Source organism: Silene latifolia, chromosome 6 (assembly GCF_048544455.1).
Source record: "Silene latifolia isolate original U9 population chromosome 6, ASM4854445v1, whole genome shotgun sequence".
Taxonomy (NCBI): Eukaryota; Viridiplantae; Streptophyta; class Magnoliopsida; order Caryophyllales; family Caryophyllaceae; genus Silene; species Silene latifolia.
This window is the reverse complement of record NC_133531.1, coordinates 3,021,287-3,093,375: the sequence shown is the minus strand read 5'-3', so window position 1 is coordinate 3,093,375 and position 72,089 is coordinate 3,021,287. Positions and strand designations below refer to the sequence as shown.

At 40.4% G+C, this 72,089-nt stretch overlaps 2 protein-coding genes and 1 long non-coding RNA gene across 4 annotated transcripts; 2 read left to right on the top strand and 1 right to left on the bottom strand.

Annotated features, from left to right (window-relative positions):
* Window positions 1-12,515: 12,515 nt before the first annotated feature.
* On the top strand, window positions 12,516-15,778 carry LOC141585979 (uncharacterized). The gene is made up of 3 exons (XR_012519451.1): window positions 12,516-12,924; window positions 14,123-14,182; window positions 15,491-15,778. It is a non-coding gene; the product is annotated as an uncharacterized LOC141585979 (long non-coding RNA).
* Window positions 15,779-24,424: 8,646 nt separating this feature from the next.
* LOC141585978 (uncharacterized) lies at window positions 24,425-47,835 on the top strand. 2 transcript variants are annotated; one of them, XM_074407069.1, is made up of 51 exons: window positions 24,425-24,761; window positions 26,482-26,779; window positions 26,890-27,118; window positions 27,205-27,541; window positions 29,108-29,221; window positions 29,327-29,455; window positions 29,546-29,734; window positions 30,092-30,286; window positions 30,389-30,526; window positions 30,636-30,758; window positions 30,860-31,113; window positions 32,462-32,565; window positions 32,663-32,757; window positions 32,835-33,050; window positions 33,964-34,155; window positions 34,231-34,306; window positions 34,431-34,498; window positions 35,700-35,845; window positions 35,963-36,071; window positions 36,157-36,303; window positions 36,501-36,548; window positions 36,952-37,080; window positions 37,227-37,412; window positions 37,555-37,680; window positions 37,993-38,072; window positions 38,163-38,268; window positions 38,370-38,465; window positions 38,539-38,688; window positions 39,299-39,478; window positions 39,615-39,844; window positions 40,233-40,362; window positions 40,441-40,557; window positions 41,046-41,090; window positions 41,186-41,263; window positions 41,349-41,465; window positions 41,572-41,698; window positions 42,012-42,112; window positions 42,195-42,332; window positions 42,626-42,706; window positions 43,011-43,157; window positions 43,243-43,350; window positions 43,438-43,485; window positions 43,597-43,740; window positions 43,848-43,909; window positions 44,865-45,018; window positions 45,104-45,295; window positions 45,379-45,483; window positions 45,602-45,730; window positions 46,309-46,536; window positions 47,167-47,268; window positions 47,358-47,835. In XM_074407069.1, exons 1-51 carry the CDS (start codon window positions 24,663-24,665, stop codon window positions 47,508-47,510), a joined length of 7,095 nt encoding a protein of 2,364 aa, XP_074263170.1. In that variant the 5' UTR covers window positions 24,425-24,662; the 3' UTR covers window positions 47,511-47,835. The 2 variants fall into 2 exon arrangements, with proteins under 2 accessions (XP_074263170.1, XP_074263169.1); XM_074407068.1 differs by having other exon boundaries at window positions 37,227-37,460.
* A 491-nt stretch (window positions 47,836-48,326) lies between these two features.
* Window positions 48,327-51,295, bottom strand: LOC141585977 (protein transport protein Sec61 subunit beta). The gene is made up of 2 exons (XM_074407067.1): window positions 51,176-51,295; window positions 48,327-48,758 (listed from the first exon to the last, which is right to left on the bottom strand). The coding sequence occupies exon 2, from the start codon at window positions 48,753-48,755 to the stop codon at window positions 48,516-48,518; it is 240 nt and encodes a 79-aa protein (XP_074263168.1). The 5' UTR covers window positions 48,756-48,758; window positions 51,176-51,295; the 3' UTR covers window positions 48,327-48,515.
* Between the last annotated feature and the right edge of the window lie 20,794 nt (window positions 51,296-72,089).

Below are 72,089 nucleotides of genomic sequence, written 5' to 3'. Positions count from 1 at the left end.
TGAATAAAAATTTACCCAATTTCGATTACTGTCATGCGTGTTGTGTGTCTAAGAGCAAGAAGCTCCCTTTTTACAATTCGTCATTACGCTCTACTGCTCCTTTAGACCTCTTATTTTCGGACTTATGGACTAGCCCAGTAGCATCTCGAGACAACTACAAATACTACGTAATATTCGTCGATCATTTTACCAAATATACTTGGCTATATCCATTAAAACGCAAGTCCGAAACCACTCAAGTTTTTAATCAATTTAAAAACCTTGTTGAAAAATATTTTGCCCGACCAATAAAACGTTTCTTCTCCGATAATGGTGGAGAATACATTAAATTAAATCACTCCCTTCTCGATGACGGAATTTCGCATTTTACCTCTCCACCACATACCCCGGAACACAATGGCTATGCCGAGCGTAGACATCGTCACATTGTAGAAACCGGTCTCGCCTTACTTAATCACGCAGGCCTACCCACCTCCTATTGGCCATTCGCCTTTAGTACCGCCACCTATCTCATTAATCGCCTACCTACGAAGACCTTAAATGGTGATTCCCCATACTTTAAATTGCATAATGCTAAACCCAACTACGATAAACTTCACAATTTCGGATGCCTCTGTTATCCATGGCTCCGCCCATATACCAAACATAAACTCGAAAACCGTTCTACTGCATGCATCTTCGTTGGGTATTCCAATACTCAAAGCGCGTATCACTGCCTCGACCCCAAAACGCATAGGATTTATACCTCACGACATGTTAAATTCATCGATGACGAATATCCATTTCGCCAATCCAATTCGTCCTCATCTACTGCCGCACAACCTGATGATTGGTGTTCCCTTCATATTCCGCTGCTGCCCCATCCAGAGACCACATCTCCACCTTCTACCACCACTCCCTCCCCTCGCATACCCAAACCCATCACCATTGTTTACACCAGGCACTTTTGTTTCAACCAGGGAGTGTATGAATGACTCCGCTGGATGGTACCCTCTATCAAGCGAATCCAAACCTTTTGTACCAACCCTAGACACGGGATACAACGGTACCTTACAGGCTAGAATGGGATACGACATGATACCTTAGGTGAAACCTTTGAGTGTGTACACACAATCAAAATGCCATGTTTATGCACCATGATCGAACTACGTCGGATTTGATTTCGCTCCACGCGAATACGTAGGCAGTCCTTCAGAATAAGGGATTCAATCCACTCATCAACCAAGTTGTCATCTTGTTGGTTTCTTACGGGTCTTAACCAAGTCCAAATGAAACCACCTTTGTTTGAGTCAGTCTTAGCACTCGATGTAGGCTAGGATAAGGATATAGGTTCGGATGAATAGTATCAAGTCTCAGAATGAGCTTTATCTAACGGTGTAGGCAAAGATGCTGAGTCATATAGATGTGGGTTTGTGTTGGGAACAGAAAATATGAAAAACCCGCTGAAAAGAAAGAAGGCGTGGAAGAAAAAATAGTAAAAGCCCGCTGAAAAGAAAGAAGGCGGTGGCAAGAAATGATGAAACTCGCTGAAAAGAAAGAAGGCGGTGGCAAGAAATGATGAAAACTCGCTGAAAAGAAAGGAGGCGAGGAGAAGAGTGACAGAATGTTCCCAACAAGAGTGATGTGTGATGTCTAAGTGCTTTCATAAGATTAGTCTATGTTTAGTGTCGGGCGAAGCCAACGTTGTTGCTCTGTGAGTTTAATCCACCTTGTCAATGCCAAGTGATCTTGATTCTCATGTGCCCTCGGGAGCACGCCCATGCCATACGATATCTCCGTCCCAAGTCCGATGGCCTTGTGATTGCCATTTGCCATCTTTTGGCGCCAGAATGGCCAATTTACATTTCTACCCCCAACAAGTCAATAATTGAATTAAAACCCGCGCACGCTTACGGTTTTATTTTCCTTTTTTGTTTTACGGTAGCGGGCTACGCCCACGTTTGTTTACGGGTCATACAGAGTGTCTGAGTCGTATTTCATGCTCACCCATCAAGGTTCGATTTCAAAATGCCAAATATTTCAAAATTTCAAAATTTCAAAAATTTCAAATTCATTTTTTTTTGCGCATTATGGATAGATGATCCAAGTAGTGGAATCTTTTCGGGTCGCTGACCCCAATCTTTCGAAATTCAAAATTTCAAATTCAATTTTTGAAGGGTCGATGGCCCAACATACCAAGTGATGTCAAATTTCAAACTTCGGGTCGATGGCCCAATCATTCAAAATTTTCAAATTCAATTTTCGGGTCGATGACCCAGTATTTCAAATGATCCAATTTCAAGATCAATGATCCAGATGTGCTTATGTGATGATTATTGCTAGTACGTTTTTTGTGTTCCAATTTTAGCAGGATATGCTTCAACTGGGGGCTCTAAAGTCTTCGACTTTAGAGCCATTGAATCAGGGGCTCAAGCCGTTGGCTTCAGAGACCATTATCAAGATGTAATGGATGACATCCACCAAGAATTCAATTCAATACAAGAGCATTGAAATGGAAGAATTCCGTAGCTGAAAGCAAATGATGAAAGCGACGGCAACCTCCTCGGAAAGTCCCGTCCCATTTTGACAAGCGCCAGCAGATGATAAATTTTGGGCAAATGTCAGAAGATGATGAATTTTGGACATACGCCAAAGATGATAAACTTTGGGCATGTGTCAGCAGTGGCCGAACTACGGCGCGGGTTTGATTCTGTCAGAAACGGATACGTAGGCGCCTAAGGATAAGGCTCAACCCATCATTTATGCAATTTATGGGTCGATGACCAACGACGATAATTTGACACAACAGAAGCAAGAGCCAATCCCCAACGAAGTTTCAGGTATGATCTCTTCTTATGGCTGGCGAGCTTATATACGCGAGTCTAATGGACTATAAACGACCAAGAATCCTCGGTCGAAAGGGACTGGGGTATACTTTGACTTTCGCCTTGTCCAAGCCTCAGTCAAAGTGGGGCTCTGTAGATACCCGTATCCGTCGATATTGGAATTTATAGAGAACCCGACAAACACCCGATGATGATAGGACACATGTATTCTTTAGTTGTCATTGTCATTATTTGGAGCTCGTTTTACGAGGTGGAATGGGCGCCGTCGATTTAAGTATTTTATTAATTTAAATGATATTTAAATTAATGTTTTTAGTGAATTCTTTCTGTTAATTTAAATGATATTTAAATTAATGTTTTTAGTAAGTTCATTTTGTTATTTTAAATGATATTTAAAATTAATGTGCTTTTTAAGTGAATTCATTATTCATTTAATTTAAATGATATTTAAATTGAAGCTTTATTTTGAATTTATTTTCTTAAGTTTATTTTATTGAAAATAAAATAAATATTTGATTTGAAAAATCATTTTATGAGAATACTTGATTTGAAAAGTCATTTGTTTAATTTTTTAATTGATTTGAAAAATCGATTTGAAAAGCGAAGAAAACTCGTTTTGAACGCTTGTTTTTGAGCTCGATTTTAGCTCGGTTTTTGGGCCCGTTTCCTTTGCGAATTGGCACGAATCTCGAGTACACTAACCAACCTATACCAATACCCATCAACCCATGTTCGAACCCCCTCACAAGCGGCCCAAATTCTCATCCCAAACAGGCCACAAGCAGCCCGCAAAACACCAATGCAGTCCCCTGTTTTTGCGTGTCAATTCGCGAGCCCAAACCCGCTCCAAACACTACCAAGACCCGTACCCATTAACCCTAACCCATACCCTAGTATCCTACCCATATTATCCTAGCTTAATAACCAAGAAAACCCCCCTCAAACCCTCACAAAAACCGATGGACAGCAGCCATACGGGATTGAGCCCGACTGCCTCATCCTCTCTTTTAACCTACTTTAACTCCCTATAAATACCACCCCTTCACCATACAATCATTCCTCTAAGTTATACATACATCCTACCATCACCCATAAGCTTTAAACCTCAGAAATAAACCCTAAACATCCTCCAAAAACCCTAAACAAAACCGACACACAAACTGAAACTGTTTGTGTGTCCTCTTCAAAAACCCATTCGTTCCTCCATCAAAACTCCATAAAAATTCGAGTTTCTTGTTCCTAATTAACCACATAACATCCATCTACACATTAGACAAAGATTTACGAGCCAAATTGCCCTTGAGAGTACACGAGATCCCTCGAAAAACAGCAGTGAAATAACACTGTTTTCGCGGTTTACTCTTGTCTGTCCAGTTCTGTTTGTGCTCGTTTTTCGTGCCCAATAACCCAAATCGAGCAGGGGTTGCTTTAAGATCCTTGTTCTCCTCTCTTTCTAGTTTCCAAAACATCTTTCGAATCGAATTTTCGTCGTGAAACGAGGGAGATATCACTGTTTTAAAATCGCTGTCCAGAAACTTTCCAAAACCCGTGTTTGCTTTGTTCTTCGTCGACGACGGCCTCTCGAGATAAAATCTACCATCGATTACGACCCAAGACAGTGTCAACGATACATGTAGGTTGAGGGTGCATCAAATCCCCTTCTCTTTTCTCTTTTTATTTCGTTTTTTTTATGCCTTTTTTATTGTCCTTTTTTTGTTTGTTTTCGTTTTGTTTATCGTTTGTTTTAATTAACTATGAAACTAGTTAGTCCGAGTATGAGTTAAAGTACCACCACGAACACCCGCGTTGACTTGAGATGGGAAAAGAAACCGCTACTTCTGTCGGTCGTACACCCCCGTCTCATTTACATATCCTCGTGTTCAAGGTAGGGCATAAATAAAACGAGTTGTCTAACTTTCGTCGCTTTCGACCCCCTTATTGTTTCGGCCAAATCGTCATACCCTAGGATATCGGTGAATCCCTGGACCAATAGGCTTCAGCTTTCCTTGGGCTATGAGCCTTTGGAGAGCGTATGTATAAGTGCATCCGATATCGGTGAATGCCCTTGGTGTTTGGCGCTGCGACTTCTTCGATTGCCCTTCTAAGAGATTGATGCCTTCATCTAAATGGGTCGTTGCTGGGGCTTTGGTCCTAGACGATGAGGCCCCTTGGTACCCTTTCGGTTTTTCAGCCTCTGCCCTTATGACATCATCTTCTACCTTTATCCCGATTCTTATCAATTCTTTGAAAGAGCCAAAATTCTGGTATTTCAGAGCATTGCGGTAAATGGGTCGTAGATTCTTTACGAACTTATCTACCATTTCAACTTCGTCAGGCTTCTTGGCTAGTTTCACGCTTTCAGCGCGCCATCTTGCGAGGAATTCAGTAAAGCCCTCTTTTTCCCTCTGTGTCATTACTTCCAAAGTCCTTATGTTGGTTTGAATCTCAACATTATCAGCATAGTGCTTGCAGAACTCCACCGTAATATCTTCGAAAGTGGGGAAGTTCTTAAGGTCAAGATTGTAGAACCAAGCCTTTGGGTGTTCTCCCAGAGATTGGGCGAAAATTTCAGAGAGCATATCAGCAGGTACTCCCTTTAGTGCTAAGTACCCTTTATAGGCCTTAACATGGTGGACCGGATCTTCGGTGCCCTTGAACTTTGGGATGTCAGTGAGTACCATGTTCGTGGGCAACTTATCCTGAACTGGGGCGTAGGTCCTAGCATTCTCATAGTGGATGTTCTTCCCCTGGGAGAGCTTCAAACGGTCTTCGATGAACTTGAACCGTTTCTCCAGATCAGTCAGCGGTGGAGGGGGTGGAGGTGAATCTTCACTCAGCCTAGATTCGATTGCTTCCATTCGGGTCATCATGAGGTTCACGGCCTCAGTAAGCTTGTTAACAGCATCTTCCATTGCTTGACGTCGGGTTTTTGGCGGCCTTTCTACAAGAAAACCCCATACTGAGTCAATATTTAAAGTAAGAGCCCCTGCACACTTAAGGACTCGACCCCAACTTGACTCAAACAAAGACTCGACTTGAGATTGATTAAACAAGGGTTCGACTCACGGTTTGATTTAGACATCGGTTCATTTTAGACTCGACAAAACGACGTGACTCAAACTGTCATAACTCGATTCTAAACTGGACTCGGTGTGACTAAACCCGTGATTGGGCTAACATAGCCCAGGGTTCGAGTGAAACGTCCATAAGGCCTAACTTGGACGTTTTTTTTATGGACTATGCTAGACCAAAAGGTCGACCAATATGACTCAAAGCCCAAGAGGTGAGCTTGGGTGACCCAACAAGGTCGTGTTCTAGACTCTTGAAACAAACCCGGCCTAACACGGCCATGACCCGGACACGACTCGACGCATTTCATGCTTGGTTGAGGTTCGAGAAACATTTTGGATTGATTTTGAAAACGAATGATCGATTTGAAAAAAGAGATTTGAAATGGGCAATGACGCTATAAAAAGCTTGTTTTGGGTCGAAATTCTAGTCCTATTTGGGCAGCATTCCGCGTTTTGAAAATCATGCTAGGTTTGAAAGTAAGTTGTTCAAAAGTTCGGTTTTGAAAAGGACTTGGAATTTTCGAAAAAAAGGACTCGGGAAAACACATTGCACATTGTCATTCTCATGCTATAAGGATGTATGCTCCTAGACATCTCTAAGTCTCGGCAAGTCTTCTACAAGAAGGTCTATGCCCTCCATCCTTTTGCGGTCTTATAGAGCAAGGTGTCTTAAGGTAAAGTACCTAGAAGATCGTCCCCACCCTCAAGAACCACGCGAGGCGAAGTGGAAGCGAGCAATGTGCAGCTTCCTGGCATAGTGGGACGTCGCCCCCCACGCATCACGAAGAAACGCTGGGACGGCCTGGGTAAGTCCTTAAGGGTTTATGCATGAATCGTAGCACTATGAGTAATGTTTTACTTTCCAACACTTTCTTTTCAAGTTTCACCTCGGAGGAAAAGACCCTAGAAACACAGTGTAACTAGTCCTCTTTTCCCAGTGAGTCGCCAAATCGTGGACAAGGCCCTCGAATCTGCGTCCGGGATCCACACTAAGCATAATCGACTCGAGGTTCTTTCGAATCGAATTAAGACAAATTAGAGTCGCCACCAAGTTTTTTGGGAACTTGGAACCGTTCAAGTCAACTTTACACCTTTCATCGAAAAGCATAAAGCCCATCGACTACGAGTGATTAAAGATAAAGACTTGTACCCTATATCACTCGATTTGAATGACTCTCGTAATCCAATGGTATTTAGACGGATCCACAAACCATAGATCTTGAGTAAGGGGTGAGGGTACGTGTTGGGAAGCCCATAAGGACACCCAACCCCGCCCGTCAATAACGGCCTCTACTAAGTCAAGTGTCGGAGTTCAAACAAGGTCATAGCTACGTACGATGTATGATATGCAAACGTTGTTTTAACCCTATCATGTGACAACAATTTCTATGTCGTTTTAGATGCAACTAAACTAACTTTGTCAAAGTTGTAATTTAGCATGTGGGTTGATTAATCTAGCAACATTCAAGCGAAACACACAAGGCTTGATGGGGAATGGGGGAGCCGTTGGGATCTACCTATTACAAACCAGGCATTTCATGCCGACACAACAACAAATTAAAGATACAACTTGATCTAAATACAATTGCTACATACAACGCAATACATGACACCACACACGGCCGTTTGGCCTAGAAAACCGTGCACATGAGGGGTGGCCCACGGCTCACATGACCCACGGCCTTGGGTCACTCCTCGTAATGCGTGCTCGCGCTTAATCTCATCGAATTAGACATAGGGCTACGCACCAAAGCATGCATTAGCATAAACCGGGCCATGTTGCTTTAGACAACATGCGGTTTACTACGCTCCTACAAGCATTGGGGAACAACCGTCTAACCAAATAAGACTAAGGTTTTTTTGAAGAGGTTTTGACCCGTAAAAAAGAAAACTAACGCGAAAGATTACAACTCGATAAACAAACTATAAATTATAAGCTACAAAACAACAAAGAACAAATGATAAACAAGCGAGACAAAGAAAGACGTGGCCAACCCCACGGCCTAAAGCCACGGCCCCCAGACACGGCTACCCTAATTCCTAGGTCGGGTTCATTAGTTAGAAGGATTTGCAAAGCGATACGGGAGATACATTAGAAAACGATGATAAAAAAAAGTCGGAAAGCTTCGCTTAAAGTCGAATATTCTACACGGTCCAAAGGGGGGTTGAACTAGGTCAAGTTTGCAAATTAAGTTAACTCATCGAGTGTTAATAAGAAGGTGCTAATCACGCACTCTTATACTAGCGAGAAATTAGGTGAAAAGAAAGATGCGTTCAATTATTTACAGAATTGTTAGTTGATTTTTAAAGCTATGTCGATGCATCCTAATGTGTCTAATTAGGTTATTAAATTAATTTAATGTCATCTAAATACGTCATACGTTAACAATCAGAGGTTAAACTAACATACAACGGGTCCTAGGGTATGTCGATTTGGCCGAAACAATAAGGGGGTCGAAAGCGAAGAACGAAGTTAGACAAACGTTTTATTTATGCCCTACCTTGAACACGAGGATATGTAAATGAGACGGGGGTGTACGACCGACTGATGTAGCGGTTTCTTTTCCCATCTCAAGTCAACGCGGGTGTTCATGGTGGTACTTTAACTCATACTCGGACTAACTAGTTTCATAGTTAATTAGGACAAGCGATAAACAAACGAAAACAAACAAACAAAAAAAGACAATAAAAAAGAAGCATAAAACAAACGAAATAAAAGGGAAAAGAGGAGGATTTGATGCACCCTCAACCTACATGATCGTTGACACCGTCTTGGGTCGTAATCGATGGTAGATTTTATCTCGAGAGGCCGTCGTCGACGAAGAATAAAGCAAACACGCGTTTTGGAAACTTTCTGGACAGCGATTTTCAAACGATGATATCTCCCTCGTTTCACGACGAAAATTCGATTTGAAAGATGTTTTGAAAACTAGAAAGAGAGGAGAACAGGAATATTAAAGCAACCCCTGCTTGTTTTGGGTTATTGGGCACGAAAAACGAGCACAAACAGAACTGGACAGACAAGAATAAACCGCGAAAACAGAGTGTTATTTCACTCTGTTTTTCGAGGGATTTCGTGTACTCTCAAGGGCAATTTGGCTCGTAAATCTTTGTCTAATGTGTAGATGGATGTTATGTGGTTAATTAGGAACAAGAAAATCGAGTTTTTATGAAGGTTTGATGGAGGAACGAAAGGGTTTTCGAAGAGGACACACAAACAGTTCAGTTTGTGTGTCGGTTTTGTTTAGGGTTTTTGGGAGGCAATTAGGGTTTGTTTCTGAGGTTTAAAGCTTGTGGGTGATGGTAGGATGTATGGAGAACTTAGAGGAATGAATGTATGGTGAAGGGTGGGTATTTATAGGGAGTTAAAGTAGGGTAAAAGAGGGGGAGAGGCAGTCGGGCCTGTTGAGCATAGCTGCTGTCCAGCAGCTTTTGGGGGGTTTTCTAGGGTTCGTTTGGGGGTTTTTCTTGGTGATTAAGGTAAGGTAATATGGGTAGGATATTAGGGTATGGGTTAGGGTTAATGGGCACGGGTTTTGGTGGTATTTGGAGCGGGTTTGGGCTCGCGAATTGAGCTGCAAAACAGGGCATACGGGATTGGGTTGCGGGCTGCTTGTGAGGGGTTTGGGACGAGAATTTGGGCTGCTTGTGAGGGGGTTCGAACATGGGTTGATGGGTATTGGTCTAGGTGGGTTAATGTACTCGAGATTCGTGCCAATTCGTAAAGGAAACGGGCTCAAAAACCGAGCTAAAATCGAGCTCAAAAACAAGTGTTCAAAACGAGTTTTCTTCGCTTTTCAAATCGATTTTTCAAATCAATTAATAAATTGAAATAAATGACTTTTCAAATCAAATATACTCATAAAATGATTTTTCAAATCAAATATTTATTTTATTTTCAATAAAATAAACTTAAGAAAATAAATTCAAAATAAAGCTTTAATTTAAATATCATTTAAACTAAATGAATAATGAATTCACTTAAAAAACACATTAATTTTAAATATCATTTAAAATAACAAAATGAACTTACTAAAAACATTAATTTAAATATCATTTAAATTAACAGAATGAATTCACTAAAAACATTAATTTAAATATCATTTAAATTAATAAAATACTTCATCGACGGCGCCCATTCCACCTCGTAAAACGAGCTCCAAATAATGACAGTGACAACTAAAGAATACATGTGTCCTATCATCATCGGGTGTTTGTCGGGTTCTCTATAAATTCCAATATCGACGGATACGGGTATCTCTGAGCCCCACTTTGACTGAGGCTTGGACAAGGCGAAAGTCAAAGTATACCCCAGGTCCCTTTCGACCTGAGGATTCTTCGAGTCGTTTATAGTCCATTAGACTTGCGTATATAAGCTCGCCAGCCATAAGCAGAGATCATACCTGAAACTTCGTCGGGGATTAACTCTTCCTTCTGTTGCGTCGAATTATCTTCGTTGGTCATCGACCCATAAGTTGCATAAATGGTGGATTGAGCCTTATCCTTAGGCGCCTACGTATCCGTTTCTGACGGAATCAAACCCGCGTCGTAGTTCGGAATCTCGACACATGCCCAAAGTTTATCATCTGCTGGCATTTGTCCAAAATTCATCATCTGTTGACACTTGCCCAAAACTTATCATCTGCTGGCACTTGTCCGAATGGGACGGGACTTTCCAAAGAGGTTGCCGCCGCTTTCATCATTTGCTACGGAATTCTTCCATTTCATACTCTTGTATTGAATTGAATTCTGAGTGGATGTCATCCTTTACATCTTGATAATGGTCTCTCAAGCCAACGGCTTGAGCCCCACATTTGATAATGGCTCTAAAGTCGAAGACTTTAGAGCCCCCAGTTGAAGCATATCCTGCTATATTTGAAACACAGAAAATGTACGAGCAATAATCATCACATAAGCACATTTGGATCATCGATCTTGAAATTGGATCATTTGAAATACTGGGTCATCGACCCGAAAATTGAATTTGAAGTTTTTGAATGATTGGGTCATCGACCCGAATTTTTGAATTTGAAAATTTTGGTATGTTGGGCCATCGACCTACCTTTCATTGAATTTGAGGTTTTTTGAATTTTGAAAGATTGGATCATCGACCCGGAAAGATTCTACTAGTTGGATCATCTATCCACAATATGTAAAAAAGTTTTTGAAATGTCGGAATTTTGAACTTTTGAAATTGAACTTTAAAGTTTTTGAAATGTCGGAATTTTGAACTTTTGAAATTGAACTTTTGAAATTTTTTTTTTTTTGAAATCGAACCTTGATGGGTGAGCATGAAATACGACTCAGACACTTTGTATGACCGGTAAACCACGTGGGCGTAGCCCGCTACCGTAAAACAAAAAAGGAAAATAAAACCGTAAGTGTGCACGGGTTTTAATTCGATTATTGACTTGTTGGGGGTAGAAATGTAAATTGGCCGTTCTGGCGCCAAAAGATGACAAATGGGAATCACAAGGTCGTCGACTTGGGATGTAGATATCGTATGTCATGGGCGTGCTCCCAAGGGCACATGGGAATCAAGATCACTTGGCATTGACAAGGTGGATTAAACTCACGGAGCAACAACGTTAGCTTCGCCTAGACACTAAACACAGACTGATTTTATGAAAGCACTTAGACATCACACATCACTCTTGTTTTGGAACATTCTGTCACTCTTCTCCTCGCCTCCTTTCTTTTCAGCGAGTTTTCATCATTTCTTGCCACCGCCTTCTTTCTTTTCAGCGGGCTTTTACTATTTTTCTTCCACACCTTCTTTCTTTTCAGCGGGTTTTTCATATTTTTCTTCCACGCCTTCTTTCTTTTCAGCGGGTTTTTCCTATTTTCTGTTCCCAACACAAACTCACATCTATATGACTCAGCATCTTTGCCTAAATTGTTAAATAAAGCTCATTCCGAGACTTGACATTATTCACCCGAACCTATATCCTTATCCTAGCCTACATCGAGTGCTAAGACTGACTCAAACAAAGGTGGCTTCATTTGGACTTGGTTAAGACCCGTAAGAAACCGACAAGATAACAACTTGGATGATGGATGGATTGAATCCCTTATTCTGAAGGACTGCCTACGTATTCGCGTGGAGCGAAATCAAATCCGACGTAGTTCGATCAAGGTGCATAAACATGGCATTTTGATTGTGTGTACACACTCGAAGGTTTCACCTAAGGTATCATGTCGTATCCCATTCTAGCCTGTAAGGTACCGTTAAATCCCGTGTTTGGAGTTAGGTGTAAAAGACTTGGATTTTTTGGGATGTGGAGCTTGGTAATAACAAGTTGGAATGGTTAACCATCATTCTGAAGGTTTGTTTTGTGGTGCTAAGGCCAAGGGCTATGGCTGCTGATGTGGTTGGAATGGGTGTCTCGGGTTTGATGAACCACGAGTGCAAATGGGTTGAAAAATGATGTGGGTTCAAATTTCCATGTCTGGACCCTAAAGGTTGGGTGTAACAACTGTAATACCCTGACTTTTAATAATTATTATAAGCCGACCGTGTTATGTCGCGAAATAATATAATATTATAATATAATAAATAACAAACTATAATCACAAGACGGTAAATTTAATCATGAAAGTAGGTACATATTTATGTTAGTCAGTGTCGGGATAATACGGAAGTATACTCGTAAGTTTACGTTTCACATAAGATAATTAAATATAGGATTCGGGTATTGGTTAAACACAAATAAGAAACCAATCGGTCCCAAAATAATTATGGGAACCGTTGTTTGAGACAAACATAAAGCATGTTTGTTTATTTTTTTAGAGGACCTATGCTGCCCATACTCCACGCCTACATCAACCCCCATACAAGCCATACTCCCTTGTCCTTATTCTTCCTTATTAAACCGTCAACCATACCCATTTCCTTCCATTATTACACACCCTACTGTGCAAGTGAGAAAGAGAGAGAGTGTGTGGCTGTTGACGGTGCAGCAGGGACGAGCAGAGGACTTTTGTCGACGACCTAGGGTGGCCGTGGTGGCCGTTGTGGTGGCAGGAAGGTAGTGAAACAATCTCCATCCTCTGTTTTTATATTAATGTCGGATTTTGTTTGTTTGTGTCGTATCTTATATTGTCGTCTATGGTAGCTTTTGATAGAGTATAAGGGTAGTGTGGTGAGGGACGGTTGTCATAGTGGTTGTTGGGGTTGTGATGAGTGGTAGTAGTGGCTGTAATAGGCGGCAGCGATGGGAAGGGTAGCAACAGGTTAGTTACGTTTTTTTTTCAGACGGGTTTAGGTGTTTAGTTTTGGGGTGGAGCCACCGTGGACTCGGGGGAGGTCGAAATGGTGGCTCCATGTTGTCGGGGTTCGTGGGCTGGTGGCGACCACGTCTGTGGTGGTTGGCAAGGGGATGGGTGTTGGATGCGGTGGTGGTATGGCGAGAAGCAGGAGTGTTTGGTGAGTCGTGGTGGTGAACCAGGTTATTTGGTGGCGCTGGTTTGACTCGCCGGCGGGAGTCGACCCCAGTGGGGGTGGTTGTGGGTGGCCGTGTGGAAGTGGGGAACATGGTTGGTGGTAGTCGTGGTGGTGTGAGTGGCGTGTGGTAAGGGTGAGGGCGTGTAAGGGGACGAGGTTGATGACGGAGCATTTGGTTTCGAAGCGGGTTTTGTCAACACGAGATTAATAATTAGAATTCGTTGATATATCGTATTAATTAATTAATCAATTTAACTTCCGAGTTATTTAAATAATTGGAGACGGGTGTTTGAGTTGTTAAGTTCGATTCGGGTTTCTTAATCGTTTAATTCGTTTGAATCTTTTAATTAACATGTTAGTTATTTAATTCAATTCCCGAGTCACTTAAATAATTATTTAATTTAATATCCGAGTCATTTAATAATTGAGTTAAGTTAATTCTCGAGTTATTTAATATAATTAAAGTCGGGATTGTTCGAGTTGTTCAAGTGTTGATTCGTTTCACCATATAATTCATTTAAACCTTTAATTATCGTTTTGGTTTGAGTTCCGAGTTATTTAAAATAAAATAATAATTAATAATGAGTAATTAATTAAAGACGGATTTTGAGTCGGGTTTGTTAAAAGAGAAAAGTTTCTATTTTGGGCAAGGCTACTACTTCGGGGAAGTTTCTATTTTAGGAAACTTCCCACTTTTAGAAAGTCACTATATTTGGTATCATTGCTATTTCAGAATGGGGGATAATTGAAGGAATAATAATTAATAAATATTATATGTTTAGGTGACGGTTTTCGCGTGGAGTATTTTTAGCAGCTGTTGGATTGTCATTCTGCAATTTGAGGTAGGGGAATAGACTGGGTTTATCTTCCACTTAAATACTGAATCGAATTCTTGAACTGTCTTGGGAATTGCAGGTGGTATCGTTTATTATATTAATTTTGTTATGTTATGCATATCCGATTATGTGGTGATATAAGACAGCGTGGAAATTGTTCGTGTCCGTGATATAGGTCTGTGATACGGGACGAAAATTGTTCAGGGTCTGTGATATAGGGTCTGTGATATGGAACGGAAATTATTCAGGGTCTGTGATGTAGGGTCTGTGATATGGAACAGAGACTATTCAGGGTCTGTGATACGGTATGGAGATTATGCAGGGTCTGTGATTTGGAGAGGTGGGGGATGTGACGAATTGGAAATGGAGTTATGCATTTTTGTTGTTGTACTTATTCTGTTTCCCTACTCAACTTCGTAGTTGACCCCGTGTATTCGTGAACGCCTGTGATGAACCAAATTATTGGGAGCGATTGACAGTACTTGAGACCATGGATGCTGGATGGGAAGAGAGGGCTTGGATCCGGACCAGACTAGAGTCTAGATCACTTTAGTAGTTTCATTTCATGTTTTCAGACATTCACTTTATTTTCCGAGGCAAACTTTAGTTCTGTTGTATTGACATTACCTTTGTTTAATAAAGTACTGCGCTTCTTTCCCTTTGTTATCTACTACCTCGGGAAACCGAGTTGGTAACAGTCCGTTTTATTGGAGAATGTCTTGTCTAGGACTTCTTTAATAAACCGGGGTGTTACAAGTGGTATCAGAGCGAACGATCCTCAGGCCTAAACAAATGAATCCAATGAACATAGGAAGAGTCTAAATAAAATGAACCCCCGGGATAGGACTGTTAGGAGCACACTTAAGGTAAGGGATGAGTTAGGGGCCCCCTCACACCGAACCTTTTTGGCCCTCTCAGTTTTACCCGGGTACCCCGAGTGCATACGAGAGAAAGGGTAGAATAGGAAGAGATGGGAATTTTGGAGGTGATAAAGGAGTTATTAAGATTCCTTGGATGTCAACGATATTAATATGGAAACCGAGGGTTGTGAAAGAATGCTTAATATGCCTAACAATTAATTATGATATATGACGGTGTTGTGACTAGTGAAATTATGAGATTCCTTATATTGTGTAAGTATAGTATCCTGTCTAGTGATATGCGGTTATGTGATCCCTGAACCATGTTTATATGTAGGTTGTAGTGAGAATAGTTGCGCATATTTATAAAGGGATGATTATTATGATTTGGGGCATATAGCCTAATCTAGATCGGCACTCTTAATCAGTGAGATTTACTGATTTCCTTTAATAGTATAGAATGCCTCGAGCAAGGAGTGGACCGGCAGTTGACATCACACAAGAGGAGCTAGATCTGTTGCTAGCCGAGAATGCAGCCTTAAAAGCCAAGCGTATGGATTCCGCTAAGATGAGCACGTTTATTGCGAGGCACAACCCTACCCAATTCACTGGGGATGGAGAGCCTCACTTGCTGGGAGAATGGTGCCGGGAGTTCAGTAATTTGTTCGAGCTTATAGCTTGTCCGGAGGAATTACAAGTCGATCAAGCTGCCCATTACCTCCGGGGTATGGCTGGAGATTGGTGGTCTGCAAACAAAATGTCTATTCGTGAGTCTGCAGTCGAGCATGGGAGTGAGTATGTAGAGTGGGATGTGTTCCAGAGGATCTTACATAATATCTTCCTTCCAGAATTTCAGAAGGACAAGCTGAGAGAGGAATTTGACATCTTCAAAATGGCAGAGGATATGACAGTGGAAGAATATTATAAGCAATTTACCCAGTTAGCTAAACATGCAGGAGAAATGGGCTTCGATGAAGCAATGTTAGCTATGAAGTTTGAGAGGGGACTGACAATTGGCATCAAGAAAAGACTCATATCCGCTCCGCCTACCACAGTCCGTAACATCTACCTGAGGGCTGGGGCGGCGGAGAGGCTTGCTGAGATGATTAAAGATGAGAAGAAGACCAAGGCCGAAAAGAGGAAAGCTGAAAGTGAGAACGCAGGGTCGAAGAAGCAGAACTCCAACAGGTACAGTGGGTACTTCACCAGCAATGCATCGGGAAGTAACCGCAATCAGGGTGGCTACAAGAGTGGTAGAACGGGGTCCGGTACCGTTGGGTTAGTTTGCTATGGTTGTGGAAAGATAGGGCACAAGCAGGCAGTATGCCGATCGTCTGGTGGGAATCAGTCCAGAGGGTACCACACATCTACCTCTGGATACAGTGGTTCGCGCATGCATGCATCTGGAGGTAGTGGATACCGTGCTCCCATGTCAGGCTATGGAGGTGGTATGAGGTCTGGGGCTAGCAGTAATTACCAGCGAAGCTACAACAATTACGTAACCGTGCTCGGCGAGTCGAGTCGATGAAGTGGAAATAATCAAAAGACCGAAATCGAAGGGAACCAAAGGTGGGGGGGTGGCTACTACCAGCCAGAGTGGAGCTAAGTCCAGTGGCAAACTTTATGCCATGGGGAAGCAGGCAGCTAAAGATGATGCTCACGTGGTGACTGGTACATTTCTTGTGAACTCGGAACCTACCTTTGTGCTTTTTGATTCCGGAGCTACCCACTCCTTTGTGTCTAGAGAGCATGCTAGGACGTTGAATCTTGAAATTTTTGATTTGATTATGGATTCCGTGACTATACCTTCTGGAGAGTCTGTGTCCTGTAGTAGAGTCTATAGGAGTGTGCCAATTAAGATCGGGGAGGTTGTCTTTCATTGTGACCTGATTGAGTTTCCCTTGGGAGGATTTGAGGTGATTCTGGGAATGGATTGGTTGGGGAAATATAGAGCTTTTATCGACTGTCACCAGAAGAAGATTTCCTTAAGGGGACCTAAGGGAGTGAGGGTGTCTTACAAGGGATACTTGGTAAAACCTAAAGTCAAATTTATTTCTGTTAACACCCTTAAGTCTAGTCTGAGGAAGGGGGACCAATTAATCTTGTGTCAGATGTGGGATTGTGAGGCGAGAACCCCTAGGGCTAGTGAGATACCTGTTGTACGAGAATTCGAGGAAGTATTTCGAGATGATGTCCCTGGATTACCACCAAAGAGAGAAGTGGAATTTTCCATTGATCTAAAGCCGGGAGCAGGACCGATATCTAAATCACCGTATCGGATGGGACCGAGAGAGATGGATGAGTTGAAGAAGCAGTTGGATGAGTTGGCAGAAAAAGGATTCATCCGACCTAGTGTGTCACCATGGGGAGCACCGGTGTTATTTGTAAAGAAGAAAGATGGGAGTCTGAGGCTTTGTGTTGACTATCGAGAGTTGAACAATGTGACCATCAAGAACCGATATCCGTTGCCTAGAATTGATGATCTGTTCGACCAGTTAAGCGGAGCTGGAGTTTTCTCCAAGATTGATTTAAGATCGGGGTATCACCAACTGTTGATAAAGGATGAAGACATTCCCAAGACCGCTTTCAGAACAAGGTATGGCCACTATGAATTTGTGGTAATGCCATTCGGGCTGACTAATGCACCAGCAGTTTTCATGGACCTGATGAATCGGGTATTCAGTCCATACCTGGATAAATTCGTGGTCGTGTTTATTAATGATATCCTGGTATATTCCAAGAATGAGGAGGAGCACGAAGAGCACCTGAGGAAAGTATTGAAGGTACTAAAGGAAAAAGAATTGAATGCAAAATTGAGCAAGTGTGAGTTTTGGCTGAAGAAAGTTGCCTTTTTAGGGCATGTGATTTCTAAAGAAGGGGTGTCTGTCGATCCAAGCAAGATTGAGGCTGTGACTAAGTGGCAGAGTCCTAAGAATGTGAGCGAGATTCGAAGCTTTTTGGGTTTGGCGGGTTACTACAGAAGATTTGTCAAGGACTTCTCGAAGATAGCTAAGCCCTTGACATTGTTGATGAGGAAAGAGAATCGTTTTGTCTGGGATGAGAGTTGTGAGAAGGCATTCTTAATCCTTAAGGAACGCCTGACAACAGCTCCTATCCTGGCCTTACCAGATGGGAGTGAGAATTTCGAGGTTTATACTGATGCTTCCAAGCATGGCCTGGGGTGTGTATTGATGCAAAATGGGAGAGTGATCGCTTATGCTTCACGACAGTTGAAGACCTACGAGGAGAATTACCCTACCCATGACTTGGAGTTGGGAGCAGTAGTCTTCGCACTTAAATTGTGGCGTCATTATCTCTACGGGGCTACTTTTAAAGTGTTTTCGGATCATAAGAGCTTGAAGTACATTTACACCCAACGAGAATTGAATATGAGGCAGAGGAGGTGGATAGAGTTGATTGGAGATTATGACATGCAAATTATCTACCACGAGGGCAAGGCGAATGTGGTGGCAGATGCACTAAGTAGGAAGTCCATCCATGCTTTGTGTAGTGCCAGATCGAGAGTAAGATTGTATAATGAGCTGAGAGAGATGGGGATTTACGTGATCCGGAAGGGAGAGACCCTTGGGGATTTGACTGTGGAGCCAGAGTTGTATGGAGAGATTCGAGAGTTACAGAAAGACGATGTTAAAATCCGGAAATGGCGTGAGATGATTGAGAGCACTGATGGAGGGGTCAAATCCAAATTCAGCATTCATTCTGATGGTAATTTGAGGTTCAATGGGAGGTGGTGCATCCCTGACAATGAAGGATTAAAGAAGAAGATTCTAACCGAGGCTCATGCCACGCCATATTCCGTTCACCCAGGGGGTGACAAGTTGTACAAAGATCTTAAGAAGACTTTCTGGTGGCCAAATATGAAGAAGGAAGTTGCGGAGTTTGTGTCTCGATGTTTGACATGCCAGAGAGTGAAAGGGGAGCATAAGAGGCCGCAGGGCAAGGTTCAACCTCTAGAGGTGCCAGAGTGGAAGTGGGAAAGTATATCCATGGATTTCATAGTGGGGTTGCCACGAACTCAGAGAGGCAACAATATGATCTGGGTGATTGTTGACAGGTTGACTAAGTCTGCTCACTTTATTCCTATGAAAGATACCTGGAGTAAGGCTGAGTTGGCTAAGTTATATGTTCAGAATGTGCTCAAATTGCATGGTGTGCCTAAGGACATTGTTTCAGATCGAGATTCGAGATTCATATCTAGGTTTTGGCAGGAGCTGCAATCTGCATTGGGTACTCAGCTGAAGATGAGTACAGCTTTTCATCCAGCCACCGACGGTCAGACTGAGAGAACTATTCAGACTTTGGAAGATATGTTGAGAGCTTGTGTGCTGGAGTTTGGGGGATCTTGGGAGGATCGACTGGGGTTGATAGAGTTCTCGTATAACAACAGCTATCATGCTAGCATTGGGATGGCCCCTTTTGAGGCCTTGTATGGGAGGAAGTGTAGGAGTCCCGTGTGTTGGGATGATCGAGCGATACGGTGGTGTTGGGACCGAGAGATGATCCAAGAGATGGTGGAACAGGTTCGGGTTATCCGACAGAAGATGAGAGCTGCCCAAGATAGGCAGAAGAGCTATGCTGATCTCAAGAGAAGTGACATTTCTTTCGAGGCTGGAGAGAAAGTTTTGCTGAAAGTATCACCGATGAGAGGGGTGATGAGATTTGGGAAACGGGGAAAGCTGAGTCAGAAATTCATTGGACCATATGAGATATTGGACAGAGTGGGAGAAGTGGCGTATAGACTAGCTTTACCCCCATCTCTAGCTAAGGTCCATAATGTATTCCATGTCTCACAATTGAGGAAGTATGTGAGTGATCCTTCGCATATACTGAACCATGATGTTGTTGAAGTAGACGAACAGTTATCCTATGTGGAGATGCCAAAAGAGATCCTGGACAGGAAAGTAAGAAAAACTAGGAAGGGAGAAACAGCTTTAGTGAAAGTTTTATGGACTAATCACAATGTCGAGGAAGCTACGTGGGAAACTGAAACGTCTATGAGAGAGAAGTACCCGCACTTGTTCACCTAAGGTGAGTTACGAGGACGTAACATTTTTTTTAGGAGGGCAGAATGTAACATTCCGTAGTTGTTATGATTAATTGATGTGTCAAAAGAGTGTGTTAACCGAGTTAGAAGTGCGTGACGTCTGTTAGTACGATATACAATACCCTTTTGAGGTTTGAGTATGGGAGCGAACTTCGGGACGAAGTTCATTTTAAGGGGGGAAGACTGTAATACCCTGACTTTTAATAATTATTATAAGCCGACCGTGTTATGTCGCGAAATAATATAATATTATAATATAATAAATAACAAACTATAATCACAAGACGGTAAATTTAATCATGAAAGTAGGTACATATTTATGTTAGTCGTTAATCGGGATAATACGGAAGTATACTCGTAAGTTTACGTTTCACATAAGATAATTAAATATAGGATTCGGGTATTGGTTAAACACAAATAAGAAACCAATCGGTCCCAAAATAATTATGGGAACCGTTGTTTGAGACAAACATAAAGCATGTTTGTTTATTTTTTTAGAGGACCTATGCTGCCCATACTCCACGCCTACATCAACCCCCATACAAGCCATACTCCCTTGTCCTTATTCTTCCTTATTAAACCGTCAACCATACCCATTTCCTTCCATTATTACACACCCTACTGTGCAAGTGAGAAAGAGAGAGAGTGTGTGGCTGTTGACGGTGCAAACAGGACGAGCAGAGGACTTTTGTCGACGACCTAGGGTGGCCGTGGTGGCCGTTGTGGTGGCAGGAAGGTAGTGAAACAATCTCCATCCTCTGTTTTTATATTAATGTCGGATTTTGTTTGTTTGTGTCGTATCTTATATTGTCGTCTATGGTAGCTTTTGATAGAGTATAAGGGTAGTGTGGTGAGGGACGGTTGTCATAGTGGTTGTTGGGGTTGTGATGAGTGGTAGTAGTGGGCGTAATAGGCGGCGATGGGAAGGGTAACAACGGAGTTAGTTACGTTTTTTTTTTTCGAGACGGGTTTAGGTGTTTAGTTTTGGGGTGGAGCCACCGTGGACTCGGGGGAGGTCGAAATGGTGGCTCCATGTTGTCGGGGTTCGTGGGCTGGTGGCGACCACGTCTGTGGTGGTTGGCAAGGGGATGGGTGTTGGATGCGGTGGTGGTATGGCGAGAAGCAGGAGTGTTTGGTGAGTCGTGGTGGTGAACCAGGTTATTTGGTGGCGCTGGTTTGACTCACGGCGGAGTCGACCCTGAGTGGGGGTGGTTGTGGGTGGCCGTGTGGAAGTGGGGAACATGGTTGGTGGTAGTCGTGGTGGTGTGAGTGGCGTGTGGTAAGGGTGAGGGCGTGTAAGGGGACGAGGTTGATGACGGAGCATTTGGTTTCGAAGCGGGTTTTGTCAACACGAGATTAATAATTAGAATTCGTTGATATATCGTATTAATTAATTAATCAATTTAACTTCCGAGTTATTTAAATAATTGGAGACGGGTGTTTGAGTTGTTAAGTTCGATTCGGGTTTCTTAATCGTTTAATTCGTTTGAATCTTTTAATTAACATGTTAGTTATTTAATTCAATTCCCGAGTCACTTAAATAATTATTTAATTTAATATCCGAGTCATTTAATAATTGAGTTAAGTTAATTCTCGAGTTATTTAATATAATTAAAGTCGGGATTGTTCGAGTTGTTCAAGTGTTGATTCGTTTCACCATATAATTCATTTAAACCTTTAATTATCGTTTTGGTTTGAGTTCCGAGTTATTTAAAATAAAATAATAATTAATAATGAGTAATTAATTAAAGACGGATTTTGAGTCGGGTTTGTTAAAAGAGAAAAGTTTCTATTTTGGGCAAGGCTACTACTTCGGGGAAGTTTCTATTTTAGGAAACTTCCCACTTTTAGAAAGTCACTATATTTGGTATCATTGCTATTTCGAAATGGGGGATAATTGAAGGAATAATAATTAATAAATATTATATGTTTAGGTGACGGTTTTCGCGTGGAGTATTTTTAGCAAATTTGTTGGATTGTCATTCTCAATTTGAGGTAGGGAATAGACTGGGTTTATCTTCCACTTAAATACTGAATCGAATTCTTGAACTGTCTTGGGAATTGCAGGTGGTATCGTTTATTATATTAATTTTGTTATGTTATGCATATCCGATTATGTGGTGATATAAGACAGCGTGGAAATTGTTCAGGGTCTGTGATATAGGGTCTGTGATACGGGACGAAAATTGTTCAGAAGGTCCGTGATATAGGGTCCGTGATATGGAACGGAAATTATTCGGGTCCGTGATGTAGGGTCTGTGATATGGAACAGAGACTATTCGGGGTCTGTGATACGGTATGGAGATTATGCGGTCCGTGATTTGGAGAGGTGGGGGATGTGACGAATTGGAAATGGAGTTATGCATTTTTGTTGTTGTACTTATTCTCGTTTCCTACTCAACTTCGTAGTTGACCCCGTGTATTCGTGAACGCCGTGATGAACCAAATTATTGGGGAGCAGATTGACAGTACTTGAGACCATGGATGCTTTGGATGGGAAGAGAGGGCTTGGATCCCACCGGACTAGAGTCTAGATCACTTTAGTAGTTTCATTTCATGTTTTCAGACATTCACTTTATTTTCCGAGGCAAACTTTAGTTCTGTTGTATTGACATTACCTTTGTTTAATAAAGTACTGCGCTTCTTTCCCTTTGTTATCTACTACCTCGGGAAACCGAGTTGGTAACAGTCCGTTTTATTGGAGAATGTCTTGTCTAGGACTTCTTTAATAAACCGGGGTGTTACAACAACACAAGCAGAATGATTCTCAAAATTCCCGACTATCCCCTTGTAACTGTCTCAGGAAGGACTTAGGGGTAAAAAGGTTACTACTTAAGCTTTTGGGCTTCGCCCATTGAACTTCAACTATGGGTACTTGACTTGACTTCTGGCCTCTGTAACTTCGACATTCAACCAAAAAGCATTCCGCAATAACTTCAACATCTTTTTTTCTTTTTTTCTTTTTCTTTCATCACTTTTCTTTTTTTTTTTCTCCTTTTCTCATTTTCTCATTTTTTCATTCTTTTTCATCTTTTTTCTCTCTTTGAAAATGATCTTCTATTCATTCTCTTAGTCATAAATGGATACACCTTGAAAACTGGGCTTCGCCAACTAAATTGGGTAAGAACTAACAATTCCTTGTTAGAACGGGTTGATATCTTCTCTCTTCGAGATGGGATGATTTTGTTGGGGAAAAGGCTTGCCTTCCATCATCGATAGGGGAAACAAGGAGCTAGTCCGGGTTTGTCATAGAATCATCTAAAAGCTTGTCACAAACATTGGTTCAGATGGAGGTTTTCTACCGCCAGACATGGAATAGGTAAAGGAATCAAACACAGGATCTTAGTGTACCTTACATTTTGAAACGGGACATATTTCTACCCCAGGGATTCCTTTGAGTGTGTTGTGCGTTTTATCATGTTTCCGGAATGATTGGGGATTGAAGACAAGACATATCGGGAAACTGTGGATGCAGCATACCTCCATGGTATCACAATCAATTTCAATACTTTGAACCAAACGACATTTAGCAAATCTATTGTATATAAGCTACCTTCTTATTTATGTTACTATGTTGGGTCAAGTCCTACTGGCCTGGTAATTCTAAACTCAAGAAATACCCCGTTTTAAATCTCACACTAATATACAAATTTATCTATTGAGAGGCCGTCTCTCTAAAGTTTTTGTGATCTCCTACAAACTTCTATCAAACCTGCTCTATTAACATCTCCATCGTATATTCACAACTTCACAACTTCCCCAACCTAAACCCTAACCCCGAGCAGTGAGAATCCTTTGTCCCATTTGGTATCTCATTGTGTGTGTCACACCACTTAGCTTCTAACACCTCAACAAATTAATATATACTCCCTCCGTACCAATCCAAAGGTAACATGGTAAAAATTGGGAAAACCAAGAAAAGAGCGTAAAAGTAGGAGCAAAAGAGGAAAGCAAACTTGTATTATTGGGTTTGTGTGGGTGGCACAGGTTGGTATTTATGTAAATATAAGGAGAAAATAAATGTATTATTGTCAATTTACAATATGTTACCTTTGGATTGGTACGACACTTTAGGCAAATATTACCTTTGGATTGGTACGGAGGGAGTATATTATAATATTTTATTTTGCCACAAGTGATGTGTCGAAATATAAGTGGTGTGACACACAATGAAACACAAAAGTGGGACAGAGGATACTCACTAAACCCCGAGTCGCCACTTACCAATCTCCGACGCCAACCCGAAAATACCACCAATCCCACCCACACCACCAAATCACTAACCCCACCCATCCTTAAATACAACCAACACCACCCCATCACACAACCTTTCTTGCAAATTTTCTTGGCAAAAAAGTAAAAAAAAAAAAATTCCAAAATATTCACACACACATCCCCAAGTCTCCCTCCGGATTACATACATACACCCTTTTCCCCCCCTTTCACACTCTCTTTCTCCTTTCTCTCCTCCGCAAATCTCGAATTTAATCGCAACCTCACTCTCCATCTTTCGAAAACCCTAATTTTCACTTCGCGATTTCTCCTTTTTCCACCTGCAACGATGCAGGAATTCTCGTCGACGGTCGCTAGTCATGTCCGATTTCTCATCCGTAGCTTGAACGGATCTAACTCTGATTCCGTCCTCCAAGAACTTCGTCAGGTTTATTTTTGATTGATTTTGATTGTGTTTTGTGATTTTGATTGTTGATTTGATTGAACTCTTGATTTGATGCTGGAAACCCTAATTTTTTACGATTTGTGTAATTGTTGGAAGAATTTTTGTCAGTTGATGGAGTTTTTGAGTGTTTGTTTCGCGAGAATAGTAGCGCGGTTTCGAACTTTGTAGTTTGTTTGTTGTCGAATGTTGAGAGTTTGTGTGAGGAAAACTGGATAAAGGAAGGCAGTTGTTGATGGAGTTTTTCGCTGATAGTTTCGTGAGAATAGTAGCGTGGTTTGGAACTTTGAAGTTCGTTCGTTGTGGAGTGTTAAGAATTTGTGTGTGAATTGTGTGAGGGAAATTGGATATGTGAGTATACATGTATGTGGAGGGATATGCATCATGAGTGTAGTGTTATTGGAATAGCATTACGCGATTTTGACATGTTCTTTTTACTTGGCATTTGGCAAGTAAACAAACTGTTAGGTTTGTTTTTCATTGTTTTCATAGTGTTTTGTGTTTGATTGTTGATGTGATTGAATTTTGTATTTGATGCTGGAAACCCTAATTTGTTGTGTTTTGTGCAACTGTTGGAAGTCAGTTGCTGGATTTTGATTTTTAGTTTTGCAAGAATATTAGCGCGTATCGGAACTTTGAAGTTTGTTTGGCTGTGGAGTATAGGAAATGTGTGAATCGAGTTTTTATGGGGAAAATTGGATAAGTGAGAGTATATGCATGTGGAGGGTAGATGGAAATTTGAGTGTTAGTTTGCGAGAATACTAGCGCGTTTTGGAAATTGAAGTTTGTTAGTTGAGAGTTTTTGTGAATGGAGCTTGTGTGGGGAAAATTGGATAGGCGATGGCACATGTATGATGTATGAGGATATAGATGCATAAAGAGCATGGTGGTTTTTTTTTTTCCGGCGTAGTTTGTCGATCATTTGTTTATGTAATTGGAATAGGAATAGCACCAATAGCATATAGATGGATTTGTGGAGTAGCTCGCTATGTGTTAGGACCTTAGTGTTGAAAGGCGCAAAGATGACAAGAACAATGTACAAGGAACGAGTTGAATCCGCACGCCTCACGGGCACAAGGCATGTGGTTTTGGAAATAAAATTCTATCATGATTACTAGTTTAAGATGAAATTCAGCATATTAGAGGAGGGAGAAGGGAATAATAAAAGAATTAGAAGAAAACATCATGGTAGATGCATAGTAGTGTATTTCGCGTGTTGTGGTTGTGCCTTGTACCTATGGCGCTCCGCTTTTTCATGGATTGTTGCTCCTATGCGCGCTTTTTGTGATGTGGGGAGCTATTGATGGTGAAGGTTTTTCAGGTGATGGAAGATGTAATTTGAATAGCAAACTGTTCAGCTGAACTAATTTCGTTTTAAATTTACTCAAGGCCTGTCCAAACTCCAAGTAAAGCTTCTTATTGGTACCCTTACATCTTATCTTAGCAGTTAGAACTGAGATGAGTGTTTTAAGAGAGAGAACCGTTCTATTAAGTTTGATTTAACGGAGCTCTACAGCCTACATGACTTTACAGTATTTTTATTATTTTCTGTCTGTTATAACTTGCCATCCTCTTATTTTCTATCCCAATCTATTCTTTAGGTTAATTTTTACCTGAACGACATTTTGACTAAAGTTTTCTGGCTCAATTTAGTCAATGCATCTATAGTTAAGTTTTAAATTGATCCCCTCCCGTTTCTGTACAGTTCAGCGACTATGGATTGGAAGGAAGCATATTAACCCTTCAGAGCTGTTTAGACTACATCAATATTTATGAGAATGAAGTAAAGAACGATCATTTGCATCCGGCTTTTGCATCATTATTCAGATTCATTTTGGGGAAACCAAACTTCAGCTCTATTCTGTGCCAGTCTTTAAGACATGTGGCAATCCGGGAAGGATTTCTTGATGATTTATCAAACCTGTTCTGTCTTTCACTTTCTGAAAAAATTGCTGTTGGACTTGCATTGTCAGAATCTGAAAATTCTGAAGCCAGATTAGTTGGTACGACATAATACTCGCATCTAGAGGATGTTGTTTCTATCTTGATATGGCTTCTTTTGTCTGTCATTATTATAGCATGGTGTACATAAATCAATTATTGCTTCTTGCAGGGACTAACTTTTGCATGACTCATGTTGAGAGTTTGTTTGATAATCCAAGCATTTTAGAGTCGGATGAACAAATTCAGAATATTTTTATGTTTCTCCATCGATGTGAGGGCCTCTCGAAACATGTAGACACATTTACGCAGATGCTGAGCTTAATGCAACCAAAAGAGGCTGTCCCATCTGTCTTGGGTCCAATGATCCTTGATGAGCTGAATGATACTAAGTTATTGAGGTCATTTTTCCTGATGAGTTTTATTGGCTTTTTTTTTGTTAATTTATATGAAATTTATATTTTATTGTTCTTCAAAACTGATACAGGAATATGGACTTGTTTTATGATTCCAATGATGACTTTGATTCTCTTGTTGCTGAAATGGAGAAGGAGATCAGTATGGCAGATGTGATGAAGGAACTGGGCTACGGATGTTCAACTGATGCATCAAAGTGCAAGGAGATTTTGTCTCTTTATCTTCCACTTACTGAAGTAACTGTTGCTCGGATACTTGGCACAGTTGTGCGCACTCATGCTGGTCTCGAAGACAGCAGTACTGCATTTTCAGCATTTCTTTCTGCAATTGGTAGCAATGCCATGTTCGAGCTTCCACGTCTTAGCTCATGGAATGTTAACATCCTGGTTGACTCTATTAAGCAGCTAGTGAGTTAATCTATCTATGCGTACATATTAAATTCATGTCGTATTCATATTTGATTATTTCGTTGATGGAATTTCTCTTGTGATTGTATTTAAGGCTGATGCTTCTATCATGTAAGATGAACAAAATATTGTAGAAACTAGTTGGTCTAGGAAGGAGTTAAACAATGTCGGTATTGATTTATCAACGACAGGGGAAAGAGAACCGAAAACCCTATCAGACAAGTGTGACCTGTGGTTGCATATGGCTGATAACTGATGGACATATGTGTGACTAATTGCAAATATTGGCGTTTTTTATGGATGGAGACATGAGTAATTGCACAAACTTATTGTGATGTTTGGTAAAAGAGCATTTTATATGCATTTTTTTACTGAAAAAAGCTCATCTATTATAAACTAAAAGATAGGTTTTTCTTTTACCCTTTGTTTGCATACAAAAAAGAGAGGGAAAGGAAGGGGAAATGGATGTAGGGAATTGCTCTCCAAATCTTTCCTTTTGTAGTAGGATAGGGAATAAATTGCCTTGCCTTGTAGGACTTCCCTTCCCTTCCCCCCTCCCTCCCCCCCAAAATCATTCTAGTCGCCTTCATATCCCTCCTTTTCGGTTCCCTCCAAAATTTTCTATTCAAGCAAAGTCTTTGTTTCTTGTGCAAAAGAGCCTTCTCATTATAAGCTGACGTTAATAACCATTGTACATCTGCATAAAAAGTATGTTATGTTCCCTAAATGTTCTTTGTACATTCTAAAGCAGCTAACAACTGACTTCATTTTCCTAAAACTTTTGGAGAGCCCTCTACTGCAACTAATACAATCATCTTAACAAACTAGTTGATACAAGCAGCTACTAGGCAAATTGTAGCTGCCAAACAATCCCCATATGGTCAGAGAGAAAATATGCATCGAAGATTCTAGAGAAAGCTTTTTAAAATTCTTGATTATCCTGCTATGGACGGGAGAAATTGGTGTTTTTCACAAACCTGTAGTTTTAAAACCTTTGAAGTTGGTCTCTTGACATTAATGTTGATGAGTTCAGAGGTAATATATGTGAACATTAAGAGTATTATTTACATTAGGAACACGACATTTTGCTCTAAAGTATCTCATAACAGTGGAAACAAAGGCTTTAGTTTTAAATTTCACTTGTATCATGTAAATGGGTATGCTATTTTGTAGTAAGCACGGAGATTAAATTTAGGGCCTTTAAATGTTGTCATTAGAAACTTTACAAACTGATGATTATGCTAATTAATCTCATAATTTTCTAAGTTATAATGTTCATATATTGCATTCCAGAGTTTGATGTTTTCTCTTGATTTTTTTTTAAATAAAATAAATGTACTAATCTTTTCGGCATAGTTACCAAGGCGTTGTTTTGTTCGTTATTTTTGTTAATGCATGGATGGTCTTCTAGGAACTACTTTGATGCTATCTGATTCTATGTAGACCAGGTTCGATCTGGCGTTGTACCTCTCACATGTGTCTGAGGCTTGGGGTTGGGTATGATTTATCTATCTTTATGAAACCTGCCAGCATGTTTTCTCATCTCTCATGTATTTCTATGTACAGGCACCTGACACCAACTGGGTTAAAGTTATGGAGAATCTTGACCACGAGGGATTTTACATTTCTAGTGAGGATGCTTTCTCATTTTTCATGACTATTTACAAGTGTGCTTGCCAGGTAATTGTTTTTTATGATTGTAGACAGCTGATCGATTCTGCTTATTTGTCGGAATGATTTGGTCACCAGAAAGCTTTTTGTCTGATTCATATATGAGTTTTGTAGGAGTTGTTTCCGATTCATGCTATTTGTGGTTCGGTCTGGAAGAATTCTGAAGGGCAGCTGTCCTTTCTTAAGTATGCTGTATCCATGCCGCCTGAAATATTTACATTTTCCCATTCGATCAGGAAACTGGTGAGTTGATGGTGTACAAGAAAGTAAGAACTTCCTGCTTTGTTTATATTGCTCTGATGATTGAGATAAGGGACATGGGTTGTGTTGCAGGCGTATGTTGATGTTCATGGTCTGAGCTCTCAACTTGGACAATCGAATAATGCATGGTTATGTCTGGATCTACTGGATGTGCTGTGCCAATTGGCTGAGAGGGGTCATGCTGCTACTATTCAGTCCATGCTGGAGCATCCTCTTAAACACTGCCCTGAAGTACTGCTACTTGGGATTGCACAAATTCATGTAATCTTCTCTAATTTCTGCCTGATGATTTTGGGCTTGAATGTACACCAGCTTTTGTTGTTGTAATGTAGTTACGAGATGCATTATTTTAGCTATAAAGGAATTGCTCTGACCATAGATATTCTCCCCACTGTTCTCTCTCCCTTTGACTTAATATTTGGAATGTGGCTCATATAGCCTGTCTGGTTTTGTTGTTTTATGTTATTCCTAGTTGCAATAGTATGTCTTAATACTTTTATGTTATCCTCAACTGATATCTGCCTTTATTAATTCTTGTTTTTTTTGGATAAATTATTTGATACTTGCTAGTAGTATGAATTTTTCTGAACCTAATTCTATTTTTATTTAATCTTGTAGACAACATACAATCTTCTTCAGCATGAAGTATCTTCTAATGCTCTTCCAAGGGTAATTGCTAATGCTAGCAGGAAAGGATTCATTCTTCACCTTTGGCACATCAACCATAACCTGGTGCTGCGTGGATTTGTTGACACTCTTACTAAAGATCCGGACAGTGTCCACAGGATTCTAGATATATGTCAGGAAAATAAGGTGTTGTTTTATGTAGATATTACAAGATTCGATGCAAACTTTCTTTCTGTAATGGTTTTTTTACTGGATTTTTTTATTGAGTTATTTCTGTTGTTTATGTAGATTATAAATCTTGTTTTGGAGAGGATTCCGTTTTCTCTGGCTATCAGACTGGCAGCTGTTGCTTTTCAGAAGGAACTCTTAGATTTTGAGAAATGGCTGAATGATAATATCATCATAAGTAAAGAAGCCTTTTTCGAGGTATTTTATACTGCACACAGATGCTTGCGATATGTTTAATTCTCTTTTTGTCAATCAGTATTGTGGAAAGCTGTAAGTTTAGAGTTCTATGCACAATGTTACATTGCAGGAGTGTTTGAAGTATGTGAAGGAGATACAGCTACAAACAGTCTCAGATGATGCTGCCAACCGATTGCATCATACTACTTCAGCTGGTACTCTTGGATTCCCAACAGCTAGAATTATCTTGAAGGTTGTGGTTTCTCACATGAAGGGTGGAATCCATCATTTGCATTTTTCGTGTTCATTAAAGACTATTTTTTGTTTGTAGTGATTGTTAAACCCATTGTGCAGGTCCTTGAAGCTAATGCTCAGACTTTGACTTTAAAGAGTCTTTCTGATGAAATTGGCGAAATGCTTACATCCGTAGAGAATCATCATTCGAGTCAGCATAGTGATGGGGTTATTGATTCCTCTTCCTCGAACTCATATTCTGAAGATATTGAGTCCGAAGCAAATTCGTATTTCCAGCGCATGTTTGCTGAACAACAGTCAATTGATGAGATGGTTCAAATGCTTGCTCGTTTTAAAGAATCCTCAGTGAAAAGGTTATTTTTCTATATATAGCAGCTTTATATGCTAAATTTATTTCCTCGGTCTCCATAGCAGATCTTTATTATGAATTTGTTTCTTTGCCCTGTTTGGTTGTGGAGTTGTCTGGACTTGACACCTTTTTTGTTTCCTCTTCTGTATGTTATATGTATACATATAGAGGTGGCAATCGGGTCAGTCGGGTCGGGTTTGGGTCGGGTCACGTCGGGTCGGGTCATATCGGGTTCGGGTATATCGGGTCAGCATACCCTTTCGGGTCGGGTTCGGGTCGTTATCGGGTCGGGTCATTTCGGGTCGAATAATGTATCGGGTCGGGTCGGGTAACTTAATCGCATTACTATAATTTTTTACCATTAAATTTATTTTTTAACCTATTATTTGGTTTAAATAATTCATTATTAAGTCAAATATATCAATCTAAACACAAAATCACTTTCATTTTGATCAAAATTAAGCTTAATAATTATCGGGTCATCAATTTAATCGGGTCAGTATCGGGTCGGGTCAATATCGGGTCGGGTCTGGTTCGGGTTCGGGTCACTGATAATCGGGTTGTGTCGGGTTACGGGTCGTCATCGGGTCGGGTCGGGTCGATTCGGGTTCGGGTCGGGTTTGCTCGGGTTCGGGTCGGGTCACTCGGGTCGGGTCAGACTTGCCAGCTCTATATACATACACATATTTTTAATGATTCTAGCAAAGCTACCTTCGTTTCTTCTAAAGAAGCATATATGACAGGGTCTTGTTCATACAATTTGATGAACTTTATCTTTCTCCATGCCAGTTGATGTGACATTTTGTCTTGGGAAATCTAGTCGTCTAATGTACACTTTTTTTTTTTCAGACTTAAGTAGATCAATGAAGTGTAACCATTTTGCTTGTATACCTGGCACCTATCCTATAACGCCATTTTGGCTGTCTTTACTTTCTTTTTAGCAAATCCACACTATTTTCTCAGACTTAATCACATAAATGGATATTAACCATTTTTGCGAAAGTTGCAACTGCTTGCATACTTAACACTTCTGCTACTTTGACACTACATTTTAGGCCAAAAAACTTGAAGCTTTTTCAGAAAATATCTGTTTTCGATACTCAGGCATGTATTACGTCTGACACTAGCTTTTTCTTGGATGTTTTGGCTTAAAAGATAATGCCCAAGTGGCATATCAATGTTCAGACGTCAATCGTCGGACACAGGTATTCGAAGGTTATATGAAGAGTGATAGTAACGTAGGTCTTCAGACTAGAAAATTTAAATGAAAAAATGCTGCATATGTTTGATGATGAAGTGGATCCACTATTCTTCACGAAAATGTATGTTACTGATTGATCTTTGAATGGCAGGGAACAATCTATTTTTGACTGCATGATATCCAATCTTTTTGAAGAATATAGGTTCTTCCCTAAATATCCTGAGAAACAGCTTGGATTAGCTGCCATCTTATTTGGTACGACATCACAACTTTTCATACTGGAAAGTGGATATATTAAGCATTACTATTGGGTTAAGGCTGATGTTACTGGTCACATGTTGAATTGTTGCAGGCTGTATCATCAAACATCAACTAGTAACTCATCTGCCTCTTGGCATCGCACTTCGTTGTGTTCTGGATGCACTGCGCAAGCCTGCCGATTCGAAGGTATGTGTGTACTGCAGTTTTCTCTGAGTATTTTGTTTTGCTGTTGGGTAGCTTAGTCTGTGACAAATCTACTACAGATGTTTGCATTTGGCACGAAGGCTTTGGAGCAGTTTATTAGTCGTTTGGAGGAGTGGCCCCAATATTGCAACCACATCTTACAGATATCTCATCTCCGTAGCACTCATCCTAATGTTGTTGAATATATAGATGGGGTCCTTGCGAGAAAGTCCCATGGAGGAAATGGTCCGGTTGACCAACTTAACATTTCTTCTCTGGGGACAACAGTTAATGAGGTAAAGTGAACGGTTTTATTTTGTCATGCTTGCATTTACTTCCCCCTTATTAAGCAGGATTGATGTGAGTAATTGTACTTAGTAGATCAATATTGGCACACTTTGCTAAGTGGTTGAAAAAGGAGACTGAAATTGTCATCCTTTTTAGGCCCCCATGCAATCAAAAGGAGTTGGTTTTATATGAATATGTGCTAATTTTATGTTCTTGAATATGCCCATGTCACCTACTCATTTGAATTTTTAACCAGGAATTTTTCAAGCAGCTAATAGTAGCAATAGTTATAGTTATAATACTGTACATATAGTTAATTGATTTGTATGAGGCTTAATTTTTCGTCATCTTGCGTGCTTGTGGTCTACCAACTTTTAAGGATGTTTTGGAATTAGGTTCTAATGAGAATGCAGGGTATAATGCAAAGAGATCACAGGGTTGACAGATCATCTTTTTGTAGACTAAGAAGCGCATTTTTTTGTTTCAGCGCCTTAGTGTATACATGAATCTATTTTTTGAGACAGGATGGGGAATCACATACACATATTTTATTCGTCAAATGACAACATAGTGATGAGTATATCAAATTTGATAATTTAATAGAAAAAGGAATCTCATCTCCCCCTACCTGGGTCTTTTAAACTGCCAGGTTCTGTTTTCAGACTGTAAAACTCTATTTTTTGTTGATGCTGAACTTGTAAGAAATGAAACTTATTTAAAGACGAAGGGATCATTGAATCACGCAGTGCTATATCGCTGCATCCGATACCGTGTAATGCCACATTGTCTGACAATCCTAATTTGACACATTTTATGATCTGTTCATATAGTTTTGGTTTATCTTTGAAAATAGTCTGCCCTGGTTTGGACCCGTCTTCAAGCTGTGCATAATTTATAATGATCCACATCTATATTTTGCAGTTGATCGGATCTAATAGTTCACACCCCGGGCAACAACTCTCATCATCTCTTCGGTTTCAGCCGCGACAATCAGCTTTGGTTGAAGAAGGAGCAAAGGCTTCGACTACTATGAACAGCTTCACAAAACCACCTATAGCTGCTTCAGTTCAACCTACTGCAACATCGTCAGCTGACAGTGTCAGCTTGCCTAAGGTTTGTCTGTTTCAGCTTACAGGATGGGATAAGGATAACAATGAAGAAAACTAACATATTTTTTTTCCTTAATAGCTACAAAGTGCTCAAAGTGCCCCTGGGATGCTATCAATTTCCTCGGCATTTTCTCGTAACAGAGGGTCTACCACAAGTAATATCTTTATATTGTTTATTTCCTTAGAGCTTTTTCTCCAGATTATTTCTGTTGTACTTTACTTCTCTGACATTTGCTGCAAACATTTATATCCATTCCTAAATTCTTTGATCCCATGCAGGGTTTGGTTCTGCATTGAACATAGAGACGCTTGAAGCTGCTGCTGAACGCAGAGAAACTCCAATTGAGGTATTTTTCAATTGTCTCTGTGCATAATCTGCCTTGATTCCCACTTCTTAGTTTTTCTGTTGCTTGGAGTAGTTAATAGCTCATATTTTTGTTCCTTCTATTTTTTGGCTTCCTTGTTTGGCTTTCTAAGTGGTGTTTTGTGGTCTGTGAATGTATTCCAGCATGTTTTTCCCCTATTGTTCTGGTCATTCTGAACAAAATAAGGTACTTATTTTGGATGTTTGCAGCCCCACCCATACGGAGAGTTCATTTCGAATGACCCATAATGAAAAACTGTGTTGAAAATTGCAAATGCAAACAGTTCACGGGGCCGTTTACTCCATTCCATCTAAATCAATATTATGTTCCAATCTTCAGAATTTAAGGGCTTCTTTGATCGACATTTGTCACTTATTGATTGGATAGGTACTATATACGCAGTATGCAATTGAGTGATTTGACTATCCTTTGATACAAAAAGCAAAAATATTGTTCCTCATACAATATATGAAAAATTCTTTATTTACAAACATGAGGATTTTTTTATTTATTTATTCTAAATATACGAACACTATGATATGGAAATTACGATGGTAGTCTATAACCTTTTCAAGTAGAACATATTTTTTACATCAGTTCAATATGATGACATATATCATTCAAGATGGAATACATCACTTTTTTTTGGGGCCAATTTCTCTTTTAAATACTTTTTGAGCCTGTTCAAGACATACAATGCATCATCTTGAAACTCTGAAAGTTTTGATAATCACTATCGTCCAATTGCAAAAAAATTTCATGATTGTAAGATAAAAGGCATTGACTATCATAAAATCTTGCCAGAAGGTTCTCTTAAATACTAAAACTAACAAAATAACAATCACAAAAGCTTCAATTATAAAAGAGTAAATGTATACTTAGAAAGCCCATGCACGTAGCGCCAAAGTCTATTTCAGAGAAATATCCAATGAAAAAAAAATCTTTGTCAAACTTCTAGATTCACCTTCTGGCTCTTCTGTATGAAATTGACAATCTACCTGAAAAACACTTGATTTCATCATTATTCTGGCTAGTTTTAGAGCAGAGAAAATGGACTCCTGAGTGTATTGATAGAAAGGGGAAGATATATTGTATCTTTCATGTCTACCATCATTTTTGTTTGTCACTGGAGGTTTCTTCTCTTTGATGTTTAACATCTATTTCATGTTCATTCTATTCACAGGCACCGTCTTCCGAGGTTCAAGACAAAATTTCATTTATAATCAACAACATTTCTTCAGCTAATGTTGAAACTAAAGCCAAAGAATTCTCCGAAATTCTGAAGGAGCAATACTATCCTTGGTTTGCGCAGTATATGGTGATGAAAAGGTCACAATTCACAATCTTTCTCCTGCTCTTTTTGAGTTCTCAGACGTTACTTCCCCACATTTTTTCCTGTCTAGTGTTGCGTCTCGCAAGTGTTGTGACATTCTTAAGTCACTGCAGGGCAAGCATCGAGCCAAATTTTCACGAGTTATATCTGAAGTTTCTGGACAAGTTTAACTCAAAAGCTTTAAACAAAGAAATTGTTCAAGCAACTTATGAGAATTGCAAGGTTGGCTGTCTTAAATGTTACAATTCTTTTGTGAAACATGTTAAATTAATTTTGATTACCTGATATTTCTTTTCTGTTTGTTCAGGTTTTACTAGGTTCAGACCTCATAAAGTCTAGCTCAGAAGAGCGTTCGTTGCTAAAGAATTTGGGCAGCTGGCTTGGGAAGCTTACAATTGGTAGAAACCAGGTTTTAAGGGCACGCGACATTGATCCCAAATCTTTAGTTATAGAGGTGAAATGTGTTCTTTTACCGATTTTTTTAATTTGAATTTTCTTTGTGATGATAGTATATGCACGCTTAGGAAGTTCAATTATGTGCTCCAAATTTTGGTGGTCAATATGTTTTCTTGTCCTTAGTTAAGTTAGCTGTATTTTTTTTTTCTTTTGCATAGCTTAAATCAATTTTATTCATGCAATAATTTCTTCCAGGCCTACGAGAAGGGGCTAATGATTGCTGTGATTCCATTTACTTCCAAGGTAATCATTATATCTTTCAATTCTACTTTGTGAAGTAGCTGTATGGTTGGAGTCAAGTGCTTAACTCTCATTGGAATATGAATTTTTATCTTGTTGTAGATTTAACCACTAATCTTGCATGATTTTATCTTCAAGATATTCCTTGTGGACTTGTGGTTTATATAATATGGACTATGGAGTACTATTCTCTCCATGCTGCCCTTAAATTAATATACTATGCTTGTTAGTTGTTATCATTTGAAAAAGAAATCTCTGTGGTGCTGGGTCCTGCTTTCGATGACTAATTTCTCTCCCCGAGTCACCTTAATTTTAAATTAGATACAGTGAAAATAGATCACCTAAATTTCTCACAGGGCTGCTTTCGTTTAATTATCTACTTCTGCTGCTTTTGCTGTTACTGCAGATACTGGAGCCATGTCAAAGTAGTCTGGCTTATCAACCCCCTAATCCATGGACGATGGGGATTCTTGCTTTACTCGCTGAGATCTATGCAATGCCAAATTTGAAAATGAATCTCAAGTTTGATATCGAGGTAGGATATGTTACATGTCAGTGTTTCTACATCTCGATTGCTTTTGTTAAGTCGTAGTTGAAAGTTGCTTTGTGATAATTCAATGACCTAGTCCATTTCTTGTGCAATGTAGTAATTTTCTGTTGTGCTGTTGGTGCTTACTGCAGGTACTTTTCAAAAATCTTGGCGTTCTGATTAAAGATGTGACCCCAAGTTCTCTTTTAAGAGAACGTGTCAGGGTAATCGAAGGAAATCCGGATTTCTCGAACAAAGATGTTGGTGTACCTCAGCCAACGGTCGACGAGAAATCTATGGTACTTACGGCTTTGAACCAGGTTGAATTGCCTCTTGAGGTATCTACTCCATCTCAGCTTGGTGGTCACACACATCAAATCTCTCCGGTTTGTATACACTTGCATTTCTACTTTCCTTTTTTCCTGCATATATTTCGTAAATGCTCTAGAGTTTTTCTGATATATTGTATTTGCTGTGCAGTATGGAACCACTGCCGCTACTTTGGTCGAGGATGACAACTTATCTTCTACAGTATTTTCTGACCCACTTCCTTCTGCTCCTGTTGTGCAACAACCTACCCAAACTCAATCCTCATACGTGGGGCAGGTATTGCAAAATACTCTCATCTCAGAGGTGCACATCATTGTTTGAAATACTTTGTCTATATGTCTCTTCTAATAGAGCTGATTTCTAAATGGCTGCTGTATACTATTTTGCTACATACGACAAAAATAACACGTCTCTATTATAATTAAAACTATTAAAGTCACCAATGTCTATATTTATGGTTTTATATTTTCGAATACGGGAGGTCCTTATTGCAATTGGCCTGTTTGTTAGCTGAAGTAAAGTAGACTTGCTGTCTCTATTGTATTTCTTGCTTGCTAGCTAATCTGTGGAACTTATGCTTTTGTTCAGCTACCCTCATCAGTTCCTAATATAGGATCACATTTTGTTGTGAACCCGAAGCTTCAAAATTTGGGCCCTCATTTTCAAAGGTTTGGATGATATATCTTCAACCTTTCTTGGGCTTGACTGTGATTATTAGTCTCCTTGGTTTTTATTTGATTTAATATCTATCTTTGCAGAGTGCTTCCCGTCGCCATGGATAGAGCTTATAAAGAGATAGTAAATGGTATAGTGCAGCGTAGTGTTTCCATTGCAACTCAGACGACAAAAGAGCTTGTCATTAAGGTCTGTCTGCTTTTGATGATGGTTGCGAATAAGGTTCATATATATTTATTGTTGAAAAACTATTTTTTGTCACTTCTCTTACGTCAAATTGTTCGGCTTAGGACTATGCATTCGAGTCGGATGAAAGTCGCATATTCAATGCTGCACATCTGATGGTTGCTAGTCTTGCTGGTAGCCTAGCTCATGTAACTTGCAAGGTTAGATTTTAATCTGCTGTTTCAATATCGTGACGATATTGCTGGAATATTCATTGTTAACTTTCTGTTACAGGAACCTCTCCGTGCCTCAATTTCTAGTCAGCTTCGCAACTTGCTGCAGGGTTTAGCTATCGGAGATATGTTGGAGCAAACAGTGCAACTTGTAACCAATGATAACCTTGATTTGGGTTGTGCCTTAATTGAAAATGCTGCGACCGAGAGGGTTAGATGTTAATTCTTTGCTGCGTACATTACATTTTTCATTTTCCTGCCTGACCAAGTTATATCATCATGATTGGCATCTTCTTAATGGTTACACTTTCGTCTGAGATTGTTTCTTGTGCATCTTATTTTTGTCCCAAAGCGATTTGATAATGCACTGCCTTTCAGCTATGGCGATTTTGCCAGTACCGTATTTTTGGACATATCGGTTTTTATCAAGTTCATCATTTTGGATATATGAAAGCTTACTTTTGAAAGCGATTTTAACTTATTGACTGTGTTTGATCATCCTTTAGAACCCATGGACGGTTCTAAAGGATGATTCATGTCAGCCAACCCCAAATCATTTTGGGATTAAGGCTCTGATGTTGTTGTTGACTCTGTTTGATATATTTCTTTGGTTTTTTTGGTGTATTTAACCGTGTACTTCTCAGTTCTCCCAATATGTACCTTCAGATGTGATGTTTCCTGTCCTGTTCAGCCCTACCTCTCTCATAAAGTCAAGTGTTTTTGGTTGTTCATTTCACGTGTTTAGCTTGAGATCCATTTTGTGGTTCTTGTTAATAGAATGCTGTATGATTTCTAGTGACATATGTGATGGTTTGTTTTAGGCCGTTCAAATGATTGATGGGGAAATCTCACAACAACTTTCTTTGAGAAGGAAGCATAGAGAAAATGTTGGTTCCTCTATGTATGATGCTAGCATATATGCCCAAGGCATGGGTGTCCTACCAGAAACTTTGCGTCCTACTCCTGGACGCTTGTCTGATTCTCAGCAGCGTGTTTATCAGGTATAGCTTATGCACCGCTTGTTTCACAATCTTTTTTTGCTTTGGGTAACTATGTGTCTTTTTACTTCACTAATTTATTGCCTGTATTTCTGATTTTTGTGCTGGTTATTGTCTTGGCCTCTACTTTTGTTTGCAGGACTTTGTCCGCCTTCCTTGGCAGAATCAGCAATCTATTCAGACCGCTAATGCTACTCATCTTCCTTCATTAGATGGTGGTAACTTCCCACTCACAATCAGCACTTCTTCAGGGCAAATAAGCTCAAGTGTATATCCCTCTGGACTAGGAAACAGTAGCTTTGGTGTGGGTGCTCCGCATATTGATCTCGTACCAGAGGAAATGGAAAAATCTCAAGCTCAGTTGTTCAGGTTTTTATTTAATTTAAATGGGTGTTACTCCTTTGGTGTTCTTTTAACTTCTACAGTAACACTGAATTTGTGCATTCCTAATCCATTTGATATTTATTGATTTGTGTGCCTAATTGAGGCTGTTACATGTTGCACACACCACGCACTCCGTTCACGGATTTAGATGTTGTTAATGGATTTCAGTGTGTTTGATTCAAGTGAATCACTCGTTTTGCTTGGTCTAAAACAATATTTTCTTTTCTATTTCTGATCAATTTAGTATTAGATACTGGTTCAAGATCCTGCAGGTCCATATCATTGAACTTGAGATCGTTGTCAGCTGATTGTATTTTGTCGTTGTATTTTGTCGTGGCTATCTCACGTGTGCTCGTTAACCTTTTCATTTCAGCCCTGTTGCGCTAAACCACATAAGAAGTTCTGAAAATTCAGTTCCTTTTCGTTCCGAGGCTGATTCAATGCCCCTGTCCTCTTTGAGCGCACCAAATCTGGAAGCACAATCAGTTGAACCAGTCCCAAGTGTAAGCTCTTATTATCTTCTCTCTTAATACTGAAGGATGAAGTTTATTCACTTGCTGACTCTGCATTTGTATTTCTAGGAACCTGTTGGTAGCTCACAGCTGCCATCTCTGAGCTCTGCATCATTAGGAACAGGTCTTTCCGAACCCATGGCTACTGAAGATGCCCTGGACAAATATCACATGCTCGCGTTGAAGGTCACATTCATTTATCATTTGTTTTGCTTCGTATCTGCCACATATCATATGTTTTGTTGAAGGTCATACCATCACTGCTTGTTTTGTTTCTTTTTTGACTTCCTGTTGCTTGCCTGGTTGACGGTCGCACTGAAAGTTGTGCATACAGTGTTATGTCTATATGTCGTTTTCTAAGCATGGCTCAGAGAGTGTAAGCCCTTGAAGACCACTGTTTCATTTTCCAAGCGTTACTTGTCTGAATGTTGACTTTTCTTTTATTGTGATATCTTTCTCTTCACCCTGCTATTAAAATGATGCGCAGGTTATATATGTCCATCTTCTAGGGTCTGGACTATATTTTCGTTTTTTGCCTTTTCTTGATATTTTGTTGTGCAACAATTGTCCATTTTTGCACTAAGAATTTATTGTTCGATCAAAATTAGGTAAATCTTTATTGTCTCTCTTCAAAATTTTATGCTCTGAATCTTTTATTGTTTGATCAATATCAGCTGGATGCCGCACTAGCTAATGATAACGAAGAATCAGATATTCAGGTAATGTTGTGTTATTCATGGAAGAGGAATCTTCTGCATATTTACTCTGTTGATTATGGAGCCATTATTAACTAATTTCTCTTCTATATCTTCAGGCAATTATTGTAGAAGTTCCAAAAATGATTCTGAAATGTGGTAATCGAGATGAAGCTGCCTTGGCTGTGGCGCAAAAGGTGTCAGATTGTTTTATGAGTTGATTGTGTTGTTGATATGATTTAAGTATGTGTTTTAAATTTTGGTATATGTATCACTGTGCAGGTATTCAAAGCTTTATATGAGACTGGAGGAAACAGTTTCCATGTTAATGCTCATCTTGCTATCTTGGCTTCTATCCGTGATGTTTGCAAGCTTGTGGTGAAGGAGCTTACTACTTGGGTATGTATATGGATATGCTTTGGGTGAACATTTATTGAGTTGTTCATTTCCTGATTTGTGGGTTATTTTATTCGGAATTTAATGGAAATTTGGATTGTAAATTTAGGTGATTTATTCAGATGAGGAACGAAAATTCAACAGGGATATAACGGTTGGCCTTATCAGGAGGGAGTTACTTAATTTGGCAGAATATAACATTCATTTGACAAAGCTTCTTGATGCTGGAAGAAATAGTAAGAATATTTTTGTATCCTTTTCTATTGTTGCTGAAGATGTTTTTATAAAAGAAATCCGGGCTTCGATTTTAAAACCTATAAATTTACCTTGACTTTGTATTATGTTTCGCTCACCCTTTTATTTTTCATTTTTGCCTTTTCTATTTTTTTCGCATTTTGAGGTGTCCGTTCACCCATGAACGGTTTTAAAGGATGATTCATGTCAGCCGACCCCAAATCATTTTGGGATTAAGGCTCTGATGTTGTTGTTGTTGTATTGTTGCTGAAGATGTTAAAAGGGTTTTATATCATAAAGTACCTTGTTATGCAGAAGCTGCAACTGAATTTGCGGTCTCGCTTCTGCAAACATTGAAGAAAGAAGAACCTAAGGTCATCTCAGAGCTCCAAAATTTACTTGAAGCATTAGCCAAGGTTGGTTTCGCATTCCCTTTTGTTTATGCTTGGCTCTCAATTACATAGTTCATCTAAACTTTTTTCTTACTGTGGTTATCAGCTTGCCACTAGGCCTGGGTCCCCCGAGTCTCTGCAGCTATTAGTTGAAATTGTAAAGAACCCAGCGGCTACTGCTAGTGGCCTTCCGAGCCCCGTCACTGCAAAGGACGATAAGAACAGACTCACTAGAGACAAAAAGGTTTGCCTTCGATTTTAGGGTGACTTTGGTCAGAAGACTACTATTAATTTTTTGTGTTGGAATTTTTATTGGGATGTGTCATTATTCAATGATGGTTCTAAGGATGATTCGTGTCAACAAATCATTTTGGTATTAAGGCTTTGATGTTGTTGGAATTTGCTATGCCTAAGAAGCATCATTTCAGACAATTTTACATTTTACATGAATTCACAAAACTTGAAATTACTATGTTACTTGTGGCCTTGTGGGTAATCAAACGTTCACCTACATGTGTGTTTATATATTGTTTACAGGTTCTACAGTCAATGGCAAGTAGGGGAGACACTAACAACGTAGAGGTCATGGAGCCGGAGGCTTCTAGCTTCCAGCAGCAGGTATCATTCGTCTTTGCTGTGAACACAAGTAGTTTGTTTTCAAGATGTTTAATTTCTTGTGCTTTAGGCTGATAATCATAAACTTGAATGTTGGGGCCTTTGGGCCATGTGCATGTAGTCTTAAATCTCTTAATTAAGTCATGCTTTAAAAGATGCCTGCTTCATTTTTTTGTGTCAATGGTATTTTTCCTTTTTTTTTATGCCTGGATGAGTTTATAATTCAGTGGTACATGTACGGGAAACATTAGCTGGTTGCGAGTCTTGGTTCCAGATGCTACAATATTGGGCTCATATTGGCTTGCAGGTTTCTACATTGTTTGCCGAATGGTACCGTATAAGTGAACTGCCAGCTGGAAATGATGCTCCCTGCACAAAATTCATGTTACATCTACATCAAATTGGTCTTCTTAGAGGAGATGATAAAACAGAACGCTTCTTCCGCGTTCTTTTGGTACATACTTGTCTCATTTTCTAGTAATTTGAATATATTTGACACCAGTATCTTTGTCCCTGTATTAACTTGCTCTTTGCCTTAGGAAATTTCTGTGTCGCACTTTGGTGAGCTGATGCAAAAATCTCCACAAGTGCATACACCCTTTCTCGCTATTGATATTTATGCTAAGCTAGTATATTCAATATTAAAGGTATTTTACTTTTCTTTTCTGATTTTCTGTTACTGTATGATTCTTGTTGTTATCTGACGTCATCTTATTATATCATTCTACTTCTAGTATTGGCCTGTTGACCAGGGATCGAGCAAGCTTTTTCTCTTACCAAAGGTATACTTGTGAACTTACGTATGGAATTTCCACCTATCTGGAAAGACTGAACCCAAGTTAGTTTTTTTAATTACGTTAAACTAATTCAGTATATTGAATCTTTGCACGTAGATTTTAACAGTCACTGTACGATCCATCCAAAAAGACGCTGATGAGAAAAAAGAAGATTTTAATCCGAGGCCTTATTTTAGGCTGTTCATAAATTGGCTGTTAGACATTGGTTCCATAGATGTCCATGATGGGGTTAACTTTCAGGTAGTTTTTAATATATAGTCCTTCTTGTCTTCCCTTTCCAGTTTCATCTCTCGGCAGCTGCTGTGTTTTGGTCACTTAGCTTTCCATCCACGGCTTTATGATTGCAGGTTTTGTCATTTTTTGCAAATGCATTCCATGCTTTGCAGCCCCTGAAAGTACCAGGTTTCAGGTATGTATAGAGTGTAGTTTCTATGCCTTCTATATCTCTTTTTCTGTTAAAAAGTTCTGTATTGTCGTCAAATCCTCACAAGCTAGTGAGGCTCCTCTGTCTATTCAGTACGCATTGTGGTTATCTCTTCAGCAGTGCTCGACAATAATGGGTTCTTAACCTGGTACTCCTTCCTATTATATGGAATTGCAACATTTGGTTTTGGCACAAATACTAACGTTGTGAGAGGGAGCTGGGTCTCACCTAAAAAAGTAAGGACATTTTACACAAAAATATGACTAAAATATAAATGTGGCAATTCCACTGATATGCCAAATAAGGAAAATGTCGCAATCCAACAGAATAGGAGGGATTCTGGAATAGCACCTTCAAGTGAGGCTCGTGCCTGGGGCATAAAATAGGGTGTTTGGCTGGACCTAGCCTTTCTGTAGGTGCTCACAACATTTTTTATTACTGTTGTGGGAAGGCCCTATCTATTGGTATAGGTGTTATCACTTTTAAATAAATTCTCTTCTTTGCATGAGGCATGAGTGCATGACATTGCCCTATTGACTGAGTTCTAATATATCAGAAGCAAAACCTCTTCTCAGTCTACTTAATTCGTTTTGTGGTTTTCAAAATCAAACTGTTTTGACTTTGTATAAAGTTCCTGATCTACTAGTGGTGTTCTTTTTGTTGGTCCCGACTCTAAACAGTCTTAGTTTATTCATGAAAATTCGGACTGTCTGTATTCTATTTCCTTTTTTTGTATGCTGGGTATTTTTAGTGCAATCCTGATATGAACATGGTACAAGTTTATAGTTCCGTGCCTGTTGATTAGTCATGAAACTGGCACTTTAATTACGTGATGCATGAATCACAGTATTTAGTATTAGCTTCTTGCTTTCTCTTTTCTTCTTTGTGGGTGAATACAGTGTTTCCTCTCATAAGTTTCACAATTTCTTTCATGTTTCAGCTTTGCTTGGCTTGAGCTCGTGAGTCACAGGACTTTCATGCCGAAATTGCTGACTGGAAATGCTCAGAAGGGTTGGCCTCTACTACATCGCTTGTTAATGGACTTGTTTCAGTTCATGGAGCCTTTCTTGAGAAATGCTGAACTTGGAGAGCTGGTCTGTATTTTTTTAATAGCAAAACATTTCTCTATATGTCTGTCCTATATGTATGTATTGACGTTTTTTCCTTTTGCATTTGAAGATTCGCATTTTGTACAAAGGAACTCTCAGAGTGCTGTTAGTGTTGCTGCACGATTTTCCGGAATTTTTGTGTGACTATCATTTTAGCTTTTGTGATGTCATTCCTTCTAGCTGCATACAGATGCGAAATATAATCCTTAGTGCATTTCCTTGTAATATGAGACTTCCTGATCCATCTACTCCAAACTTGAAGGTTTGTTCTTGATTCTATGTGACTCTTGAGTAATTACCTGTCAGTCCTGTAGATCTATAACCTTTTGGAGCTCGATTCTGCAGATTGATTTACTGGCAGAGATGAGCCAAGCACCTCGTATTCTGTCCGATGTTGACGCGGCTCTAAAGGCGAAGCAGATGAAAGCTGATGTTGACGAGTATCTCAGGGTACTAAGTTGTTTCTTTGATAAGTTAAACTGTAGTTGAGTAGCTTACATATCATAATTCTTGAGACAGTGAATGTCATTATTGTCCTTGTGTTGATTTTTCTTGTGGTATTCTGCAGACAAAACAGGGGCCCCTTCTGAAAGAACTGAAGCACAGACTGCTACTTTCACCCAATGAGGTTTCACATGCTGGGACTCGTTACAATGTGCCGCTGATCAATTCTGTTGTGCTTTATGTTGGGATGCAGGTAATTGGTTTGTACTTTGATGTTTTTTACAGTTTTTCTTTTGGATGTGAACTCAACCAAATCATAAACCATTGTTTGGACTTTGGAGAAGGAGATTTATAGGGAAGGGGGGTAAATTCGCTTTTTTTTTTTCAGATTTATAGGGAGGGAACATAGATGCTGTGGGGGGAGGATTTCAATTTGGCTTGGAAAAGGGAAAATGGTCCGTGCTCCACTGCTCCTTTATTTGCCTTTCCATCCTCCTCCCCAGTCTTCTCCCCTTCCCTCAATATGTATCCAAACAAAGGGGAAAGTTTTTTACTCTTGCCGTGGGGGGAGTATATTTTTTTACTGTAATTTTTTGAAATTACCCTCAGGCTCTCATTTATATCTCTATGGCTGCTAGATAGCCCGGTTTTAATGTTATTTTAGGTTTTAATGTATTTTTTCCAAGTTTTTAAACTATATTTGTGGTTTATTGTTCTCTTCTTGAGTTTTGCTATTTCACGTGAAATGTTCACATTACGCGCTGGGATGGCAAGTGTCTCTACCAAGTACCTTTTATTGACATTTGGTTACTTCTTTTTTCTTCCCTGCAGGCTATTCAGCTGCTTCAGGCTCGAAATAGATCTCAAACCCAGTCAGGTAGTGCGGATCCATCAGTCGATAATGCGGCACTAGCAATTTTTGAATCTTTAATCAAAGATTTGGATACTGAGGGCCGCTATCTATTCCTAAATGCCATTGCTAACCAATTGCGCTATCCAAATACTCACACACATTACTTCTCTTTCATCATGCTCCACTTATTTTCTCAGCCAGAAAAGGTATTTTTATTCTGTTTGCTGTGTTCTGTAACCTGTTTGTCGAGTTGATCGCTTATGCATGACGAAATTCGGCTTAACTGTTATAGATGCCTTGTTTGCTGATACGGTTACTTCGTCATAGAAACTTATCCTCCTTGGCCTGTAGCCTATTGCTATATTACATTATCACTTGCTCCGTATTATCGTGATATTTCCAATTCTATTGGGCGGGCACATTGTAAATGTAACCCTACTCCTAATGACCACCCATGTAATCTCTCCTAACTCCCACTCAACCACTAATATCCACCCATTTACAATCCCACGTGCAACCCCGCAGAACACTACTCATAAGTCAACCAATCGACCTCCTCCGCCACGCGTCAACTTTTAATTGACTGGTGGAGATGTTGCGGTTAAGGTCGATTGGTGAACTACACTGGCATGTGCCATATGGAATCTTATCTCCTGTCCCATATGTTAATGGTGTTCCTAGCTTTAAACATTCATTCATTATTTATTGCTAACAATAAACCGAGTGTTTTTTATGCAAATGAACCGTCTCACACAATAATTAATTAATTACTGTAAAAACAAGTGTTTTTTTTGTTAGTTGTTGATGGGTCCTAACTCTTGAATTACCATCCGCAGGAAATAATTAAGGAACAAATCACCAGAGTACTGTTGGAACGCCTTATTGTGAATAGACCACATCCATGGGGTCTTCTAATTACGTTCATTGAACTTATAAAGGTAATTTTTTAAACATAATCTTGAATTACACCTTGTTTTATTTAGCTGTTACTGTAAATTTATTTGTTAATCGTTGGTGCTCTTGATAGAACCCGAGCTACTACTTCTGGTCCCAAAGTTTCACAAGGTGTGCTCCTGAAATCGAGAAATTATTCGAGTCAGTCTCAAGATCCTGTGGAGGGCCAAAGCCTGTAAATGAAAACATGGTTGGTTCTGGAGCATTGTCCGATGGTGTACACTGAAGTACTACTAATTTATTTTCATAGTCGCTTTGTAGCTGCATTTTAGCCGTGTCTTCTCATCTCGTCTGTAAATGATTAGTCATTCTTGAATTAACGAAATGAGTTTAGTCGTAGACACCTGTAAAAATGTATTTCCATTGCTACCGATTCACATTCTATAGCGTTTGTACATTATTAGTCTATTTTACCTCAGTGCAATCAAAAACTGAGACGTCATGTTTATGTGTATCTTTACAACAGTTAACTGTAATCTTAGCTCTTGAAACATTTCTACCAACTGATCAATTGTAAATTATTTAATTTGATCACCACTGTCGTTTACCGTTCTGAACTGGGTCATTTTTGCAGTAATGGCAAAATTCAAAGCTGGCTACGGCCAAATATAGGAGTTATTATTATGCCCGAGTCACGATATATTGAGCACGTAAATATGGAGATAATCTGTAGTTGCTACTAATAAGAGAGTTAATCTTGTTTAAAAGTTTCTTCAGTTTAAGATGCTTATAAACGAGTGCACGTAAATGAACATATTACTATCAAGTCAACTAGTGTTCATAAGAAAATACTACGTATGAAATTTAAGTAGCAAATTTTACGAAATAGATTGGAGTATAAGCCTCTTGCTGTCGTGTTAGCTTTAACTCGACAATAGCAACGGAATTAGAAAAGAAAACAAAGTTGTACATGACGTCTAACAACATTCAAGCGATGATAACTCCTTGAATAGACTACACTAGTTACCGGTAAAGAACAAATTTGTATGATGTCAGGACGGTTGGAGAAGGGTAAGTTGAATTACAGATAGCAGCAAAATTTCTATGAAAACCATCTCAAAGGCACTGAATAAAAGCGCAAAATTACGAATACCATTGGTAGAACATCATAGATTCAGGTAAACTCAAGTCACAATGAAGTGAAATACAGAAAATAAGAACTTCAAAACTTCTCTAAAAGTGAAGCTCGAATTTGCCTGTAAAATACCCTATTCGTGTGGTTCAACCTTATTCAGTTTTTCTGGACCAACCAGAGTTTACCAACAACATGAAGCAGGGCAACAAACGCGATAAACCCAATGCTCATCATGAGAACCACATTTGGAGAAATCTTCAAACCAGGGGCATCATCCGTGTAAAACTGGAGCATTGTCCCTGAGGCACCGCCAGCTGCCCCTCCTCCTGCTGTCCTCCTCCTTCGCAGGCTTGCTGCGGCTGCTGCACTTCCTCTTGGTGGAGCTGTTCCCGCCATTTTCTGCAGTCAGAAAAGCGAAATAAATGTGCAATCCTCATACAAGCATATCTACATTGACAGAGATCTGAGATGCAGGTTTCTCTAAGATAAATGTGCGCACAAAAATGTATAGTGTACTCTATCAAAAGTTCGGCACTCAAGTGCAATACACAGTTTACAATGTAAAAGACATGTAGCAGTGACTTGATCAGCAAGGAAATGAAACCAATATGCAAGAGTGCAAATGGCAGTGTCGTGCCCCGTGACCAGAACCCCAATTCGCTTAATATGTAACCCACAGTAACGCACTAGCCAAAACGACTCATTATGCCTAAGTGTGCTTTGTGTATTAGGCTATGTTACTCTGACTCTTCTGATTTCCCAACGTACCCATGTCCAACACTCAATACTCGGGCAAGGGTATGACACTTCGACACCTCATTTTAAGCCAAAATATGCATATTTTTCATAAAAATGGCCCAGTCCGACACTCGGACACGCACCCGTGTCGGATACTTCTAAACGACTCTCAGCAACATATTTAGGTGCAACTTGCTAGACGCACTACTATGTAATTTTCTTCACTTTTTTCTTTCTACTAGTTATTTTATTTGTCTTTCTTTTTACCACATTATCCTTAGGTTTTGCTCATTTACATGTTAGCCCTCCTTAAATTAAAAAGGATATTTTTACCCGCAATCTTATTCTGAAAATATAAATTTATTTACAAAAGCAGAATGCCTCGTGAGAAGTCGTGTCTATAAACCTCATGCCTTGCACCTCATTGCTAGCCTGATTGGAAGCGGCCCAAGTTCCACTCTTACCAATATGTGCATATCACCACTAACCACTTATTACCTAAAGAGGATTTAAGCGCATGTCAGATGCAATTTGCTAAGACTTTGGAGCACAAATTCAAATTTCCCGTTCACCATTTCAATTAAACTAGTACATTACTCTCTGATTGACACCCCAGTACGGGTGACCGACAACATCCCATAAGGCCATAGGGGTATCTACATAAATAACAGTATTGTACACACGGCATAGTTTTACATATCAGCCGTAACACTGATTCGCGACTGAGTTATAAAGGTTTTGCAGTTATCACAAACACATTTTACCACATTTAGAAGTGATATTGGCCTCTTTGGCGAGATTAGGTCGCAACAACCGATACTTCATCGCCGTAACCAAATCCAAGATTTGACACTATGACAAACAACAGCATATAATAAGACTTGATCACAAAAGTAGAGATATTGTTCGTAAAGGTATTGTTCAGAAGAATAGACTAACTAATCATGTATGAACTACTTTGTGCCAAATAAATATCGTAGTTTCTGTTTTTTTCTTTCAAGATCTTCAAGGTGTTCAATTATACATCCACAACAGCCTCAATCCCACCAAAGCAAGCAGAATACTTGTTGATTGAAACTACAACTTATACGCGGGATATGACACATAACATGAAGAAACAACCCTCTTTTCACCAGTGCTGATTGCCATACAATTCCAATTTCCTCAAACCCAAAGTTCACTAGACTTCTTATATAGGTTGATAAATGTTCTTCAGCATTATCGCGTAAACTTATAGAATCACTAACCTTGAGGTTTGCAAATACTTCTAACATACTCACTTAATCCTCGTCAATTTTAAACTTTGCTATGTTATGAGCAGAGTTTAGACAAAGGTAAAAATAAATGATTGAGAGAGATCGACAACAATTTACTCAATCCATGATAAAGAACTTATACACAGAATCCGACACATAGATAATTATACACATTAAGCTTTAAAATATGAAGAGACTACCCTACTTTCACCAGTGTTAATTGCCACACAATTCCGACTTCCTAAAACCCGAAGTTCACTTGAATTCCTCAGGTTGGTTAATGTTCCTTCAGCATTACCGCGTAAAATTACAGGACTGATTTATAGTTGGCAAACATTTTTGACATATCACTCACTCCCTTCATCCTCGTCAATTGTTAACTTTGCTATGTTGCCAGCGGAATTCAGATAAAGGTAAACAAATGACTGTTACGGATACGATCCCTAAATCTTCCATCAAAATAATTAACGCAACTGATACTGTACAGTATATACCAACAACCTAACAAATTCAATACAAAACTCACGCAAAAACCGAAAATTAACCATTCAACACACAACACAAATCAAACGATCAAAAATTCAGGCATAAATAATCAAATTCACTGGATATCTAAAACAAACAATCAGAAATTCAGTTATACACAATCACATCAACTGGATAAACAACGAATCGATTAAAATAAACTAAAACAATCAATTAAGGATGATAAAAGCAACATGCAAATCAGAATGTGCAACAAAAGAGTAATGCATGCAGAGAATAATTAATTAGAAACATAAACCCTAGAAAAATCGAAATAGAAAGAGGGGAAAAAAATACCTAAATCTTCAATTAGGTGAGTAAATTGAGGTGAGAGAATGAGTAGTTTTACGAATTTTATTTTCTTCGCTCTTTTTTTGGCAATCGCGATTCGCGAGTTGTTGAGGATGTGCTTACGGGTTCAACTCGAGTTAAACTCGGATTCATGTCAATTGGGTTAAGTGGTTAACCATAGTTTGATTTCGGTTCAAGTTATTTTGATTAACCGAATTAATCTCGGGTTAGGTTTGAATCTAGACGAGTTAATATTAGGTCAAGTGAGTTTTATGAGAACATGAGTTTGTTTTAGTTCTGATTAGTTGGTTCGTAGAATCATTTAGGTATTCAGATTAAATCTGGTTTTGCGTACAATTCAGGTTATTACATATGAGTGTTCGATTGGACATGGATTCAAATATCTATTTTTTGAGTTTGGTTCATTTTGTCAATACTATCAACCTCTTTTCAACCATTTTTAACAAATCGGTAACATTATGTCTACTTTCCTTATAGACAAGTCAAAACAGGGAGACAATTGTGGTAAAAAAAAAAAAAAAAAAAAAAAGTAGACCACATTGCTCTATTCTACCTCTATGGTAGACAGAAATATCCACCTTAAGATCTAAACGGGTCAAATAGCATCCCATTTGCATAAATAAACCTGCAATTTCTCACTTTGGACGGCAACCCGTTTTTACTATAAAAATGTTACCACTTAAAATTGGTCACATCTAACCACAAAAATGGTCACATAGGGTCCGTCTGAAACCTTCAGACGGGATAAGCCGAGACCTACTAAAATAAAACAAGCTGTAATGTTTGTCTGCACACCAAAATTGGTAGAAGCATGAATTTGATTTTGGTTTAAGTCTGGACGGGTTAATAGAGAAATTCTTGTGTACTCCGGGAGTACGGTACTCCTTACACTCAAGCTATTAAAATATTCTATTTTGTGAATTGCTTTTGAGTGTAAGGAGTACCGTACTCCCGGAGTACCCAAGTATTTTTCCGGGTTAATATTAGGTCAAGTGAGTTTTATGAGAAAATGAGTTTGTTCTAGTTCTGATTAGTTAGCTTGTAGAATCATTTAGGTATGCAGATTAAATCTGGTTTTGAGTACAATTCGGGTTATTACATATCAGTGTTCAAATGGACATGGAATCAGATATTTTATTTTTCGAATTAAAATTATGTCTATTTTTCTTGTAAACAAGTCAAAACAAGGGAGATGACGGTGGCAAAAAAAGGTAGACAAGATGGCTCTATTCCACCTCTATCGGTCTTCTTAAGACGGAAACATTCATCTTAATTTTTTTTTTTTAGTTTGGTGTTGACCAAGAATATACCTTACCGCTGGCGAATTCTCCATCGGGACAGTGAAGGCAACTTAATGGTTTGACGCTCTCCCAGGTTTGGTTTTTTCATTCACAAGAGTCAGGAATTGAACCCCTGACCACTTGTTTAAAAGATGAGAGTCTTTAACACTCACACGTCACAACAACCAACTTTGGTATACACTTCAATTTCAGCCGTTCGGAAGGTCGAACCGGACCCTGTTTCTTTTTCTCCCTGTTTTTCAATCACGCGTCCGAGCTCATTTCAGGAATTAACCTGTTCGATTTCAGCCTCAAATAACGAGTTTTAACACATTTTTCACGATAATCTGAGTTTCGGCGAATGCTGGTTTCTGGCACACCGGCACCTCCAGATGTCTTTCGTTGCTGCTCAAACTTTGCGTGGCCGCTTTATCTGACCCGAGGAACTTTCTAGGTGATTTCCGGAGAATTTTGTTGCGGGACCCCGGAATCCCGAAAAACCGTGTATTATACACTTCAATTTCAGCCGTTCGGAAGGTCGTACCGGACCCTGTTTCTTTTTCTCCCTGTTTTTCAATCACGCGTCCGAGCTCATTTCGGAATTAACCTGTTCGATTTCAGCCTCAAATAACGAGCTTTAATACATTTTTCACGATAATCCGAGTTTCGGCGAATGCTGGTTTCTGCCACACCGGCACCCCCAAATGTCTTCCGTTGGTGCTCAAACTTTGCGTGGCCGCTTTATCTGAATCGAGAAGCTTTCTATGTGATTTCCGGAGAATTTTGTTCCGGGGCCCCGGAATCCCGAAAAACCGTGTATTATACACTTCAATTTCAGCCGTTCGGGATGGTCGTACCGGACCCGGTTTCTTTTTCTCCCTGTTTTTCAATCACGCGTCCGAGCTCATTTCAGGAATTAACCTGTTCGATTTCAGCCTCAAATAACGAGCTTTAACACATTTTTCACGATAATCCGAGTTTCGACGAATACTGGTTTCTGGCACACCGGCACCCCCAAATGTCTTCCGTTGCTGCTCAAACTTTGCGTGGCCGCTTTATCTGACCCAAGGACCTTTTTATGCGATTTCCAGAGAATTTTGTTCCGAGACCCCGGAATCCCGAAAAACCGTGTATTAATACACTTCAATTTCAGCCGTTCGGAAGGTCGTACCGGACCCTGTTTCTTATTCTCCCTGTTTTTCAATCACGCGTCTGAGCTCATTTAAGGAATTAACCTCTTCGATTTCAGCCTCAAATAATGAACTTTAACACATTTTTCACGATAATCCGAATTTCGACGAATGCTGGTTTCTGACACACCGTCACCCCCAAATGTCTTCCGTTGGTGCTCAAACTTTGCGTGGCCGCTTTATCTGACCCGAGGAACTTTCTATGTGATTTCCGGAGAATTTTGTTCCGGGACCCCGGAATCCCGAAAAACCGTGTATTATACACTTCAATTTCTGCCGTTCGAAATGTCGTACCGGACCATGTTTCTTTTTCTCCCTGTTTTTCAATCACGCGTCCGAGCTCATTCAGGAATTAACATGTTCGATTTCAGCCTCAAATAACGAGCTTTAACACATTTTTCACGATAATCCGAGTTTCGGCGAATGCTGATTTGTGGCACACCGGCACTCCCAAATGTCTTCCGTTGGTGCTCAAACTTTGCGTGGCCGCTTTATCTGAACCGAGGAACTTTCTATGTAATTTCCGGAGACTTTTGTTCCGGGACCCCGGAATCCCGAAAAACCGTGTATTATACACTTCAATTTCAGACGTTCGGAAGGTCGTACCGGACCCTGTTTCTTTTTCTCCATGTTTTGCAATCACGCATCCGAAGTAATTTCAGGAATTAACCTGTTCGATTTCAGCCTCAAATAACGAGCTTTAACACATTTTTCACGATAATCCGAGTTTCGGCGAATGCTGGTTTGTCGAACACTGGTACCCCAAATGTCTTCCGTTGGTGCTCAAACTTTGCGTGGCCGCTTTATATGACCCGAGAAACTTTCTATGTGATTTCCGGAGATTTTTTTACGGGACCTCGGAATCCCGAAAAACCGTGTATTATACACTTCAATTTCAAATTAGAAGGTCGTACGACCACTGTTTCTTTTTCTCCCTGTTTTTCAATCACGCGTCCGAGCTCATTTCAGGAATTAACCTGTTCGATTTCAGCCTTAAATAACGAGCTTCAACACATTTTTCACGATAATCCGAGTTTTGGGTAATGCTGGTTTCTGGCACATTGGCACCCCCAAATGTTTTCCGTTGGTGCTCAAACTTTGCGTGGCCGCTTTATCTGACTCGAGGAACTTTCTATGTGATTTCCGGAGAATTTTATTCCGGGACCCCGGAATCCCGAAAAACCGTGTATTAATACACTTCAATTTCAAATTCGCTCGAAGGTCGTACGGACCCTGTTTCTTTTTCTCCTCTTTTTTCAATCACGCGTCCGAGCTTATTTCAGAAATTAACCTGTTCGATTTCAGACTCAAATAACGAGCTTTAACACATTTTTCACGATAATCCGAGTTTCGGCGAATGCTGGTTTCTGGCACACCGTCACCCCCAAATGTCTTCCGTTGGTGCTCAAACTTTGCGTGGCCGCTTTATCTGACCCGAGGACCTTTCTATGTGATTTACGGAGAATTTTGTTCCGGAATCCCGAAAAACCGTGTATTATACACTTCAATTTCTGCCGTTCGAAATGTCGTACCGGACCATGTTTCTTTTTTTCCCTGTTTTTCAATCACGCGTCCGAGCTCATTCAGGAATTAACATGTTCGATTTCATCCTCAAATAACGAGCTTTAACACATTTTTCACGATAATCCGAGTTTCGGCGAATGCTGATTTGTGGCACACCGGCACCCCCAAATGTCTTCCGTTGGTGCTCAAAATTTGCGTGGCCGCTTTATCTGAATCGAAGAACTTTCTATGTAATTTCCGGAGACTTTTGTTCCGGGACCCCGGAATCCCGAAAAACCGTGTATTAATACACTTCAATTTCAGCCGTTCGGAAGGTTGTACCGGACACTTTTTCTTTTTTTTTTCCTGTTTTTCAATCACGCGTCCGAGCTCATGTCAGGAATTAACCTGTTCGATTTCAGCCTTAAATAACGAGCTTTAACACATTTTTCACGATAATCCGCGTTTCGGCGGATGCTGGTTTGTGGAACACCGGCACCCCCAAATGTCTTCCGTTGGTGCTCAAACTTTGCGTGGCCGCTTTATATGACCCGAGGAACTTTCTATGTCATTTCCGGACATTTTTTTTACGGGACCTCGGAATCTCGAAAAACCGTGTATTATACACTTCAATTTCAGCCGTTTGGAAGGCCGTAACGGACCCTGTTTCTTTTTCTCCCTGTTTTTCAATCACTCGTCCGAGCTCATTTCAGGAATTAACCTGTTCGATTTCAGCCTCAAATAACGAGCTTTAATACATTTTTCACGATAATCCGATTTCGGCGAATGCTGGTTTCTGGCACACTGGCACCCCCAAATGTCTTCCGTTGGTGCTCAAACTTTGCGTGACCGCTTTATCTGACTCGAGGAAATTTCTATGTGTTTTCCGGAAAATTTTGTTCCGGGACCCCGGAATCTCGAAAAACCGTGTATTATACACTTCAATTTCCGCCGTTCGGAAGGTCGTAACGGACCCTTTTTCTTTTTCTCCTTGTTTTTCAATCACGCGTCCGAGCTCATTTCAGGAATTAACCTGTTCGATTTCAGTCTGAAATAACGAGCTTTAACACATTTTTCACGATAATCCGAGTTTCGGCGAATCGCTGGTTTTCGCACACCGACACCCCAAATGTCTTCCGTTGGTGCTCAAACTTTGAGTGGCCGCTTTATCTGACCTGAGGAACTTTCTACGTGATTTCGGGAGAATTTTGTTCTGGGACCCCGAAATCCCGAAAAACCTTGTATTTTATATACACTTCAATTTCAGCCGTTCGGAAGGTCGTACCGGAACCTGTTTCTTTTTCTCCCTGTTTTTCAATCATGCGTCCGAGCTCATTTCAGGAATTAACTTGTTCGATTTCAGCCTCAAATAAAGAGCTTTAACACATTTTTCACGATAATCCGAGTTTCGGCGAATGCTAATTTCTGAAACACCGGCACCTCCAAATGTCTTCCGTTGGTGCTCAAACTTGGCGTGGCCGCTTTATATGACCCGAGGAACTTTCTATGTGATTTCCGGAGAATTTTGTTCCGAGACCCCGGAATCCCGAAAAACCGTGTATTAATACACTTCAATTTCAAATTACTGTTCGGAAGGTCGACGACCCCCGTTTCTTATTCTCCCTGTTTTTCAATCACGCGTCTGAGCTCTTTTAAGGAATTAACCTCTTCGATTTCAGCCTCAAATAATGAACTTTAACACATTTTTCACGATAATCCGAGTTTCGACGAATGCTGGTTTCTGGCATACCGTCACCCCCAAATGTCTTCCGTTGGTGCTCAAACTTTGCGTGGCCGCTTTATCTGACCCGAGGAACTTTCTATGTGATTTCCGGAGAATTTTGTTCCGGACCCCTAATCCCGAAAAACCGTGTATTATACACTTCAATTTCTCGCCGTTCAAATGTCGTGCGACCATGTTTCTTTTTCTCCTGTTTTTCAATCACGCGTCCGAGCTCATTCAGAATTAACATGTTCGATTTCAGCTTCAAATAACGAGCTTTAACACATTTTTCACGATAATCCGAGTTTCGGCGAATGCTGATTTGTGGCACACCGGCACTCCCAAATGTCTTCCGTTGGTGCTCAAACTTTGCGTGGCCGCTTTATCTGAACCGAGGAACTTTCTATGTAATTTCCGGAGACTTTTGTTCCGGATCCCTAATCCCGAAAAACCGTGTATTATACACTTCAATTTCGACGTTCGGAAGGTCGTCGACCTTTTCTTTTTCTCCTGTTTTGCAATCACACATCCGGTCATTTCAGAATTAACCTGTTCGATTTCAGCCTCAAATAACGAGCTTTAACACATTTTTCACGATAATCCGAGTTTCGGCGAATGCTGGTTTGTCGAACACTGGTACCCCAAATGTCTTCCGTTGGTGCTCAAACTTTGCGTGGCCGCTTTATATGACCCGAGGAACTTTCTATGTGATTTCCGAAGATTTTTTTACGGGACCTCGGAATCCCGAAAAACCGTGTATTATACACTTCAATGTCAGCCGTTCCGAAGGTCGTACCGGACCCTGTTTCTTTTTCTCCCTGTTTTTCAATCACGCGTCCGAGCTCATTTCAGAATTAACTCTGTTCGATTTCAAATTAAATAACGAGCTTCAACACATTTTTCACGATAATCCGAGTTTTGGGGAATGCTGGTTTCTGGCACATTGGCACCCCCAAATGTTTTCCGTTGGTGCTCAAACTTTGCGTGGCCGCTTTATCTGACTCGAGGAACTTTCTATGTGATTTCCGGAGAATTTTATTCCGGGACCCCGGAATCCCGAAAAACCGTGTATTAATACACTTCAATTTCAAATTCGAAAGGTCGTACGACCTGTTTCTTTTTCTCCTCTTTTTTCAATCACGCGTCCGAGCTTATTTTTAAATTAACCTGTTCGATTTCGGCCTCAAATAACGAGCTTTAACACATTTTTCACGATAATCCGAGTTTCGCGAATCGCCGGTTTCGCACACCGTCACCCCCAAATGTCTTCCATTGGTGCTCAAACTTTGCGTGGCCGCTTTATCTGACCCGAGGAACTTTCTATGTGATTTACGGAGAATTTTGTTCCGGAATCCCGAAAAACCGTGTATTATACACTTCAATTTCTGGCGGTTCAAATGTCGTACCGGACCATGTTTCTTTTTTTCCCTGTTTTTCAATCACGCGTCCGAGCTCATTCAGGAATTAACATGTTCGATTTCAGCCTCAAATAACGAGCTTTAACACATTTTTCACGATAATCCGAGTTTCGGCGAATGCTGATTTGTGACACACTGGCACCCCCAAATGTCTTCCGTTGGTGCTCAAAATTTGCGTGGCCGCTTTATCTGAATCGAAGAACTTTCTATGTAATTTCCGGAGACTTTTGTTCCGGGACCCCGGAATCCCGAAAAACCGTGTATTAATACACTTCAATTTCAGCCGTTCGGAAGGTCGTACCGGACACTTTTTCATTTTTTTTCCTGTTTTTCAATCACGCGTCCGAGCTCATGTCAGGAATTAACCTGTTCGATTTCAGCCTTAAATAACGAGCTTTAACACATTTTTCACGATAATCCGCGTTTCGGCGGATGCTGGTTTGTGGAACACCGGCACCCCCAAATGTCTTCCGTTGGTGCTCAAACTTTGCGTGGCCGCTTTATATGACCCGAGGAACTTTCTATGTCATTTCCGGACATTTTTTTTACGGGACCTCGGAATCCCGAAAAACCGTGTATTATACACTTCAATTTCAGCCGTTTGGAAGGTCGTAACGGACCCTGTTTCTTTTTCTCCCTGTTTTTCAATCACGCGTCCGAGCTCATTTCAGGAATTAACCTGTTCGATTGCAGCCTCAAATAACGAGCTTTAATACATTTTTCACGATAATCCGATTTTGGCGAATGCTGGTTTCTGGCACACTGGCACCCCCAAATGTCTTCCGTTGGTGCTCAAACTTTGCGTGACCGCTTTATCTGACTCGAGGAACTTTCTACGTGATTTCGGGAGAATTTTGTTCTGGGACCCCGGAATCCCGAAAAACCTTGTATTTTATATACACTTCAATTTCAGCCGTTCGGAAGGTCGTACCGGAACCTGTTTCTTTTTCTCCCTGTTTTTCAATCATGCGTCCGAGCTCATTTCAGGAATTAACTTGTTCGATTTCAGCCTCAAATAACGAGCTTTAACACATTTTTCACGATAATCCGAGTTTCGGCGAATCGCCGGGTTTCGCACACACCGCACCCCCAAATGTCTTCCGTTGGTGCTCAAACTTTGAGTGGCCGCTTTATCCGACCCGAGGAACTTTCTACGTGATTTCGGAGAATTTTGTTCTGGGACCCCTAATCCCGAAAAACCTTGTATTATACACTTCAATTTCAGCCGTTCGGAAGGTCGTATCGGAACCTGTTTCTTTTTCTCCCTGTTTTTCAATCATGCGTCCGAGCTCATTTCAGGAATTAACTTGTTCGATTTCAGCCTCAAATAACGACCTTTAACACATTTTTCACGATAATCCGAGTTTCGGCGAATGCTAATTTGTGGAACACCGGCACCTCCAAATGTCTTCCGTTGGTGCTCAAACTTGGCGTGGCCGCTTTATATGACCCGAGGAACTTTCTATGTGATTTCTGGAGATTTTTTTTTACGGGACCTCGGAATCCCGAAAAACCCTGTATTATACACTTCAATTTCAGCCGTTCGGAAGGTCGTACTGACCACTGTTTATTCTCCTCGTTTTTCAATCACGCGTCCGAGCTCATTTCAGGAATTAACCTGTTCGATTTCACCTCAAATAACGAGCTTTAACACATTTTTCACGATAATCCGAGTTTCGGCGAATGCTTTGGTTTCTGGCACACCGTCACCCCCAAATATCTTCCGTTGGTGCTCAAACTTTGCGTGGCCGCTTTATCTGAACCGAGGAACTTTCTATGTAATTTCCGGAGAATTTTGTTCCGGGACCCCGAAATCCCGAAAAACCGTGTATTATACACTTCAATTTCAGACGTTCGAAAGGTCGTACCGGACCCTGTTTCTTTTTCTCCCTGTTTTGCAATCACGCGTCCGAACTCATTTCAGGAATTAACCTGTTCGATTTCAGCCTCAAATAACGAACTTTAACACATTTTTCACGATAATCCGAGTTTCGGCGAATGCTGGTTTCTGGCACACCGTCACTCCCAAATGTCTTCCGTTGGTGCTCAAACTTTGCGTGGCCGCTTTTTCTGACCCGAGTAACTTTCTATGTGATTTCCGGAAAATTTTGTTCTAGAACCCCGGAATCCCGAAAAACCGTGTATTATACACTTCAATTTCAGCCGTTCGGAAGGTCGTACCGGAACCTATTTCTTTTTCTCCCTGTTTTTCAATTACGCGTCCGAGCTCATTTCAGGAATTAACTTGTTCGATTTCAGCCTCAAATAACGAACTTTAACACATTTTTCACGATAATCCGACTTTCGGCGAATGCTGGTTTGTGGAACACCGGCACCCCCAAATGTCTTCCGTTGGTGCTCAAACTTTGCGTGGCCCCTTTATATGACCCGAGGAACTTTCTATGTGATTTCCGGAGATTTTTTTTACGGGACCTCGGAATCCCGAAAAACCGTGTATTATACATTTCAATTTCAGCCGTTCGGAAGGTCGTAGCGGACCCTGTTTCTTTTTCTCCCTGCTTTTCAATCACGCGTCCGAGCTCATTTCAGGATTTAACCTGTTCGATTTCAGCCTTAAATAACGAACTTTAACACATTTTTCACGATAATCTGAGTTTCAGCGAATGTTGGTTTCTGGCACACCAGCACCACCAAATGTCTTCCGTTGGTGCTCGAACTTTGCGTGGCCACTTTATCTGACCCGATGAACTTTCTATGTGATTTTCGGAGAATTTTGTTCCGGGACCCCGGAATCCCGAAAAACCGTGTATTATACACTTCAATTTCAGCCGTTCGGAAGGTCGTACCGGACTTTGTTTCTTTTTCTCCTTGTTTTTCAATCACGCGTCCGAGCTCATTTCAGGAATTAACCTGTTCGATTTCAGCCTCAAATAACTAGCTTTAACACATTTTTCACGATAATCCGAGTTTCGGCGAATGCTGATTTGTGGCACACCGGCACTCCCAAATGTCTTCCGTTGGTGCTCAAACTTTGCGTGGCCGCTTTATCTGAACCGAGGAACTTTCTATGTAATTTCCGAGACTTTTGTTCCGGACCCCAGAATCCCGAAAAACCGTGTATTATACACTTCAATTTCGTGACGTTCGGAAGGTCGTACGACCCCGTGTTTCTTTTTCTCCTGTTTTGCAATCACACATCCGTCATTTCAGAATTAACCTGTTCGATTTCGGCCTCAAATAACGAGCTTTAACACATTTTTCACGATAATCCGAGTTTCGCGAATCTTTGGTTTTAAGCACACAACACACCCTCAAATGTCGTCCGTTGGTGCTCAAACTATGCGTGGCCGCTTTATCTGACCTGAGAAACTTTTTATGTGATTTCCGGAGAATTTTGTTCCGGGACCCCGGAATCCCGAAAAACCGTGTATTAATACAATTCAATTTCAGCCGTTCGGAAGGTCGTACCGGACCCTGTTTCTTTTTCTCCCTGTTTTTTAATCACGCGTCCGAGCTTATTCAGGAATTAACATGTTCGATTTCATCCTCAAATAACGAGCTTTAACACATTTTTCACGATAATCCGAGTTCGGCGAATGCTGGTTTGTGGCACACCGGCACCCCCAAATGTCTTCCGTTGGTGCTTAAACTTTGCGTGGCCGCTTTATCTGAATCGAGGAACTTTCTATGTAATTTCCGGAGAATTTTGTTCCGAAACCCCGGAATCCCGAAAAACCGTGTATTATACATTTCAATTTCTGCCATTCTTAAGGTCGTACCGGAACCTGTTTCATTTTCTACCTTTCTTTCAAACACGCGTCCGAGCTCATTTCAGGAATTAACTTGTTCGATTTCAGCCTCAAATAACGAGCTTTAACACATTTTTCACGATAATCCGAGTTTCGGCGAATGCTGGTTTGTGGAACACCGGCACCCCCAAATGTCTTCCGTTGGCGCTCAAACATTGCGTGCCCGCTTTATCTGACCCGAGAAACTTTCTATGTGATTTTCGGAGAATTTTTTTCCGGGACCTCGGAATCCCGAAAAACCGTGTATTATACACTTCAATTTCAGCCGTTCGGAAGGTCGTAGCGGACCCTGTTTCTTTTTCTCCCTGTTTTTCAATCACGCGTCCGAGCTCATTTCAGGAATTAACCTGTTCGATTTCAGTCTCAAATAACGAGTTTTAACACATTTTTCACGATAATTCGACTTTCGGCGAATGCAGGTTTCTGGCACACCGGCACCTTCAACTGTCTTCTGTTGCTGCTCAAACTTTGCGTGGCCGCTTTAGCTGACCCGAGGAACTTTCTATGTGATTTCCGGAGAATTTTGTTCCGGGACCCCGGAATCCCGAAAAACCGTTTATTATACACTTCAATTTCAGCCGTTAGGAAGGTCATACCGGACCCTGTTTCTTTTTCTCCCTGTTTTTTAATCACGCGTCCGAGCTCATTTCAGGAATTAACCTGTTCGATTTCAGCCTCAAATAACGAGCTTTAATACATTTTTCACGATAATCCGATTTCGGCGAATGCTGGTTTCTGGCACACTGGCACCCCCAAATGTCTTCCGTTGGTGCTCAAACTTTGCGTGACCGCTTTATCTGACTCGAGGAAATTTCTATGTGTTTTCCGGAAATTTTTTTTCCGGGACCCCGGAATCCCGAAAAACCGTGTATTATACACTTCAATTTCCGCCGTTCGGAAGGTCGTAACAGACCCTTTTTCTTTTTCTCCTTGTTTTTCAATCACGCGTCCGAGCTCATTTCAGGAATTAACCTGTTCGATTTCAGCCTCAAATAACGAGCTTTAACACATTTTTCACGATAATCCGAGTTTCGTCGAATGCTGGTTTCTGGTACACCGGCACCCCCAAATATCGTCCGTTGGTGCTCAAACTTTGCGTGGCCGCTTTATCTGACCCGAGAAACTTTCTATGTGATTTCCGGAGAATTTTGTTCCGGGACCCCGGAATCCCGAAAAACCGTGTATTATACACTTCAATTTCTCGCCGTTCAAATGTCGTACGACCATGTTTCTTTTTCTCCTGTTTTTCAATCACGCGTCCGAGCTCATTCAGAATTAACATGTTCGATTTCAAATTTCAAATAACGAGCTTTAACACATTTTTCACGATAATCCGAGTTTCTGGCGAATGCGATTTGTGGCACACCGCACTCCCAAATGTCTTCCGTTGGTGCTCAAACTTTGCGTGGCCGCTTTATCTGAACCGAGGAACTTTCTATGTAATTTCCGGAGACTTTTGTTCCGGGACCCCGGAATCCCGAAAAACCGTGTATTATACACTTCAATTTCAGACGTTCGGAAGGTCGTACCGTGTAGACACCTCGTTTCTGCACCTCCCGCAAACCACCCGGTGATGATTGGGCCGCATGTTTGGTACGCGGAACGATTTGTGACAGTTCGTAAGATTATCGTCAAGTGATTGCTCAAATATTTATGTCTACCTCTTAGTTGTCATCTACGCGCCGATACTGGTCGTTTTGGCGATAATTAGAGTACATTTGGAGTCCCGGTCAAAAACCGTCTTCATTTCCTAAAACCGTCAAATCCCGAGTCAAAGCAATGTGCTTGTCTACCTAAGGTTAGGATGTCACAAAATGTTGAGATTATGTCTCATTTTGAGTCTCATGTCACTTCATTAGGCTAAACTTAAAGTTTACATTACAAAATGTGCATTTCATTTAGTTAAAATGATAACCCGAACTTTAGGCCCGTTTTACGAGGTCATAACGGATTTTTTGGGTCAGGCCTATTTCACATAAAGTTCTAGATCTCTCTTTAGCTTTCCAACGCCACCGAAATCACCTTAATCCGAGTCTTGTAGAGAAAGTTATGCCTAAAATACGACAGTGTCAAACGCGTTTTCTACGCGCAGAGAGAACCTACCGGGAAAGGACGCGCAGTCCGCGCCTCTTCCAAGGGACGCAGCACTGCCGCCTTTTCCCAGGGCTTTCTTTTTGTCCAAGTTTCCGTGTTTTAACCTAAGTCGGTTATTTCCGGATCTTTCCTTCCGTATCCTAGTCTTACCATAATTCCGTCGCGTGATTAGTATAAATAGGAGCCTTCGCTCCTCATATTTCTCACGCGAGTGTCCGCCCTTCTCTTCTCCGTTTGCATTCTAGACTTCGTTCTTACTAATTGGCGCCTACGTGCTTGGACTTCCGACCACGTAAGCTCGGATCTTTCCGGGTACCAGCCTCTCCGTTGCATGACCGACCAATTTGACCAACTACACTCAATCAATCTTAATTAATCAATCGTTTTCCTCTTACGAGGGCACTCTCTTTGCATTCGCGTCGAGCATTCACTAGTCGATTCTTAGTTCATCTCGTTCCGTCAACATGTAAGTCTGAGGGTGTATAATTCTCTTTATTTATTGTATTTTATTTATCGTATCGTCTTTGTAAGATTTATGTCGAATACACCATTAAAACCGATTTCTAAAACCGTGCTTTAAAATCGCTTTTTGCGGATTTCCGAGAGAGACGTCGAGAAAAGACGCAAAGAATCGCCGCGCTCTTTCGAAGGAGCGCAGCCTCTGCCGCGCCTCTTCGTGAGGCCGCCGCAGCTCTCGCTTCTTTTCTTCTTCCTCCGTCCTCTCCGTAATTGCTTTCCTATTTTACTTATTTTCGTTTGTTCTTCAATTCTTCATCATGATAGTTTAATAAATCACATGTATATTATTCATCATTAATATGTTTAATTCGTTTAAATCCGACTTAAATCCCAAGTAATTCATATTTGCGGGTTTTCGTCATTAATATTCAATTCGGGTTTTAGAGATTCAATTGCTTCATATTGAGTTTCTGGGATTCATCGTTGATATAGTTTTCATCTGTTTAGTCATTGATTCGTCATCATTCATCATGTTTAGTCTAATTAATTCGTTCAGTTAGTTTGTTAAATCATTCATTAACATCGACCCTTCACATAATTAATCCGTCTTATTTCCGTCTTACTCATGTTTATTGTTTTCATGACCATCATTCCCGTGTAATTAACCTATTAATCACTTTCATCCGAGTAATTATATCAATCGATCCTTAAATTAACAATTAACATTAACGATTTGCGCTTCCGCTTCACGGCGAGAATTCACCCTTGAACAACGCAGCATGATCGCTTTCTTCCGCAGGGCGCAGCCTTCTGCCGCGCCCGTTCCAGATGAGTTCGTCCCGAACTCCGTTTCGCTTGACCTAGTTTAATTAGTTTACGTATTAACTAACTATTATCCGTATTATCACTAATCTCTGTTCGTTAATTTGTTATTTTATTCCTTTATTTCTTTTTCTCAAATCATCCGTTTTAAAGGTATTTTCGACATAAATCAATAAATCCTATGTAATTAATGTAATTTTCATTAATGTAATTTTCATTATTGTAATTATTGTATTTCTTTCATCATTTGTATGTTTTCACATGTAATTGAACATTAAATCCTACTTCGACCCAATTGTATGCTAATTACGTGTTTCACCGACTTAGTTAATTCTTCACATGCTAGGATTAATCTAATGGATGTTGCATTGCATGCATATAGCCGACGATATATCGAGTACGAATAACTTCCCTAATCATTAGTAGAGGCCGCTATTGAGGCGGGCGGGATTAGGTGTTCGATCAAAAGAGCTTCCTAATACGTACCCTCACCCCTTACTCCAGATATCTGTGAACACCCGTGTTCATTGGCATCCACGAGAGTCATTCTAGACATAGAATGCTAAGGGTAACGATTGCTTAGTCTTCATGTCTTTACTTTGTGTCTTGACATGACACGAGGTATTCGAACGGTTCCAATTTCCCATAAAAATTGGTGGCGACTCCATACAAAATGCAAACGCTTGTTTTCGATCCTCACCAAGCGCCCCCGTGGGCGGCCCGCTGTCCACGCTTTGGCGACTCATTGGGGATAATACACTTACGTGTAGCAAGGGTGAAACTTGAACAAGGTTAGGGAATAATTTGTACAAGACAATTGTCGGTTTTCATAACTCGGTCTTCCTAGACCGTTTTATTTGGCCTTCCTAGGCCCAACCCAACCCATTCGACCAATCGTCCCGTCTAAACGGTCCTAATTCTTATTTGGGCCTAAGGATGGATAGCGATTGACGTCATCCATACCATGATGCTTACTCTTGTTTGTATCAAGGGCCTTCACTACTTGAGGAAATGGACTAGGAATCGGCCTTACTCTTGTTTGGCACGAGCCTCTCCACAGACTTCGGGTTTGATGGTTCGGTATGGCAACCCACCCTTCAAACCAAAACCCTTCTAAATGCACTCAGCATCCCGTTATAATGCTTGTATAAATGTTTGTACCTTACGTGATCACCATTTCTAAACGAAACCATGACGATTTTTCAAAAATCAAAACCCCTTTTCTTAATCAAAATTTCGAAATAGGCCATTTGATTAGCGCAAAATCCAGTCGAAATTCTGTCCGTTTATCGAGTCAAACTTCGGGCCTAAAACCCATTTCAAAAAAAAAACGTCAAAAAAAAAAAAAAAAAAACAAACAAACAAAAAAACAAAAAAAAAAAAAAAACGTTTTATTCAAAATATTTTCCAACATGTAAATGTAAATATGTAAATTCAATTGGGCTAAGTTAGAGTCAAAGTTCAAACCGACTATGTCCTAGTCGGAACTCCGTCGAGTCATGAACCCGTCTTCCTTTACATTTTGGGTCTTTTCAAAGTTCAAGTCAAGTCCTAAGGCGTCACGCCATTATTTTGGACTCCCTACCCCAATTCAGTTAGGATCTAAGCATTTTCGACACATCGAGTCACACGTTCCGAGGCTTAACACACGAGTCTCAATGGGCCTCGTATTTGAGTCTAAACTACAACAGTCTTCTTAACGCCTATAAGCAAACCTCGAGTCTAGAATCAACATGTGTCCTCAATCCCATCAATAAGGTCAATCATATGAATGTCACTCCGTCAAAGTCAACACTCGAGTCTAAAGGTCAAGGTCAAAACACCATGAGTCCAAACACGAGATGTTGCTCACGACATTTCATGAATTCACAAGTCAAGTCTAGATTTGTCATCCTATCCCTTCCTTTGTTTGTTGCCTTAGTATGCGTGATCCCATGTCGAATCGAGTTGTAATGCGCGTCATTTCTGTCGAGTAGGAACCCGGCAAGTTCCATCAGTCAGCAAGGTCACGAAGCAGATCAAGCCACAATCACTGTGTCTCTCCAAGATGTTTATGCCATGGTCCTACGAGTGCAAGATACAGTGGAAAATTTGAGCATTCGCGTCTTCACCCTCGAGAATGGAATGGTGGAAAAGAACACACCAACTAGAGAAACCTCTAGTCTAGGTCGTCCAAAGCTTACCTCTTGCAATAACCATCGTCTTAGAAAGCCAAAAATAGCTGAAAGAAAACCTGGGAGGCATCAAAGGGTGCTTACCGATTTAGGCATGTCTTATGCCGATGCTTTGAAGAGACTTTCTGCCCAAGGCAAGCTACATCCAATAGGGCCGACTCCGGATCCAACATTAGAGAAACAGATGAACCTCTGGAAGGGCAACAAATACTGCTTATATCACCAAGGTAGAGGCCATGATATTGAAGAGTGTTTTCTCTTGAAACACACCATCCAAGATATGATCGAAGAGGGCAAGCTTCCTAAGCCACCTTCTGTCGCGCAATCTAAGAAAATCGACCCTCTTGGGTCTAATATCATTAAACTTGACGAAGAATCATCTCTAGACTGTTCTCATCTCCTCAATCCTTATGACAACGGAGATGTCAACATGCTTGAAGACGACGATATCCAAAATGGAATGCTCATGCTTTCCATTGCCTTCAACAATAGATTTGCCAAAATGGAGGGGACTATTGATAGCCTAAACTCTCGACTTTCTAACATGGAGAACCAGTTTGCTGAAATGGGTAAGAAGCTTGATGCCAAAATGAAAAGTGTCCAGACAAACCCTCAACCTAATAGTCCTAAAGCAACAAACGAGACACTTATCTATAGTTCTTCCAATCCAAGCATCAAAATCAACAAAGTCAACCTCATGGAGCCTTTGTCAAAGAACTCTCCCAGGTCATTCACAAGTCTAGGCATACCGTATGCCCTAGCCTTAAACAAATTATCCTCTCTAGGTCTTCTTGAACCAATAGGGCCTACCCCAGATCCGGAAAGGAAGTCTAAGTTTTGGGATGGCAATTCGTATTGTCAATACCATAGAGGAAGGGGACATGACACCGAGAATTGCTACAAACTAAAGAATATCATCCAGGATAATATCGAGAATGGCAAGTACCATGAATCGACCTTTGCTCAAGCTGACATTAAGTGTGATAAGGCTAAACTCATGGAAGCCCCACCCAGAAGACCGAGACGGGCTCCTAGAGCATTCGCTAACCTTAGCATTACTTATGCGGCAGCGCTACAAATGTTAGTATCACAGGGCAAATTACACCTAATCGGTCCAACTCCAGACCCTGAAAACATACTACCTAGATGGAACAGTAATGCATATTGCCAATATCATCGTGGTAGGGGACATGATACAGAAGCGTGCTTTTGTTTGAAGCATATAATCCAAGATATGATCGAAAGTGGGAAGTTGTCCCTCTCAACTTTTAACCCACAAGGTAGCTTAGGCAATCCTCATGGATATACCACTTATCAAGAAACTCTTCTTGACTATTATCCTTTCAGTGTTCCCAATGACAAAGATGAGGTGCTCAAATGGGTGAATACTCAAGGTCAGATGCCAAAGCCAGTTGCTGGAAAAGAGTAGATGTTCAAGCGTGGGCCGATGATTACGAGTCTAGGTCTGAAATCGAGTCAAAGTCTAGGTCCGGGTCCGAGTCTTAGGCTTTCTATCCCATATTTGTTCTAGTATCTTTCTTTGTGTCCATTTCCATTTCTAGTGACAACCTGGGGGCTGTCCCACAAGTCACATGTCTTCTCGAGTCTATGTTAAGTACATTCATTATCCATTTCAATAAAAATACAATTCTCAATCCACATATTCTATCATATTCTCTTCCTTTACCCTTTTCCTGTGACAACAAGAATTGGTTTGAGACATTTTAAAATGAACAACAACGCATGACGGTCAATGTGAGTGCACTTAAACGATGTTCCGTCCCAAGTTGTAGAGGACCTCAAACTCCGTGTTCTTTTCTTACCTATTCCATGTCTGGCAATAGAAACCACAATATAACCCTAGTCTAGGACGAGCATATCTCAAGAGATTCTAGGACGAATCCAGACCGTCTCCCTTGTTAACGATCCATGACGGAAGGCAAGCCCACTCCCCACAATAAACAACCCCTGTTTACAAAGACCAACCCGTTTCACACTAAATGTGCTAGTCTGACCCAAATCCATGGTAGCAAGCAAATCCTAGACAATACGAGTCATGATGAAAGACAAAAGGCTCAATCAAGATAAATGACCAAGATCAATATCCAAGGCCGTAGTTATGCCTATAGCCCAAGACAAAAGAGTCAAAAGAAGAAGGCTCAATCAAGCAAGTCAATATCCAAAGACAATGTTATCCTTCAAAACGAATCAAAAATCTGAGCAGAAATCCAAGATATACCCTAGACCAAGAATCCAAATCTGAATCAAGAACAAGCCTGAAATCAAATACAGAATATTGTTGAAGTCTAGGTAATATCAAAGACATCGATGAAGATGGTTAGCTAGCACCCTCACTTAGCCTTTCACACATTACACATCCTAAGTCCTTCTCGAGACCGTTACCAGGGAGATAGTTAGGAATTTTGAGAATCCTCTCAAGCTTGTCAAGTATACCCATCTTTTAGGGCCAAGACATGGAAACTTGAACCCACGTCATTTTAAACCCACCTTTATGTGCTCAGGCTACATCAAGCCAAGAGACTCCATTTCCAAGCCACATTACAAGCCATGACCTCATAAAGCCTTTAACTCCACAAATTCAAAACTCCAGAGATTTGTTCATCAAAGCCTCTTATGTCCGAGCTCCACATTCCAAATATCCAATCCAGTTTCACCTTGACCCAAACACGGAGTCTTCAAATACTTTGCTACCAGAACGGGACATACCCATATCATCCTTAGGGTCCACTTCTAGTGTGCTCACATGACAAGGAAATTTTTACAAAATTAATTATACCTCTTTGGTCTATGATCAGAGGGAGTTATCTCAAATCGATTATTCGAGTCACCAAAGGAATATTACCCTTGTGACCCCTGCACTTTAAGGCCCTAACAACATAGCTTAGGCACACACTCAGAACTACGATCTGGTTTGATTTCACCTTTTCAGGTGGATACGTAGGCAGTCCTTTCTTACCCAAGAAGGATACAACCACAACACCCAAACAAAATTAACCAAACCTGAACTACGACCTGGTTTGATTTCACTTCACGTGAATACGTAGGCAGTCCTCAAGGACACAACCATCCCCACTTCCAACTTTCAATCTCAATTATCAACTACCTCAACTATCAACTTTCAAACTCTATTTCAACCTTCCAACCTCAACTAACATCCCTTCTACAACCAACACCTCTATACTGGGGGCTCCTTATTGTCGCCCAACCTCTTTTTTTCACCAAATTCCAGAGTCATCTTATCATCCTGGGGGCTTCTCTTCTAAGATGTCACCCTTCCTTTATTCCTTTAAGTCTAGCTAGTGCTCGGTCAGGACAATGACAAAGGTCTTAGATCAATTTTCCAAGTCATCGTGCCTCAAGAGGGGTCTCTTTTACAGCAAGTGGCAGCAAAAGATGTCCTAGTAGACAGATGATCCATGGCTCATGCCTTGTCTTTATATGCCTTCATCATTCTTGCAATTCTTACACCTTTGGAACTGATACGCATTGTCACCCACACTTGGCTAGGGGTTGCGCATACTTAAGCAAAGTCTGTCAAAGTCATCCCCGTGTCGCGTCAAATCTAAGTTAGTGTCACGTTAGTCCAACCTAAGTCTACATTTTGCGTCCGCATAAGATCTGTGTCATGTCAAGTCCTATGTCTAAAGCCCATTTGAATATGCATATACGCATTACAAACGAAAATTTCTTTGAACAAGTTTTAAACGACTTTTAGAAAGAAACGACTTGTGCAAAACCTATGTGTCTCCTCATTCGACGTCCATGCGATAATTGCCTACGTGCATATATTAGATTGCATTCTTGTGTGGCTACTAACCATGCAGGTAGGTATCGAAGCGATGATTTTGCGTGTTGCTCGATCCCTTTATCCAAATAGCGCAAAGATTTTGCATTGCTCACTCAAGATTTCTTCCATGACGATCAAGATGTTCCTAGTCGTCAAAATATTTGTCCCAGTAGCAGCAAAGATATTTTGCAAAGATTGCTCACTCAAGATTTCTTCCATGACGATCAAGATGTTCCTAATCGTCAATATATTCCCCAACAAGAGTTCGCTTGAGACCGACGCAAGCAGATTCAACCTCAAGTTTTTGCCGAGTTCGCTTGAGACCGACGCAAGCGATTCCCCAGTTTCTCCGACGTCCCGCTACCCTCAATATTTCTTGTTTCCCCGCGGAGTTCGGCAAAGGTGTCGTTCTCCAGAAGTTCCCAAACCAAAGCCTCCTTCCTTAGGTTCGTAAACCCAAAGTTAGGATTCTTACCCCTAGATTCTTAGATCCCAAAATGGCTTCCCATAGGTTCACAAGCCTTTAAGTTCCCATACCAGCATGTCCTTTCCTTTTAGGTTCGTACACCCAGGTTCACACACCTAGCTTCTTTTAAGTTCCCAAACTCCATAGGATCACACTCCTTTAGGATCACCTTCTACCCTTAGGATCATATTC

Bases quoted from the DNA above. Each gene is read 5' to 3' on its own strand.
- LOC141585978 (XM_074407068.1), top strand. From the start codon at position 24,663: ATGCAGGAATTCTCGTCGACGGTCGCTAGTCATGTCCGATTTCTCATC. The intron at 30,287-30,388 runs GTGTTGTTTTAT...TTGTTTATGTAG, and splicing joins ATATATGTCAGGAAAATAAG to ATTATAAATCTTGTTTTGGA. The intron at 43,910-44,864 runs GTATGTATAGAG...TTCATGTTTCAG, and splicing joins CTGAAAGTACCAGGTTTCAG to CTTTGCTTGGCTTGAGCTCG.
- LOC141585977 (XM_074407067.1), bottom strand. From the start codon at position 48,755: ATGGCGGGAACAGCTCCACCAAGAGGAAGTGCAGCAGCCGCAGCAAGC.